General features: G+C 41.5%; 1 protein-coding gene across 1 annotated transcript; it reads right to left on the minus strand.

Moving 5' to 3' along the window:
• Positions 1–12,514: 12,514 nt before the first annotated feature.
• Positions 12,515–50,719, minus strand: LNX2 (ligand of numb-protein X 2). The gene is made up of 9 exons (XM_008059155.2): positions 50,202–50,719; positions 37,094–37,341; positions 35,123–35,322; positions 29,980–30,348; positions 26,253–26,396; positions 21,793–21,970; positions 18,660–18,891; positions 15,378–15,536; positions 12,515–13,559 (listed from the first exon to the last, which is right to left on the minus strand). Exons 1-9 carry the CDS (start codon positions 50,606–50,608, stop codon positions 13,424–13,426), a joined length of 2,073 nt encoding a protein of 690 aa, XP_008057346.1. The 5' UTR covers positions 50,609–50,719; the 3' UTR covers positions 12,515–13,423.
• Between the last annotated feature and the right edge of the window lie 21,370 nt (positions 50,720–72,089).

Genomic DNA, 72,089 nt, shown 5'->3' on the forward strand with positions numbered 1-72,089 from the left:
GGGTTCGAGACCCGCCTGGGCAGCGAGACCTCATCTCTACAATACATCAAAAAATCAGCCGGGCGTGGTAGCGCATGCCTGTAATTCCGGCTACTCGGAAGGCTGAGGAGAAAGGATCGCCGGAGCCCAGCAGGTCGAGGCTGCGGTGGCCGGGAGCGGCCACTGCACTCCAGTCTGGGCGACAGAGTGAGACTCCAACTCAAAAAAAAAAAAGAAAAAGAAAAAGAAACAGGTAAACGCATTGAAAGAATCTCCAAAAACAAATTCACTGAAGCTGAAAGCAGCTTCTCCCAACAATACCAGCTAGTACACTGATGCCAACAGGTTCCTAGAACACTTACCTAGCGGGAGAAGTATGTACTACAAGGGGCCTGCCCTCCAGAAGATAATCCGGTTTTTTTGTTTGTTTTTTTTGGTTCCTCCCTCATATGTAAGAACTGACTGATGTCAGAGACGATGGAAACATGCTCATTAAATTTACAGTAACTATCTGTACAACTGGCAGCGGACCCAAGAAGTGAGTATGACAACCAAGCCCACTTCACAATGTCCTTCTTTCCTGGGACAAACCCACCTGGAAGAGGGATCTTGCTTAACTGGGACAGCTGTGAACCAAGGACCAACATAAACTAAATTCTAGAAGCAGTCTTCCTAAACATGATATCACAAAAGAATAATGCATATCCAATCATGTTGCTTTAATTAAAAATTGTTAAATACTTGAGTGAGAGAATATATCCTTAGTACCAAAGCCATTTGATATCTTGTTTATCTCTTTCTTACTTTCCTAATTTTTGTATTTTTCCTATAATGAGTCTCTATATTAGCAGAGTTGTATACATTTATATACATAGATAATTAATAAATGAACATTCCTCTATGGGAGATGATCATAATTATTATTATTTTTTTTTTTTGAGTTGGAGTCTCACTCCGTCGCCCAGACTGGAGTGCAGTGGCCGCTCCCGGTCACCGCAGCCTCGACCTGCTGGGCTCCGGTGATCCTTCCGCCTCAGCCTTGCAAGTAGCTGGAATTACAGGCGCGTGCTAGCACGCCAGGTTAACTTTTTATTTATTGTAGAGATGAGGTCTTGCCTGCCCAGGCGGGTCTCGAACCCACGGGCTCAGGCAATCCACTCTCCTCAGCCTCCCAAAGGCGCGGGATTACAGGCTGAGCCACGAGCCCGGCTGGTGCATTTTTTAAATTTACTTTATTATTATGGTGTAAGCCTCAGCTGTGCAGCTGCACTCTCGCCTCCTTGAGGAAAGGCACCTGGGCTTTGCTGTTCTGTTGAGGCCTCTAAGGCACCTGTCCAAGCCACATCCACCCTCTGGAGGTGATGTGCCAGCTGAAAGCAGCTCACGGTCCAGGTTTCGGCCACTGCACTCCAGTCTGGGTGACAGAGTGAGACTCCAACTCAAAAAAAAAAAAATGCACCAAAGCTCAAGGGAGAGTTTTGGGGCCTCCCCTGAGGGTGGGGGTCTCAGGAGCTGGCAGGGAGGAGGGTTCGGGGGGTAGGGAGTCACGGGGAAGATGCTAGGGTGGGGGTCACGCAGGGGAGGGGAGAAACGTGAGAGGGAAGGCCCTGAGGTTCAGCACTCTGCAACCCGGGGCCCCGTGTCGCTGGGATAAGGGACAATCCGATGCTTGGAACTCAGCCACGGACGCCTGGGAATCCCAACCAAGGCGCAACAGAAAAAGTCGCGGGACAAGCCGAGTAATCCAAAGAAGGTGTGGCCAAAAGCAGCATGTGTTTCCAGGCTGGTGGGAGCAATGGAACGAGCTAGAGAAGGACAAAGTGAAGGAACAAATGATGGCTAGAAGACAGGGAGCCTACCTGGAGGGAAGAACCAGACGGAGGGGCGGGTGGCAGAGCCAGCGGGGGCTCATGGGGGTCACTCCCACAACCCCAGGGCCTTAGAGCAGACCCAACCAGGCAAAACCCACCTGCCCGTTCAGCCACTGCTTCAGTTGTCCCCAAACCACCCCGTGTGAGGGCCTGCAGGTGTGTCAGTAACCCAGACAGACACCACCTCTGGCCCCGTGGTGTTTACATGAGTGGCCTAGCCAGAGGGTCTGCCCCAAAGACCAGGTTTTCAAGGCTGGCTGCACAGTTGGAGAATGAGCACTTTGTCAATCGCAAATGACACTTCTAAGAAGTCCTTTCTCACATTTACTTCTTGAAAATCGAAAACCCCATCTGGAAAACCAGGTGAACATAGTCACACATTGAGTGCAGGTCTCGTCTGGAAGTAGCCGTAAACCAATCAGAACCGTGACAGATTCTAGATTCTCCCAAGGGAGAGGGGTCTGTCTAGGGAGGGGCCGGTTCAGCGACAGGTCTGTCCCACAGGGGCATAATTTCGATCTCTCCTTTGGTGTCTAGCTGTGTCAGATGGTGACAAGGGGATCGCACCACACAGGAAGACAAAAGTCAGACCAGAAGACAAAGACAAGGTCACAGTTCAGGTTGCTGACTCCCTGGCCAGTGCTCACACACAAAATCAAAGGAATCAAGCCTTCACCTCGTGCGGTGGCCCTTATGTTAACCACGGAACAAAATGCAGCACAGTGAGAGCTGATCCCAGGGTTTGGGCAACTCTACCGATTTCCAGCCTTGGGAACCCACCTCTGTGGGGCTCAGTCTTCTCTGACTATAGAACTAGAATGAGTGGAGCACTTATTTTTGAAAACAAGACATCCCACCCAGAAGACCAAGTGAAAATGATGGCGCATGAGTTATGGTTCTCATCAGGAAGTGGTCGTAAACATATCAGAACTGTGGCCCATCAGAGACAACTGTGAGTCGTAAATGGATAAATGCATGTGAACAATGCATGCTTCTGACCCATTTTTAAATCCATATCAGCTGTTGAAATCTCACTTTACTACAGAAACCAGAGACTTTTTTTTTTTTTTTTAGGTTGAGCCGCTGCATTTCTGGAGTTCTCCAATTCTTTTTACTCGATTTCAGTGTGAAGTTCTCAACTTCTGCACTCTCCGAATCCTGAAGCGCCCTTGAAGATTTGAACCGTGATCATGCCACTTCACTCCAGCCTGGGCAACTGAGTGAGACCCCAACTCAAAAAACAAAAAGAAGAGACCGCCGATGAAGTTCCCCTGCATAGACTCGTCCCCTTAACCCTGCGCTATCCCCGCTTTTCCCTGTCACAGCCGTTCTCTGAAAAGTCACCACGGATGTAAACCCAGAGACTGCATCTCAATCCTTGCCACTGACCCCTCTGCAGCTTTGAACACTGCTGGATGAAAGCCACGGGCACTCATGAGTGACACGTGGCCGTGCTCCCAGGCATGGGGCAGGTGAACATCTAGACCCCAGAGGGACTCCTGGGCTCAGGGCCACAGGTGTAAGCATCCTCAGTGTGGCTACCAAGATTTTCACAAGAGAATCAGCAGGAAGAGGCATTCCAGGGTAAACAGGAGCCTGACCCTCAGGGAGCTCAGGGCCATGTCTGGGAACAGTGACTCACCTGTGTGATTTAAGGCGATGCATCATATTTAGAAAAAAACACATGCAATACTGAGTATTGCAAAAACACACACAAAAGCTTGAGTTAAGAGGAACCTCTAAAAGCAGTTTTAATAATTCACTTACTATTGCAGTGGCTCATGCATGTAATCCCAGGACTTTGGGAAGCTGAGATGGGAGGATCGCTTGAGCCCAGGAGTTCGACACAAGTCAGGACAACATAGTGAGATCTCGTTTCTACAAAAAGAAAAAAAATTAGCCTGGTGTGGTGGCCTACACTTGTAGGCCTAACTACTCGGGTAGAAGGATCGTCTGAGTCCATAATCATGTGACTGCACTCCAGCCTGAGACCCCAACTCAAAAAAAAAAAAGGAATTCACTTGCAGTGTTGGTTCCAGATCGTTCCCAGGGCTGAGTAAATCTGGCCAGAATCTCTCTGTGTCTCCAGATAACAGCCGCCTGCAGACACGATGTGTCAGCCTCTTTATACCCACAACCTCTAGAACGTACTGCAGCCGTTTTATAGATTGTATTCTTGTTTTATAAATGAGAAGGTCCTCACCTGAGGACCTGTGAAGTTACAGGACTTGCCCAGGACTCTTAAGCAGCAGGGGCAGGGTCAAGCCTCACTTGCCTGGCTCCACCTCCTAAGCCACACCCTGGCCTCCCCCTCTGTGCGGGCCACACTGACACATACTAATGTTTCCGTTATGGAAGCGAAGAGACTAAGGGGTGGAGTCGGCTGGGGAGTCCTGGACCCCAGAGTTCCTTGTTGCAGCCCAAGCACCCAGAGGGATCACCACCAAGCAGGTGGAAACCTCCCCAGTCACAAATCATCACACACACACACACACACACACACACAGTCACAATCCGACCTACTCAGAGCACCCAGACTCTATCCTTGCCCACCTCTTCCAGTCTCCTGGCCTCCTCCCACGTGGGTCATTTCCATCCCCCACATCTCCATTCACCTGGTTTTATTTTCTTTGTGGAGTTATCAGTGTCTGAAGTTTCTTTTCATCCTTCCCTCTTTGGAATGAGTTGGACATGGGTGTGTCCTCTTCCCAATTTCACCATTGAGGCTCAGAGAATGGTGGAGTGAAGCAGCTCTTTTATATAACGCTCTTATAAGAATGGGTGTCTCATAAATGGGCAGGCACACCGAAGCAGTTACAGTCAGCATATTTACCCCTTATGACGCAAGACCCTCCCCTGTTTCCTCATTGGTTGAGTACTCCAGAGGTGACATCACTTTCCTGCAGTCACCTACATGGTATGTATGGATTCGTTTACAGAGTGACTACAGAATCACTTCATTTGCATGTCCTATTTGTGGATTGGCTCGCAGGATCTCTTTTCGATCGGATCCCGCCAAAATATGCCACCTGCCTAAGTAAAAAGCCCACCAAAGGAGAACAAAGAAGCTGGAAGTGAGTGAACAAAAGGGAAGTGCCTGGCAGCTTCCTCTTTGAAAATAAATCATTCTATTTCCTACAGAATGTAAACCCAGAGGTAGCAACGACTCCATCTCAGAGACTGATGGCTTCTGAGCCCCCAGGACAGTGTCTCACTCACAGTAGGTGCTACGTGAAAACCCATTGCATAAGAGGAAAAGACAAGCAATAAGTGTTCTGTGTCTTGTGCCTACCAAATATTCATTCAAAATATTAAAAGTAACAAGTGGATGGATATACTCACCCTCCCCTTGATTCTATCTACGCCCTACCTGGGAAGAAGAACAGGGACCGATTATTACTAAAATATCACTTATAATCAGACGTGTCCGACAGTGGCTACTCCTGGAATACAGCAGTGAGGTCCCCATCATGGGAAGCATTCAAGCAGGAGATGACCACAGCATGGAAAAGTAGAGAAAGCAAAGTAGACAACTCATCTGGACTTGGGATCACTGGGGTGAAGACTATGTAGGGTGCAGGACCCTGAATGCCTCAAGGACGTCATCTGCTTTGGAATGACTTACATATGAGGCACGTTAAGAACTTCTTTTCCTTAAACACTGACTAGTTACTAGTTACCCACAGAGTGAGTTTTGGGCCATGAACACCCACCCCCGCTGGTGCCCACCTAGCTTGGCACAGGCTGGGACCCCAGGGGCAGGAGTCAGGCTAACTCATGGCCACAAGAGACCAGGCAAGGACCCCTCAGGTCAATCTGCAAAGCCGCTCTGGTGTGTCGCCTCCCTGGGGGAAGGCTGGCCATCAGGACTGTGTGACCAAACACATCCCATGGCCTAAGACATTCTCGGATTATTTCTAGAGTAGGTGGGTGAGAGAGGAGAACGTTCCATAAAATCGAAGAAAAATCAAGAAAAACTTTATTTTTTGAGACAAGGTTTTGCTGTGTTACCCAGGCTGGAGTGCAGTGGCATGATCACAACTCACTAAAGCCTTGACCTACTAGGCTCAAGCAATCCACTCACTTTATCCTCCCTAGTTGCTAGGATGACAGGCACACATCGTCACACCCGGCTCATTTTTTGATTTTTTTTTGTAGAGACCGGGGTCTCACTATATTGCCCAGGCTGGTCTCAAACTCCTGGCCTCAGGCAATCCTCCTACTAGGATTGCAGGCATGAGTCACACTGTGCCCAGCCTCAAAAACTTTAACAGCTGCCGCCACCCTCACAACCTTGACATTGGACAATTCATTTTTGCTTTTCTTCCACCCGGGAAACAATAGACGTCTCTAATTTAACTGCTTTTGGTCAGCCTTTGGGTAATCCAAGGAAGGCAGTTGTTGGATTCACCCTTAAACTGAGAACTTTTGAAGAAACAAGGGGAGTGATGACCCTGGTTTGCGACATAGCCTGTCTTCAAAGCGTTATTTGCAGGTGAGTGACTTCACAGAGCTCACGTGGAAAACCTTAAGTGCTTCCCATTCAACTGCGGCTGGGGTCACCTTCTCTAGGCGGGAGGTGACTGCCATTGGCAGGGATGGTGCTGGGTCTCTCTGTGGGTCTCGTATGTGATTAAAGTCCCAACATCTTTTCCATGGGCACTTTACAGCTATTAGGCACCACACTTTTAAACACAACTGTGCTTCTAACGAGCTTCTGTGTTGCCATAGAAATTAATGAGTAATGTAGTTAAGTGGAATGAATTTACACCATAAAATGGCAACAGAGCTTTCTCATAAGGACCCTGAGGAGCTGAAACCTTCCCTTCGGCTGACAGAGAAGGGAGATGTCAGAGAACAAGCTCTATCCGTGAATTCCCAGCTTGTGACCGGGACAGCGGTTCACCACTGTCGGTGTGATCTATGTGGCTTTGCTGGTCACCAAATGTGGATGAGCGGAAGAAAATCTGAATCGTGAAAGATGAAGCTAGGTGTCGTGAGGAAGGGGTCCAAGGCATTTCACTGTGTGTTGTACACACAGTAGGTGATGGAGTTGTTTAAATGACTACATGGGAGAGGACTGTGCATGGTTGTCTGTCAGGTGGTTAAGGAAACTTGAAAACAGTATTCTATTTTTTTACTTTAAGTTGGCGTCTCACTCTATTGCCTAGGCTGGAGTGGCACGCTCATGGCCACCACAGCTTCCACCTGCTGGGCTTGGGCGATCCTTCCATTTCAGTCTTCCAAAAAGCTGGAACTACAGACATGTGCCACCACGCCCGGCTAATTTTTTTGATTTATTAGAGAGACGAGGACTCGCTAAGTTGCCCAGGCTGGTCTTGAACCCCTGAGCTCAGGCAATTCTCTCGCCTCAGCCTCCCAAGTGCTGGGATTACAGGCATGAGATGCTGCTCCTAGCTTAAAAACAGCAATCTTTAACATGTAGCGTAACTCTCCCATCCTTTGTTTTTTAATAGGTTGACTTAAGACACTTACTGCTTACATAAAGTGCCAAGTTAAGCTCAGCTCTGTTTAAGCTTTTCAAGTCCCACACTGGTGAAGTTCAACTTCACGGGGCGTTCCCATCCTGGAACACGGGTGTGAGGCATGACGAACTGGGTGGCGGATCCTCAGAAGGTGAAATTCGGGTGCACTTCACATTTAATTTTAACCCTTCATTGTCTGATCAAGGCTTCAAAAGGAATCGTAAAAGCAACAGCCCATTTTAATCTACAAAAGCATGAAGGTCAAGTTCTAAGGTTACAGCCATGGAACGAGCAGACCTCAGGGTCTTTTAATAGGAAAAGGGCAGGGGCTGGGATGCAGAACGAAGCTCTGGCCGTGAAACGGGTCATTCACGGTGGCTTGAGAAAACGAAACCCTCTTGACAGTCTGGATGGTTGTCCCCTCCAACTCTCATGTCGAAACATGATCCCCAGTGTGGGAGGTGGAGCCAGTCCCTCGGGGATGGTTTGGTGCTGTTCTCATGGGGGTGGGTGAGCTGGATGTTTAAAAGAACTTGGCACCTCCTCCTCTCTCTTGCTCCCACCCTCACCATGGGACACGCCTGCTCCTCCTTCTCCCTCTGCCATGATCAGAAGCTTCCTGAAGCCTCACCAGAAACAGTTGCCAGGCCAGCACATGCTTCTTGTATTGTCTGCAGAACCGCGAGCCAAATAGAACTCTTTCCTTTTTAAGTTACCCAATCTCAAGTCTTTCTTCCTTCTTTCTTTTTCTTTCTGTCCCCTTCCTTCCTTCCTTCCCTCCCTTCCTCCCTCCTTCTTTTCCTATCTTTCTCTCTCTCTTTCTTATTTTGAGTCAGGGTCTCACTCTGTGGGCCAGGCTGGAGTGCAGTGGCACAATCACCACTCACCACAGCCTTGATCAAGCGATCCTCCCACTTCGGCCTCCAGAGTAGCTGGGACTATACACCTGTGTGCACCACACACCTGGCTAATGTTTTAATTTTTTGTAGAAACAAGTTCTCATGTTGCCCAGGTCAGTCTAGAACTCCTGAGCTCAGGTGATCCTCCCGCCTTGGTCTCCCAAAGTGCTGGGCTTACAGGCATGAGTCATTACACCTGGCCAGCTATTCTACATAAAACAAACTCATGTTCCTGTAAATCTGCCTTCTAGTTTTTTTGTTTTTTGTTTTTAGAGTTGGAGTCTCACTCTGTCGCCCAGGCTGAAGGGCAGTGGCACACTCATGGCCACTGCAGCCTCAGCCTCCCAAGTAACTGGGACTGCAGGTGCATGCCACCACCATACTTGGCTAATTTTTTTATTTATTGTGGAGATAAGGTCTCACCAAGTTGCCCAGACTGGTCTCGAACCCCTGAGATCAGGCAATCCTCTCGCCTCAGCCTCCCAAAGTGCTGGGATGATAGGCTTGAGCCACTGTGCTTGGCTGTAGAGATGAAGTCTCACTATGTTGCTCAGAATGGTCTTGAACTCATGGGCTCAAGCAATCCTCCAATCTCAGCTTCCCAAAGTGCTGGAACTACACACTGCACCCAGCCCATTTATCTACACTGTAATGATGAGCTTTAGTTTATCACATCGTTAGACCATTGAAAAGAGAAGTCACAAATTGGGAGAAGATATTTGCACCTCATATAATCCACTAAGTGTTAGCATCCAGGATAAAGGATGTCTAAATCAATGAGAAACATAAACAGCTCATTAGTAGTTGGTCAAACAGGTTATTCACCAGACTTATAAATGTGTGAAGTTTCTGGACTTCACCAATAACTAAGAAAATGTGATTCAAAACCACAGCAAGATGCCAGGTTCACCCTCTTCAATCTGATAATGCCAAAAGTTGACAAGATTGTGAATTGTCCAGTTACCAGCAGAAATGTACACAAAACCAAGCATAATCAATGCCCAAGTCCCAGCCCCGCCCAGTGAAATTGGCTTTGGTTGTCTGAAAAGTTCCCCAAGAGACTCTTACGTGCAGCCAGGATTGACTGAGAATCCCTGCCCTGTAGAAACTCTCCCGTGTGCATGAGGCATTTTTGAGTGCTCACAGTAGCACTGTTCATGATGACAAAAATGGAAATAACATAAATGCCCATCAACGAAAGAACGGATACAAAATCATCACAGTCACGGGGATACAGCAACAAAAACTTGAGCTGCGTAATCACACGTGAAAAAATCTTGAGGCAAAAGGAGTTACTTGCAGAACACCACATACACAAGGCATCGTTTTTATGCATGGGGCTGAGTGCGACGACTTATGCCTATAATCCCAGCACTTTGGGAGGCTGAGGCAGGAGGAACGCTTGAGTTCAGGAGTTCAAGACCAGCCTAGGCGACAAAGTGAGACTCTCGTCTCTACCAAAAAAAAGAAAAAGAAAAATTAGCTGGGTGTGGTGGCATGCATCTGTAGTCCCAGCTACTCAGGAGGCTGAGGCAGAAGGATTGCTTGAGCCCAAGAGACTGAGGCTGTTGTGCGCTGTGATCCTGCTACTGCACTCCAGTCTGGGCAACAGTGAGACCCCGAGTCAAAATAATAATAGAAAAAACCTGCCACAGATGGAGTAATCAAGTATCTGCCCGGCAAGCTTGTTTTCTTCTTTCTGGTGTATAGCTTTGACCTTGAGAGGATAATTTCATAAAATCACTGGAAAAAGAAAAAAAAAGCTTGCCCAAAGAGATAGAAATTTTCCCAAAGAGTGGTGTCATTTGGGCCAAGTCAGCCCCTGTAGACACAGAGGGTGGGGGGTTGTTGGGGTTCAGGGGGTGGAATGGGGGTCTACATGTGAAGCAAAGGGGGAAAATGGGCTACAGGGTTGGGTAAGGGCCAGAGCATAAAGATCCTCTGTGCTGCACCCAAGCCCATTCCATTTATCCCCCAATGTGGAACCAATGAAGGTTTTCAAACAGGGCAAGGGTATGGTGAGAGTTGGGTTTAGAAAAGTGATCACGTTGGAGTATTTGGGTTGAGCCAGGAAGTAGACAAATGCTTGGAGACAGGTGTTAGTTCTGGATTATGGAGGTCCAGATGCCTTAAAGCCACAGGCGACTCCAGTTCGGGAACTGCAGACTCCAAGTATCGGTGTTGGTCCAGTTGCAAGGTGGCAGAGACGGTGCTTAAGACGATGACACGGATGAGGCACTGAGCAATGGGGTCGTGGTAAATGCGAACAGGAAAGCCCCCCGAGATCCATTGTAAGGAGGGAGAGTGGGGACTGTGGCGGGGGCAGACGGGCCAGGGTGCGTGTCACGCCTGCAAATATGGGAGTGACGTGGGTCTGGAGAGGAGACGTGTGGCAGCTAGGAAGACATGGAGGAACGAGGGTAAGTGGGTCATGGAGCCATCTGGAAAACCAGGCCAGGGGCAGCCCACAGAGGTCTTGGCTTGAACTTACTAGAAAACAGGGAGACAAATGTGTTTCTTTTAATTAAAAAATTTTCAATGTAGGGAATGATCAAAGCCATAGAAGGACAGAAAACACCATGCTGGGACTGGTTGACATGGCCAGTGCTGTGACAGGGCAGGGAAGGGGACTGGCACTGTCCAAGTGGAATAGGTGAGCCTAAATGCAATTTACAATGTTCTAGTATCTATGCTAGAAAAGGCAAGAAGGAACTGGTGGAGTGAGTTTTAATAACATATTTTATGTAACCCAGCATATCCAAGATATGGTCATTTCCACACCAGCCCCAGCCACATTTCAGGCACTCAACAGTTACACGCACCAGGTCTAGGGGGGCCTGCCTGGGTCAACATTCCAAGAGTTGGCCTTGACTGCATGGGATCTGCCTGTAGGAATGAGAGTCAGAAGGTGGACTTGACATCCTAAGCTTCCAAGCTTGGCATGTGGAAAGGACAGTGGGGCCATCAAGAAAATGCAGCTTGTAGACAGAGTCAACATCTACTGTTCAAGAAAAGAGACAACGTCGCTGTTACGGAAAGGATGACTTTTATTTCCATCTTGAATGATTATCACACCATAATTTAAACACATCTGAAAAATCCTGAAATAATTTAAACTGAAGGCACAGAACAATTCAAAATATTTAACTAACAGAGCTTAAATTGAGAAAACCGAAATGGTTCTATGGTAACAATTAATTATGAACAAGTTTCCATCACCAAATATCATCCTGCCCTCAAATGACTGTCTTTTGTCTTAAAAGCTACAGCTTAAGCGGACTCCAAGATTTCCATGATAAGAATACTATTGGAAAAAAATGTCTTCTTTCAAAATACTCATGATATCACCAGGTTCAGTTGAAGTCTTTTATATAGAATAAAGTGGCAGTTAGGATATTTGCGATGGATGGACACTCCCCAAGAAATGATACAGTCTTACAAACTTTAAAAAAGAAATAGCAAAGTTGGTTACAAAATTCTATTTGGGGAGCAGAAGAAAAAAAACAAAAACTTGTTCTGTGTCAATTACAATATCAAAGCATTTCAATATCAAATTGCTTCCAAAGCCAAGCTTCACATAACAGTAATATACTGTGTGGGGCATTCCACTGTATCTTGGTTATGTGTGGACCATACAGTGTGCTGATGTGTTGAACAAGTCAGTAGCAATTATTGTCGCCGCATTATTTATTCCAAAGAGATATGTTTTTAAAAATCATTATCAAACTAAATGAAATAATTGGTGACATGCTATAGATACAATAAACCCCAGCAATGCAGTTGCTAAGTTTCAAAGAAAGTGGTCATGGTTTGCGGTCTACTGTATTGTAGTATTTGGAAATACATTCTCTGATTATCAATGCCATTTGTTACAGAGGTCACTTGTAAATTAGCTCAGATCCTGAACTAGGTTTCTAAATGAAACTTTTTTTCAAGTATGCATAATATTAATAAGGTAAAGGTATTTTTCTTATTCACTTTTTTGTGTTCTCCAAAGGATAAACAAAATGGGCTAGTCAGAGTTTTCAAAAACGATTCAAAAAATATGAAATCGTCTAGTGACCAAGAGCTGACTGAAAGATACTAATGTCTAAAACCTACTATTTCAGAGTAAAAACAGAACTCTTCAGCCTCTTACTTGAAACAACTAAGTTCATAAAAAATAATGGGAAAAATAAGGGTTTCTAAAACACTCAAGAAAGACTCCTATCAGAATAAAATAAAGTAGCCTGCCTTCTACTTAGCTGTGATATGTGTGTGTGTGTGTGTGTGTGTGTGTATTTAATAGCAATATGGTTTTTATCTTTACCATCTGGCTTAAATCGCAAAAACACTTCCCACCAAGATTGAGGATAAGTATCATACAACTCCAGAAACGATTTCTAGCAAAAACTGCTTCAAAACGCCCCTACACGGCAAAACATTCCTTTGGAAGTGGATCTTAACGCTTTTGGATGTTCAAGTAAGTACAGCTTTTGCTCCTTCCAGCACCAAACTATAATTACTGTCCAAATTCCTTTGTCACTGAATCATACAATCTTTTATTCTCTACTATTCTAATAATAGTACATCATTTAAAAATCTCTTTAGTGGTGTCAGACTTATTTCTTCATCTTATGAGTATTGCGAGATTACAGCAGAAATACAATAAACCAGAAAAATAACTTCAGAAACAGTATGAAGTTTTGAAATGTTGGCACTGATGAAAAATGGGGAACAGTTATCACCCGAATTTAAAACGTACCCATCCATGGCACTGGATGTGACAGTGGCGGTACGAGCTGTTGTTACTGGCTTCACTGATGCCAGTCTTGAGGGGCACACACCTTATTGCATCACTCAGTTACTGAAAACAAAGACCACCAAAAGTTCTTTACTCCAGCGGGCTGGGTCACAGCCAGGGTGGGCTTTGTTCATTATCACAGGCAACATTTTGACAACTGAGTGTCTGAATTCTGAAAATATAAACTCATACGGGTTAGTAAAGACTGTTTCCAAGCTAAGGAAATGTAACTAACTTTAGAAAACCATTTAAATAAACATACACGGACAATATTAGTGGTTTTTGGCCCTGTGTACGCCAGCTGTGTAAGCCACTGCTGACAACCAGAAACATAATGAAACTGAAGGGTGTTCTTTCAAAAGCCTAGAAAAGGAAGACACAAGACTTGGCGCCAGTTTCCAGAATCTACACGAGGCTGCCAGGCCAGCAGATGACGGTTAGAGTGACTTTGTTTCTCTGCTCCTTCAACATGGGGACCAACGCAGAATGGCTCATGCCCACGGTCGACAGGCCGTTCACGGCCACGATCATGTCTCCACATCTGGACAAACAGGGAGAACAATGGCATTAAAAACGTTATCCCAATGGAGATCTGCTTCGCACAAACATTGCCATTTCTCTTTCCGATGAACTATCAGGGTCCAGGTGTACCCCCTATCCTGAGCAATATCTGGACAGTTTCTGGGCCTATGCTGCCCTTCCTTTGCCAGTCAAGGCAGGCCCTGTGCCACCTGCTCCGTGACGGCAAGCGAAAATGTCAAGGACAAGCAGCGTCATTTTCATACTAACCTAAGCAAAATATAATTAGCAGAGTAAATGTGCTTACTCTTTAAAAGATACCAAGTAATGCATTTGGAGGGGTTGGTTATTTTCTTGACCGTTATTTCTCTATTCATTCTTAGGGCACATATATCCGAGGGTGAACGAAATTGGAAATAAGACCCACACGTCCTTTTTTCCCAGCTGTTGACACTCACTGTCCTCTGAGCAGAATTATCACAAATGGATAATGAACCGGAGGACCCTTCTATCCTTATCGTCACAATTATCATAATTATCCTTATGATTTCTGGTCTTCCATTTATACCATGAATATGCTATTTTATGGTAAAGCACGTCAATTTCTTTTTAGAAGTCAGTAGAATACAAATTATAAACTAATTAACTGAGGCCTGGAGTGGTTGAGTAACTTAGCTAAGAGAATGATTAATTCATCTTTCCCTCTTTTTTCCTACAATAATGATATTTTCCCCTTTATCCATATGGAGTGACCTGGTGCGTACCATTCCTGTTCACCTTTTCACAATGTCACTGAGATGTCACTTTCTCTCCATTTGTGCAGTATCCTGTCTAGTAAGTCAACATTCACTTTTTGAGAACCGGTTCTTCCATCATAAATCAGGCACTAAGAACTGACAGCTCTCTCTCTCCGCTGGTGCAACCCCTTGACATGACACCTCCTTTCTTCTCCCAGTGCCCGAACTTTGATGAAGAGGCTGAGCGCTGCCTGAGCAGGACCCAGTGGTGGCAGTTGGAAGAGGCGTTTCAAGGCCAGGGCGCTGGAGTCAGACGGTCCTGGGCTCGAATGCCAATCAGCCACATCCAGAAGTTTCACCTCGGCAAGCTTCCTAAACTTGCCAAGCCTCAGTTCTCTCAGTTGCTTTAAAACAGAAATAACAGCGACACTTACCTCATCGGGTTGTTAAGAAGATGACCTAATGCATGCACAGCACTTAGCACTGGGTCCGGCACCCTGTAAGCTGCTATGCATTCATTCATCAAATATTTATTGAGATCTTACTATATATGCCAGGCACTGTGAAGGCGGTTGGGAATGTAACAGCAAACACAACAAGCTCCCTCCCTCACAGAGCCTGCATAAACACAATGTCAGGCAGAGACAGGGGCTGTGGAAACAGGCCAGCAGAGTCATCTCATGACAGGACTGGACCCGAGCAGGCTGTGTGGGACACTTACTCAGAGCTCATGGTTCCCTCTCAATGTGTCTAGCTGAATGACTCAGGGTCAGTCTCTGTCATTAGATGAGTAAGACATCGCTGTAAGTGACAAGACAGTAAAGATAACTCCTCAGTCTAGGTCAGGGTCAGTAGCCATTCTCCATAAAGGGTCAGATGGTCAGTTTAGGTTTCAAAAACCACAGTCTGTCACGACAACTCAGTTCTGTCCCTGGAGCATGAGGGTGGCCATTGATGGTGCATAAACAAGTGAGCACAGCTGTACTGTAATAACGCTTCAGTTACAGAAATGGAAAGGGGGCTGGGTTTAGTGCTGACTCCCGGTCTAGGTCACGTCCAGTGTAATGAACGCGAATCACATCATTCATGAGAACAAGACTCACTTTAATCTTCCATCGTAGTAAGCGGGCGTTCCCAGGACGATCGTTTTAATGAAGAAAGGCTGATTGGTATGGTTCTCCTCACATCCGCCGACAATGCTAAAGCCCCAGCTCCCCAAGTAGCTTCTCCGTAAAACGATGTCGCGGCAGCTGTGAAGGGCGCTGTAAACAAACACAGAGAGGAGGAAGGAAATGAGGTGGAGGCCTGAGCCTTCTCCTCTTCGCTGGAGCTGTGCTTGTGTCATACTCATCACTCCTGGGGAAAAGGAAGAGGGCTACTTCACTTCTGCAGATAGTGTTGGAAAGCCCGTTCTGGGACAGATACTGTCCTGCGAAGATGTGAGCTACTCCAACTATTTTCAGCCTTTTCTTCCCGAGACAAACACATACACAGAGATTATATAAACTTGGTTACAAATTATACCCCAGAAATCTGTACAAAAAGGTTATGTAACTCTATTTGCTCACTGCACTGTCAACGAAGTCCTCCATTCTAATCATCATGTGTATCTACAAGAGTAAGATGGGAAGAAAGAGGTCTAGTATTGCTGAACTCAGCAGTGGAAGGAAAGAAGAAAATGACTAGAAATGCAGCGTCTGAAAAGAACACAGATCATCACCCTCTTTTCTGAAGACGGCTCCGGGGTCCAACTTTTCAGTTATGTGAGGAGTTATTGGTTGTTCTCGTCTCCTTTACTTTCACTTTAAGGGAGGCTCTAACTGCCAAAAGAGAGAAATGTATCCGGAAAACACTAACAAAAAGTCCTTTTTTCCCCCCCTTTCAGTGGTGCAGGCCTGTAGTCCCAGTTCCATGGGAGGCCAAGGCAAGAGGATCCCTTGAGCGAAGGAGTTTGAGGCTGCAGTGAGCCATGATCACACCACTGCACTCCAGCCTGGGTGATGCAGCAAGACCTTGTCACACACACACACACACACACACACACACACACACACACACCACAGATACTGAGAAGCTACAGTTAAAAGGCTACTGCCAGCTTGGAGGATACTGTCCAGGGAGGGAGGAAAAAAAAGCTTGTATGTTTCCATGGCTCTGCTGATTTGGGAACAGTAGTGAGTAAAAACTTAGAAAAGAACTCTAAATGATATTTTTTAAAAACCTCTTTATAATGAAGAAATGACTTTCATCTTTAGATGAAACTGGATCTACAAGCGTCCAAGGCAAGGTTTCCTGTATTTAATCCATAAAAAAGATTTCTTAATAAAGCTGACTCTGTGAAGTGAGAGACAACACACCAGAACTTCGAATCCCATCTCCCTTCTTAGCTCATAGGTAAGAAAGGCCAGGGCTTCTGGGACCCATCAAGGTCCCACGAGTGGCCTGGATTTCTAGGAGCCATGGAGATTGTTTTCATAATTCCTCATCTTCTGAAACAGTTCTCCGAGACACCCCCCGAAACCTGCAGGGGAAGAGTCTCCCTTTTTGGGAGAAGCAGAGCCGTTACCCGACTACTCTACATGGTGTCACACCTGCTCACAGGGGCTGCCTGTATCCATGGAGGACACATGGCTGCTGGTATCCAACAGAGATCCCTGTAAATCCAACACGAGACTGGCACTGACAGTCAGGAAAAGGCAAGGCAGCACCAGGGCCTGGGCGTTTCTGCAGGTCGCCGAGGCTCTCCACTGGCCCCATCTGCCGAGGCACCAACGAGCTCTGAGGTCCACGCCCACTGTCTGGCCCTGTGTGAGCAACCACTACTCCCCTACTATGTCGAAGGGCCTTTCTACCATCTAGGTTTAAGCTGATAGGTCCAAGTACCAGGCCAGGTATTGAACAAGATAAACAAAGTTCCCAAAACCTTGCAATTGGACAGCAGCTATGAAGGAGTTTAGTAGCAAACATTTCAATCTCTGTTTACTTTTCAATGGGAAAACAGTTAATCAGCCTTAGTGTATGGAATAAACACATATGAGTAGTTAAATCATGCTTGTCATAAAAAAAAAATCTGTTTCTCTTCAAGGTCCTTGCAGATCTGTGAGACATAATTCTCTTATAGTTTTAGGCCTTAACTTTTTTTTTAACGAATAGAACAAATCAGCAAGTTAGGTGATCATGAAATCCAGTAATACCCTTTTTCTTTCCTGTTATTCTTTATGTGAAAGTACTTTATATAAACCACAAAGTATTATACAGATGTTAGTTGTTATAAATTTATTACACAAGTCAGCTGGCTCAGGAGATAGTATGTTCTTATTGTTTTATTTTAGAGAATCAGTAATTTTCACACTTGGTCAAGGGCCACAATGTTTCATCACAGTTTAGTTTTAGGATTCTGACGTACAGTAAGAATCTAAACTGATCTGGAAACAAATAATGATAGCGATACACATTCTTCCTATCTCTGTACCAAACAACACAACGACTACCTGACTAGAGAGATGAACAAACCTGGGATGCTATTGGGGGTCTCACATGAGGCTGTGACCCTGATACTGACCAATCATAGGATGTCTTGTCTGGTCAGTCAGGAAGCAACAAACTCTTTAGAAAGGCAGAGCAGTTACTCTGAAACACCAGTGGTTTGGCTCAAAGACTCTTGTCTCTAAGAGTTTTAAATTCTGGTTTTTTTTTTTTGTTTTGAGTTGGCATCTCACTGTTTCACCCAGACTAGAGTGCAGTAGCACACTCACAGTCACTTCAACCTCAACCTGCTGGGCTCAAGTGATCCTCCCACCTCAGCCTTCTAAGTAGCTGGAACTATAGGTGCGTGCCACCATGCCCAGGTGCATGCCACCATGCCTCAGTTTTTGATTTATTGTAGAGATGAGGTCTGGCCATATTGCCCAGGCTGGTCTTGAACCCGTGGGTTTAGGCAATTTTCTCACCTCCACCTCCCAAAGTGCTGGGATTATAGGCATGAGCCATGGTGCCCGTCAAATTCTGCTTTTTGAAAGAAAGTTTAAAAAAGTGTGAAGTCTAAGTGTGTATTTGAATGAATGTTGGTCAATGACATCTTTTCTAAGCAAGAGACTGGAGTAGCCAACCTCACGGCTAGCTACTGAAGACCCTTGGCAGGAATGGACATAACTGCTTTCCTTGTTTTTATAAACTGATATAAGTCTTTATAGCTTAGCTCTTGTTATGAATTCTACCTTTTAACAAGCAATACCCTACAAAAATGTCTGCTTCTTGTTGTAATTTGATTTTATGTTGCTACTTTTCTTAATGAGAGCCTTTTTCTCTCCCAATGGTCACATGTACCATGCTGCCTGCTGGTGAAGGCTGCAAGTGTGTTGGAACAAGGAAAATGCTGTCAGTACCTTGGAAGCCCAAGCCACATGATCCACGACGGGGACCAACTGGCATCGTACTCGTTTTCGCTGAGGGTACTCGGCTGCTCTTCCGTGGTCTGAGTCGTGTCCTCGACAATCTGGACCTCGAGTGCTTTAAGGACGACAGCGGGGGATGCGGCGCTGGCCTTGAGCATGGCGACAGCCTCGCTGTGGCTCAGGTTGGTCAAATCAATGCCGTTGATGTTCAGCAGCACATCGCCTGTGTGAGAAGGAAAAAAGGAGACAGCTGAGCCACCGAGGAATGATGCCTCTGCAAGCCCTGCTGTCTGCAAACTCATCATCGACAGAGGTTAGTGCCCACAACTCAGGTGAGGTGAGAGCAGTTTTTATTTTGTGATTTTTTTTTTATAACAATGTGGAAGAATCTAACACTCAGAAAACATGCCAAAACAAATTCAGAAATTTATAGTAATGTCATAATATACAGGAAAAAGTGTGGCTGGAGGCACCTTGATACAACTGCAAGTTTAAATCATGAGTCTGAGTTTGGTTGTGGACAGGCTCTGGGCAAGCCCGTTTATCTTCTTGGAGCTTCCGAGATGTTCTACAGTTTTGTCCAATTCAAATATTTTTCAGCCGGGCACAGTGGCTCACGCCTATATCCCAGCACTTTGGGAAGCTGAGGTAAGAAGACTGCCTGGGCCCACAGGCTCGAGACCAGTCTGGGCAACTTGGCGAGACCTCATTTCTACAATAAGTCAAAAAAATTGCTGGGCATGGTGGCACGTGCCTGTATTTCCAGCTACTTGGAAGGCTGAGGCGGACGGATCACCTGCATCCAGCAGGTCGAGGCTGCGGCAGCCATGAGCGTGCCACTGCACTCCAGCCTGGGCAGTAGAGTGAAAATGCGACTCAAAAAAAACCCCAAAAACAATAGCCAAAAAGTGGAAACAACTTGGGTATCTATCATCTGATGGATAGGTCAACAGAATGTGGCCTGTCCATACAAGGAGTAAGTACTGACGTAAGCTACAGTGTGGGTGAACCTTGAAAACATCAAGCGAAGTTGAAAGAAGCTAGACATATGTAATTCCATCTATAGGAAATGTTCAGAACAGTCAAGTTCATAGTTACAGAAAGTGGATTTGTGGTTGCTCAGGGTTAGGGGAAGGGAAGTGACTGGTATGGGCACAGGGTTGTGGGGTGGGTGGTGGCAATGTGCTAAGAATTGCGAGTATACTAAATCCCACAAAATGATATACTTTAGATGACTGAATTAAAGGGTATGTGAATTATATCTCAATAAAGCTGCTATTTGAAAAAGTGAGTTGGCCAGTTGTAGGATTTGGGGTAATTTTATTTCTTGCTTGTTATTTTATTGTTTTTCAAGTTGTCAACAATGAGGATGTTTGGCTTTAATAATCTGAAAAATCTATGGTCAATTGGGAGGGAGGATTTCCTCTAGACTTTGTAGCGCAAGTGTCTGCTTCCTGCAGAACTGATCCCTGCCTCACTCACCGTTTACATAGTCCTCGTGCCCTTTTTATTCCATTACTTGGCAGAATGAAACTCCTCTCCCTCCTACCTAATTTTTTGATTTATTGTAGAAATGAGGTCTTGCCAAGTTGCCCAGGCTGGTCTTGAACCCTTGGAGTCAGGCAATCCTCTTGCCTCTGCCTCTGAGCCACAGTGCCAGGCTCACTTTTTGGCTATTGTGAATAACACTGCTTTAAACATTGGTATATGAGCGTTTGTACGCAAAGATGCTTTCATTTCCCTAGGAATGAAACTGCTGGGTTGTGTGGTAGCTCTATGTTTAACGCTTTGAGGAACTGTCCAACTGTTTTCTAACACATCGTACCATTTTATCTTCCCACCAGCAACATGTGGGGTTTCAGGGTCTCCACATCCTTGCCAGCGTCTGTCACTGTCTTTTCTGCTATACAGTCATCCTAGTGGCTGAGCGGATCCCACTGTGGTTTTGATTTGTAGTTCTCTCATAACCAATGACATTGAGCATCTTTTCAAGTGATAATTGGCCATCTGTTTACCTTCTTTGAAGAAATGTCTATTTAGATTCTTTTCCCATATTTAAATTGGGTTACCCATCTTTTTTTTTTTTTTTTTAGATTGGAAAACACAGTTTATTTAGAAAGTCAATTAGAGAGCAAGAGAGGAGATGCATCTTCCCAAGGCAGGAGAGGGGGCCACAGCTTAGGAAACATGGCAGCGGCCATAGCTCAAAGAGCACATGGTCACACCAAAGTTTAGTAAAGCGATGGCAGGGTTACCTGTTTTTTCAAATTATTGAGTTGTACAAGCCATTCACCATATATATAATTTGCAAATATGTTCTTTCATTCTATGGGTTATCTTTTTACTTTCTTGGTGGTATCCTCTGCAGCACAAAATTTTAAAATCCTCTGCAGCACAAAATTTTCAAGTCTAGTGTAACTATTTTTTCTCTTATGTTGTCTGTGTTTTTCGTGTCATATCAAGGAAGCCACTGCCTAATCCAAGGTTGCGAGGATGTATGCTGATGTTTTCTTCTAAGAGTTTTGGCTCTCATATTCAGGTCTTGAATTCATTATGGATTTACTTTGTAAATAGTGTCTTAGGTAGGGTCCAACTTCATTCTTAGAAAAACAACTTTTAAGACTTTTTCGTAACAAAGGCAAGTCTTTACCATGGTAATCGTGGCTAATAGCACCCCACATCTATGCAAATTATATAGCACTGACAGGCCTGTGAGATGGAGGATACGTTTATTCCTAAAAGAAAGTATGTTGTCTGCTCGCTTCCTCTGAGGCCCCTTCCACAAAGACACTGTATTATAAGCAACACTTACACTTCAGTGAGCTGGCCCTTCAGAGTAGCTAAGTCTCCTATTGCTAGAGGATCTTTTCCCAGGATAAAATAATCCCAGAGTCAGAGTAACTGCCAGCAGATTCTGGAACCATCATGAAGCTTCAGCAATTTCCCTTTATATTGGGCATTTTTCTAACCTTATAGAAAGACTTTATGCTTTCATATGCAAAGGAAAATACAAAGGATTTTTAAAAGTCATATATGATATGCTTTAAAGATACTCTTTATTTTTTAAAATGTGAGTTTAATTGAGAAAGAAGATATGGTGAAACCGTTCACGACCTTATCTCACCTCTCTTGATCCGGCCGTCTCGTGCAAGGCAGCCGTGGGGCGGCACGCTGGTCACAAAGATGGGCAGCTCGCCACTCTTGCTGCCTCTGCCCCCAGCAACGGTCATTCCGAGGGACTCGTGTGACTCCTTCTTGACAGTAATGTGCTTTTCTTGGCAGGTAACACACTGAGTGAGATCCTAAAACACACAAGGAAGACATTATTGGAATAATGAATAATATCCAGCTAAAGAAAAGACCGCTTAAACTAAGGTAATAACTTACACGGCACTTATAAAATGACGATATGTTTTATCCCTTACAATGGAGAGTGACAAACATTTCTTAGTAAGTATGCTGTGAATCAGTGTCAAACTTTGGACTATGTTATTTTCACAGGACTGCTTATGTAACTGAAAAAAGCCAGGCCTGCTGACATATGGCAGTCAGAGTAAAATAAGCACATCATTTGTATAATTATCTTGAGTTCCAAGATATAATCAATTGTATACAAGTAAATAATGCTTTTGAGTTTTAAGATTCTGAAGACAAAGCAACTCATTTTACTTCCATCTTTCTCCCCAGTTTTTTGAAAGATGAGCTGATGGAGTAATACAAAAGGAAAGAGTGAGTTTTGCCAACTGCTAGAAAGCATCACAGGCCCAGCCTCTGATTCTCACTGAGATTAGGAGTGCTGAGTCAACACGCAGGTGCAAACCTGCTTCCAAAATCTTCATGAAAAGTTAAAAGAATATGAAATAACCAAATTTTTAAAAAAAGTCAATGACAGGGAAATAGACTCCCAAGAAATGAATATTCTCAGGAACAAGCTAATTTTATTGACATTTGTTACTGCAACTTATTATTGAGACACTCCTGAGAGTAGGAAAAAGAATTTAAAGGATCATTTTCTTTTAAATTGGCATTCAATAAAAAACAAGGTGTATATATGCAGTATTAATATGAAAATAGTAATAATTAACATTATGAGGGTGTGTGCAGAGCTAATGGCATACATCCATTATTTCATTTAATCTTCACAGCAGTCCTGGAAAGTAAATACTATTATGGGCCTCATTTTATAGACAAGCTCACAGAGTTCATGTAACTTGTCCCAAATCATATAACTACAGGTGACTGCACTTGGATTTGAACTTTAATGTGTTAGAAGTATGTATATTATGTGTTAATACAAGTATCTATTTTGTATATGTGCACAGTGTATATATGCACCCACTCAGAAATTACCCCATTGTGTGTAAAAGTAAAAGTTAATGTCTCAACAGGTTTTAACACTTACCAGTTCAGAATAACTTTGTAGACAATAAGATAATTATTAACATTGTTGATAATAGAAACAATAAAAATGTATGCATTATATTTATAAAATTAAAACATTTACTTAAATGACATTATTTTAAAGAACTGACATGTATTTCATGGTTAATAATGGCATGTATCAAATCTCTAACTCAGGCCCTGGAATTCCACACCTCTCAGTTCTCTTCAGATCTGAAATCCACATACATTTGGAATGCCATCAAAGGAACTACTGTAATACCAGTACAATCCTCCTAGAAAATGTTACAACCAATTAGAAAACTTGTAAACATCTTAAGGCAGTCTCCTTCCTACAAGCATGAGATCTATGTTAGTATCCTTCAAAATTGGACAAAAATGACATTATTCTGGAGACAACTCAAGTAAAGTCAGCCTTGACTATATTTAAGCGATTTTAGCCCTTATATATTTAATCAGTTAAGGGTGGTTGTTTTATACTCCAGATGGCTGAGATGTATATAATTTTTCCTCAGGAGCCAAACCAAACTTCAAAGATTATACTCAGTATGAGTCCTGAAACTTTCTGAGGCTGGGTACCATGACTCACACCTGTAATCCCAGCACTTTGGGAGGCTGAGGCAGGAGGATTGCTTGAGCCCAGGAGTTTGAGGTCAGCCTAGGTAACATAGCAAGACCATGTCTCTACAAAAAATAAAAAAAATTAGCCGGGTGTGGTGGTGTGTGCCTAAAGTCCCATCTACTTGGGAGGCTAAAGTGGAAGGATCACCTGAGCCCATAAGTTCAAGGCTGTGGTGCACCGTGATTGTGTCACTGCATTCCAGCCTGGACGACAGAGTGAGACTTCAACTCAAAAACAAATACAAAAAAAAGAGAAACTTTTGAAAACCACATGAATGTTTACCAAGCAGTTACTGAGAAGCTTGTCAGTACACTAATGTATGCATTAACTTTTCACAATAATTATAATTATCTGAACAGGTTCCTTTGGTGAATTTGTATTTGTTTTCCTTAGGAGACTTTTATTTTTCTAAATCAGAATTTGACATAACAAATGCAGCACAAGTAGTAAATAGCTACATTAACACATTACATTCCATGTGGTTGTTCTAACTAGTCAGGTTTGTAGGGCACTTGGAAAAAGAATAAACTCAAAATTGGTATTTAAAATGCTACCAGATGAAAATAAAGACAGTAAAAATGAGCAGAGTTAGGACAAAGACACATGTGCCCCAAACAAATACATAAAATGAGCTAAGTGCAGCGTCTCATGCCTGTAATCTCAGCACTTTGGGGGGCCGAGGTGAGAGGATTGCTTGAGTCCAGGAGTTTGAGACCAGCCTCGGCAACATAGTGAGCACCAGTCTCTTAAAAAAAAAAAAAAAAAAAAAAATCTGCACTCTAGCCTGAACCCCACCTCAATAAATAAATAAATATATACATAAAAGGAAATAAGCAGAGTTCTCTCTATGAATATTGGAATGATTAAGGACAATTTCAAAACTCTCTTAAAACTCAAATGTCATAAACATTCATATTTCAAATTGTTATAAAAGTCAACAATGTAAAAGCTTTAATTCCCAACACACACATACACCCCCCCTACGTATATATGTAAAACTTGTAAAGCAAGGACTAGTTCTATGAAACAACTCCTATTCAAAATTCCTGTTTAAAACAATCACTGCCTTTTTACAGTCACCATTATAAAGGCAAAATTATAGGTTTCCTTCAAACATTTCAGTTTTTGTTCAGAATGAGAACAAAGTCTGTGATTATTTCTTTTAAGTATTAACTAACCAAAGGCCAGTGACAAGTCTGCACAGTAAGTACTTAAAGCTCAGAAAACCAGATAAACCTGATGGGCCCAAACAACTGTCTTTAAGCTGTGCCTTCTTAGGGTACCAGGGTCAGAGTCCAAAGGTGATTACTCTCAAATATTTTACTTACAATAGTATCAAGAATGCTAAAGCATCATCCCTTCTGACTCTTGGAATGAAAGTGAGATAGCATCAAAATTCGCAGCACAGGGCTGGGCGTGGTAGCTCACACCTGTCATCCCAGCATTTTGGGAGGCTGAGGTGAGAGGATTGCCTGAGCCCAGGGGTTCAAGACCAGCCTGGGCAACTTGGCAAGACCTCATCTCTACAATAAATAAAAAACCAGCCAGACATGGTAACGTGTGCCTATAGTTCCAGTTACTTGGAAGGCTGAGGTGGAAGGATCACTTAGGCCCAGCAGGTCAAGGTTGCAGTGGCTATGAGCATGTCACTGCACTCCAGCCTGGGTGACAGAGTGAGACTATGCCTCAAATAATAATAATAATAATAATAATAATAATAATAAAATAAAAATTTCAGTACAGATAAATAAACTTGGAATATGTTTTAAAATCAGTGAAATACTGATTCTGAAAAAGCAGTAACAAAACTTAAGATATGGGAATTTTAAATGATTTAGTGTATTACTCCTCTAAGCAATAACAGAAAAATATGCCATACATGTACCTACCATAATTCATGATTTACATATTTAATATTCACAAATCTAATTATATTTTGTGGGCAACACGCCCAGTTGCTAAGTATAGACTTGCCAATCTTGTCTTCATTATAGTTTTTCAATCATTTAACCAATTCTTTTCTTTTTTCTTTTTTTGAATTGGGTTTCTTACTCTGTCACCCAGGCTGGAGTGCAGTGGCACAGCCACTGCTCACTACAACCTTGACCTCCCTGGGCTCAGGCAATCCTTCCGCCTCAGCCTCCCGAGTAGCTAGGACAACAGGTGTGAGCCACCACACCTGGCTAAGTTTTTGATTGTTTTGTAGAGATGAGGTTTCACTATGTTGCCCAGGATAGTCTCCAACTCCTGGGCTCGAGCAGTCCTTCTGCCTCAGTCTCCCAAAGTTCCAGGATTACAGGCATGAGCCATCGCAACAGGCCTCACCAAATCTTATATTTAAATAAGCAACCCAAGATAAATTACATGTCACATCCCAAACACCTGAGTCACCTTTTCCAACAGAAGCCTTCATTCAAATTCTTTTTGAAAATGGCTTTATTGAGGTATGACTGATATATAAAAGGACTTCATTTAAATCTCACCAGCTTGCAACAACAATTCCCTGAGGGTGGCATACATTGAAAAAAAAAACCAAAAAAAAAACAACAACAAATCCTCACCCTGTGTGAGCTTGGTCTGCTGTGATACAGTGGCTGCGTGTGGTGCTGGCTGCTGCCGTGAGCTCCTCCTACTTCTCTGACGGTGCTGGCAGGCTGGGGCTTCCCTGGTCTGGCAATTGTTAAATACACTCTCTCTCCACTGGCCTGCAGAAAACACACAGGCATTATTACCACCAGTCATCAGTGACGTTTGCCACTGTAAAGATTCTAGGCAGTGTGGTTTCCAACGCACTTCCCAGTCACTGCACTGCAAGCACCCGGGGGCAGGAGGTGCACATCCATTTCATTAGCTAATGTTTAACTTTCCTTTTAGTACTTCTTTGCCTCTTCAAGTTTGGCCTTGGTATTGCGAGGCAGAGAGCAAAGGGAAGGAACTGAAGGGAAGAACTGTTTCCAAACTTGAAAATTCATTGTGACTTCTGAAATAAATTCCATGGTGGCTACTTGGAAGTAAGAATCAATGCAGCGCTGCACAACTTTGTTTCTGCTGCTGTAAGGATGAGTAGAAAACAGGACATCGGCTTAAACACCCTTGGAAAGAATGACTACAAAGATCCTGCATAATGAGATTATATATGAACGTGATATATATATATATATATATATGAGAGTGAGAGAGATATCGAGTGTGCATGTAAATGTCACACACACACACATTCTTAAGTGTTAAATCATTTTGGAGGTTCATGACTATCATTTTACATTTAGAGGCCTGTTATGATATTTTAAACACAGACTCATATCTATTATATTTAAGTTATTTTACCTAACCTTTGAAAGTACAGGTCTGATTTATTTGATGCTGACTCTTGGTCATGACCACAATCCCTAATTTTACTATTATTCCTACGGGAAAAGATGATAGTCTGCTTTAAAGAAATTGTCACAGAAAGTGGAGTCCTCTCCCGTGATTATAGTCAATAATTTAAATAAATAACTTGACATTTACACTCTTACATTAGAAAATAAGTGATAAATAATTTTAGTGCCTTACTAAAATAATTTGCTATTCAAGTATTTCATTTAACTAAATAGTTTCAGACAAATTCTTCAAAATAACTGAAGGAATAACACTTAACATTCGGCTGGACTCTCAAAACAGTGTCTAGGACTTGATCTCAAGTGTAAATACCAAGGTAGAATGTTTAGAATCCTAACATTTATAATTCTGACACTTTAGATTCCTAGACTGCACTGTGTGAAGTGGCAAGAAGCTCCCTTTGGGATTTTATTTCAGTATACAGAATCGTTTTCATCACTATTCAATTCTTTATAATCACCAAATACTCCATAATTAGTGTGTCAGATTTACTAGAATATACCTGCTTATACAAACCTATTCATGGAATTAAACTCTTGATATTTCAGGACTGCTTGAAAGACAAAATTCTGTGAATGTGCTGGAAGTGGGCATTCAGAATTTAAATGATGAGCCAATGATTGGGTTCAGGTTAATTTTTTTTTTTTTTTTTGAGTTGGAGTCTCACTCTGTCACCCAGACTGGAGTGCAGTGGCCGCTCCCGGCCACTGCAGCCTCAACCTGCTGGGCTCTGGCGATCCTTCCGCCTCAGCCTTCCAAGTAGCTGGAACTACAGGCATGCGCTACCATGCCCGGCTAATTTTTGATTTATTGTAGAGGTGAGGTCTCTCCAAGTTCCCAGCCAGGTTAATTTTAAACAGACTGTGCATTTAACACTTCAGGGTTTTATACCTGGCAAAAAAAGTTTTGTTAAAAATCAAGATTTTAATAACGCAGGGTGGCCAAATGGCAATACTCATAATTCATAAGTCAGCCGCATCCCCTGTTGCTGGGAGTCTAAAGTGGTATGATCTTTCTGGAGTGAAGTTTAGCAAAATGTCTTAAACTTGAAAAAAAAAAAAGAAAAATCTGTCAATAGAAAAATGATTAAATAAGTTAGGGTACATGCCTACTAAATAGCTATTAAAACTTAGGTGAGTCTATGTTTATTTTCATGGTACGGTGTCTATAACATACTATTGACATAAAGAAAAAGTTACAAACTTGGAGTTTACAAGATGAGTTCGTGTATAAGTATCTGTGTCAATATGTAATTATATATCTGTGAATATATACATAAAAATGTTTGGAATAATGTCTTATGGTATTTAGATTGTGATTTTAACTTGCTTTTTTATTTTCTCTATTTTTTTCTTCATTATTCTCCTTTTTAGACATGGAGTACAAGTTATTTTTTATAATCCCAAAACAAAAAGACTTTGAAACTTAAATCGAGCACCTTCAGTTTTCCATAGTTTGAGAAAAATTATAGCACAAAATATGATACAACTAGTTACAAAAATCCAAATATAAAATATTATCATGGAAAAAATACAAATATAAAATATTATCATGGAAAAGTTAAAATATATTTTCTACCTGTATATCTAAATTTTCCACATTTTGATTAGAAATTTAGTGAAGGTTGTACCTGTGCAATGGATATTTGTATACCTAACCCTGAATTGTACCCCACAATTTTAAAATAAAAAATTTAAAAGTTAAAAAAAAAAGAAATTTAGTGAAGGTCACTTAAGTCATTCACTCAGGTATTTAAACATTGCCTGAAAATAGACACACACTCACACATTCAATCTATTCCGGTTGACTGTATTAATCTGACTTGTCACTTTGCTCTTTTATTTCGTCAAACAAACCCTGTAACTCTATTATCTTTCCTCCTCTCCTCCTCCTCCTCTTTATTCCTGCCTCCTTCCCATTGATGTCCACTCTTACAAGATGAGCTGGTTTTAGGGGGGCAGCAGGTATAGGTCCTAATGCTGCCTCTGATGTGAGGAATCTTAAGGCATCCAATTCCTTTAAACCTCAAGTCTATGGGATGAGACCAGTACCTGAATCTCCTTTCAATGCAATAAAGGGGGGTGGAGACTTGAGCTTTCTTACAGTCTTACATTTTCATTCTTAGTTGGTTCTGTGCTGTAAACATCTTTCAGTGACTGCTGACTGACCTTGCTTCCTGGTGCTCATTCATATAATGCTTGGTTTCCTTTGAAGTGTTTTGTTACTTTAAGCAAAGCACCTTTGGTCTCACCTTTCTCACTGCAGAAGATGCCCGTGTCACTAGGAGTCATGGCATGCCGCAGGGCTGTGGATCTTCTCTGGGTGATTTCTTGGTTTATCTGTCTTACTAAAAACATGCTTTTTCTCTAATAATGACTATCCTTACTTTACAAGGATACTGCGAGGACACATTTTATAATGTTTTAAGCCCTTTGAATTTCTTTTTATATATAAAAAAAGCACTACAGAGATGAGTTATTCTTCATAAAATAACTTTTTCCCCCTACTTCTACAAATCCTGCTGGGGCGTTAAGAGACCAGGTAAGTCCCAACCTTGGCCATCACAGCTTCCCTGAACTTCACCCTCCTCTCCTGCCAAAGGTGGGCACCACCGTCTATTACATCTGGCTTAACAGGAAACACCCCAAGCTCAAAGGAGGAAGATTGTGAAATAGTAGAGTCTATGCTCTGGAAACAGCCAGCCCCAAAGTTCACGGGGACACAGCCCTCAGAAAAGACTTTATTTCCCATGAAGTTACCCTAGTGTGGATTTTGAAGAATTTAGGTAGCCATGCCTGATTTTCTAATAAAGTATAAGACGGGCCCTGAGCACTGATGCTATTTGTCAGAGAAAACCATGTTGCTGTATGAAGCTTGCACCTCTGGAATGAAGGTCAAGGGCCTTACCTGGATAATCTGCGCGGCCAGCTCAGGAGTTCCGTGCTGCAGGTCGTGTCCGTTGATGGCCAGCACCCGGTCGTTGCTGCTCAGTCTGCCGTCCTGGGCAGCCAGCCCCCCTTCCAGCAGGTCCAGGATAAATACGCCGGGCTCATCTGTCCTTCGGACCAACTTAATGCCCAGCTGCTCACCGGAGTCCCGTTTGTGAAGAACCACGTGTAAAATCTCTTCCCGTGGAGAGTTACCATCAGAATGGCTGTAGGCTCGGTTGCCAAAGCGCCGCTCTCGAAGCACGGTGAGCTGCAGCGTGTTGCAGGGCTGGGATAGGACCGCCCTGGCGTAGTTGTGGGACACATTGCTGATGTCGCAGTTGTTCACCTAGAGAGACGGAATCGTGACCAAAGTGTGCCAATCTGTTATTTTCCCAAGTTGTACAAACCTCATGCAACATTTCCAAAGGAAACTAACATTGTGCAAATGCTACACAATCCTTACTTACAAAGAGGACCGCCCTAAGACATTTTCAAAAATAGAGTTTCTAAAATTAACGCACAATGACTAGCACTAAGGTGAGGTAGGATCACAGGCTTTAATGACAGTCTTGAATTAGAGTTCTGGGCTCTGCCGTTTACTGACCGATAACCCCAGGCAAGTGACAGAACTTGGTTGAATGTGTTTCCTCGTCTGTAAAATGTGTTTACTCCTTACTTCATGGGATCAGCCCAAGATGAACAGACAGCATCAACATGTGGCCTGTGCCAAGGACGTCCTTGTTCCAGTGGAACAGACATTGAATTTCTACTGGGTTACAAACTTGCTCGTTCTAAATAAAATAACTTAGGCCAGAGAAAATAAACTGAGTTTTGCTTTAAGGAAAGTAGCACATTCCAGGTATATGAACTTTTCATTTTAGTATTATTATCTTTCTGAGTTGGAGTCTCACTCTGTTGCCTAGGCTGGATGCAGGGGCACACTCACGGCCCCCTGTAGTCTTCTCCTCGTGGGCTCAGGGGGTCCTTCTGCTTCAGCCTCCTGAGTAGCTAGGACTACAGGTACACACCACCAAGCCTGGCTAATTTTTTTATTTTTTATTTTTTGTAGATACAAGGTCTCACTATATTACCCAGGCTGGTATCAAACTCCTGGGCTCAAGCAACCCTCCCGCCTTGGCCCCCCTAAGTGCTGGGATTACAGGTGTGAGCCACTGTGCCAGGCTACACACTTATTTTAGGTAAGTTACTTCAATTAAAAGAAAATCAGATGATTATAACTTCACTCTAATTCTTCAGCACACAAGTAGAATATATATCTAATACATTAAGCACAATGCAATACTCATATAACATTTATTAAACTTTATAACCTAGAAATAAGTATAGTAACTGACCCTTAGACTTGCAACAGCACTTAGAAAATATGCCCAGCATCAACGATTCATTTAGTTACAAGAGAGCTGAGCATGATTCTTGGCATTTATCACAATTAGTGTTCACAATGAATCAGTCTGAGATGAAATCAACATTCCCTGAACATCTGTTACATGACAGGCTCTGGGTTAAGTGTTACATCTTTTTCACACAAAACCATGTTAGGCAAGGCTTCCCCAATCCTATTTATTTAGGGTTGACAGTTGTGAATACTATTATTGTGATTTTTGTTGATTTGGGCCTGTGGACAAAAAAATATACATTGTATTAACGTAAAAAAAACCAAAGCCACAGACTATTATCACACACAGGGTTTACTAAAATAAAGGCAGAGGCCAGCTCTCTAGTCTGCAAATGAACCATCTTACCACCTCTTTGAATTTTCAGATTGGTCCACAGTATTATTTATCCAGCTGACATAAAGTTGGAGGTAACTAGGTAGCAAAAAATATCAAATAGGCGAAGTTCCAAGTGTTTACTTAGGAATGACCACATTAGGGAAAGGGGTGTGGCTCTAATACACCCATTGAAAGCCAGGCAGAAGTCAGGTCCTGCAAATAGGAGGGATCCTTTGTGAATTCATTATTCAGGTTATGTGCTTTTATCAATGATATGCATCACTAAACTAGACTTTTATCAATGATGTGCATCACTAAACTAGACTTAGGATTGCTATTATCAGAGTTATTAGTATATAAGACTCCATAAACCATAATAATGTACTGAAACCTCCACAATGTAGATTTTATAACTTTGGGTTAATTCCCCAAAATATGGTCAATAGCTTCAGATAATTATAATTTTATTTGAGATATAAAGATTCTGTATTGTTACTAAACAATTCTCCAGAATAGAAAAGAGCCCACTGATGGTAAATATTAGTAAATAAAACTTGAAAAATGAATCTGCTCTATTCAAAGAAATACAAATAAAAATATCCATTTGGTTTTACTTTTACAATCTAGAAAAAGAAGGAGAGATGTATCAAAATGGTAACACCCAATACTGGCACATGACTAGTGGCAAAAACCAAAACACAAAAAATAAGTGTACACTAGAATTATAGCTAGAAAGGACAGGAGTGGGAGAGAGAAAGAACGCCAGGTAGGCTTTAGGAAAAGGCAGCCTGGCTCTCCCGGCTTTGGCTGCCAAGGTGTCAAGGTGTCTGGGAGTAGGAGAGACACCTGAGTCCCTTCACGCAGAGTCAGACCAGGAGCTGGGCAGGAGGGAGCACAGGCGAGGAGTCATCAGAGCTGTGCCAGCCTGGGCAGCTAGATATCATGTGCAACTGATATCATGGCAGCTAGCACACAGCTGACAGCTACCTACGGCAGGATGAGAAACTTGATTTTACATGAGCCGGATCAGTTAAGGCTCCAGTATCCTCTACTTCCTCTCAGTATGCAGTAAAAACCAAAACAGTATTTGAAAGTTCAGTGTGTCTCAGCCACGTGAGAGGCCGTGAAGGAAGGGGGTGGGGCTTGGTGTGAACGTGAGAATGACACCCAAGTGGGGGTGGCGATCACGCCGAGAGACCCCAGTGGAAAGGCCAATCCAGGCTGGAGCCTCCTCCAACTCCTGAAACTGGAGATTTCCTTTTAAGAGCGAATAATCCTAAAGGTTCCACATTGTGCTTTAATAAAGAAGATAACTATTTCTGGCAGCATGTTACATCCAAATCCACTCTTTGATTGACTCAGCAGGTATTTTCTGAGCTCTGACTAGATGCTGTAAGAAATCTGTATCATAATCATTAGATGGTTACGATCTACACAGAAAGATTATGCATATATGGGCACAAAGTCCAATTAACCACAGTTGATTACATGCCAGGTGATGCAGAGAAAAGCAATGGATGTTAACAATAATCAAAGCAGGAGGGATTGGTATAGGTGAGAATGCTGGATAAAGCTTTAAGGGTGAAGGAGAACACACAGGGCCAGAAGATGGAGACAGGCTGGAATGTGGAAGCAAGTTGTTTGCAGGGAATTAAGATGATGGCTATGTTTGGCTCTTCCCCTAGAGTATACGTTCCATGAAGACAGGGCAGTATTTTGCTCTTAAATGTATCCTGAGCCACTAGCAGAGTGCCTAGAACATTGCGAGAAATGTACAAACTGGTATGCCCGAAATAAAAGAGAGTTAAGATCAAGAATGCAGACTGTATAAGAGACCACAGAGGACCCTGACTACTACACAGTCTGGACTGGACTCCAGGCCAGCAGTCTCCAAACTTTTTGGCATCAGGGACTGGTTTCGTGGAAGACAACTTTCCACCGATGGAGGTCGGGGAGCTCATCAGGTATTAGATTCTCCTAAGGAGTAGGCAACCGAGATCCCTTGCACGTGCAGTTCACAGTAGGGTTGCGCTCTTATGAGACTTGAATGCCGCCGCTGATCTGACAGAAAGCGGAGATCCGCTCTCCTGCTACGCACCTCCTGCTGTGTGCCCCGGCTCCTACTAGGCCACGGATCGGTACTGGCCCACAGCTTGGGAGTTGGGGACCTCTGCTCTAGTTGACACTTTGCAAGAAAAGTAGGATTAAAGATCTATATTAACTTGGTCGTGATCAAGGCAAACTTATGGGAGGAGGGCTGGGAAGCGGGCTATTGGATGAGGCACTTGATGAAGCTGGTTGTGAAAGTAGTGAAGCCCTAGACTCAAGAGGTAGTAGAGAAAATGGAACTGGTATCAGCAGATCATGGTGGAGGACTGAACCATGGAGACAAGGAGGGAGGGGTCCTTGATCCTGGGCTCCTAGAAAATCTTTTTCTTGTTTGTGAATATTCCTTCTTGCTCCTTCTAGAAATTATCCATTTTCTCAGCTTCAATAATTATCACCCTTGTATGATTCAAGTGTCCAGGCCACTATCACAAAAACTCCTGTTTATATGGTAGAATTCTTACATCCCCCTCCCTTCAATCTCAACACGTCCTTTAATAAAATATCTTGTCCCATACTAGTCCTTTTTTGAGAATACCCATTTCTTCTTAAAGATCATCTTCTGAAAGGGAAAACAGTAAGAAAGCATCAAGGATTACTGAAAATGCAGAGCAGAAATACCTGCTGAGGAAAGTGCTTTGGGAGTCAATGAGAGAGGACTATACGATTTCTGAATTTTATCTTAAATTCTGTGGTATAAATTATAAGTAGCTTATGCTACATGGTTCTGTCTTCTCTAGATTTTAGTAATCAGTGGGAAGAAGGATAAGTCAGACAATGAAGGAAACAACAGATGGATGGGAAAACTGAACAGAAAATAATACCAATGGGATAAGAGAATTTCAGCATGGATGACATCAGCTTTGGATAACTACTCAAGGGTCCAAGTCAGGAGGAGTCCAGCTAACCCAGGGAGCCTAGCCACAAGTAGGACTGAAATTAAGGCTGGGAGAAAAAAAATATATATATCCACATATATGGGAAAACAGCATAAATCACAGATGAATTCTGATCTATTTTGTACATAAAAACGGCAAAACTAACCAATAATTCAGGTCCCAGACACAAGTAGGACTAAAACTTAAGGCAGGGAGAAAAAAATATATCCACATAAATGGGAAAACAGCACAAATCACAGATAGATTCCGATCTGTTTTGCACATAAAAAATGGCAAAACTAACCTATACATAATACAGGTTCCATAGCAGCACAATTCTCTAAGTTGTAAACATATGGATAAGAACAAAAAGCACAGTGAATGGAGGAGTCAGAGCTGCTACCTGAAGAATCTGGTCTCCAGCAAGGAGCCGCCCGTCTCTGGCGATCACCCCATCCCGATACACCTCCTGGATGACGATGTTGATCAGTGGCGTCTCGTTGCCGCCCACGATGCTGATCCCTAACTGGATGTAAGGGTTGGACCGGTGAATTTCAATCGTGGTGATTTCGCCCTCTGGTAAGCTAAGCGGCTGTTGTGCGGCTGCCGAGTTAAACATGAATGAGAAAAAAAATAGACAAAAAGAAAAACAATAATGTGTATTTGGATTACCTCAGGTAACTACATCACAATATGTGAATAGATAATTAATGACTAAACAATACCACTGCATAAGAAACAGAATGGCAAACAAATTGGTAAGTGAAGTGCATCTGAAAAGTTCTTCTTCCAAAGGTGATCAGCAAATAATCAATTAATAGCTACTATGTATCAGATTGCTAGGGATGAACAGTGAGCTGATTAAGAAATATAAAAAGAAAGTCATCTTGTCCTACTGGTGAGAGGAAACGTGGACCACCAAACAGCTGTAGATAATGCCAGGCAGTGAAAGGGAACACTCACGCTGGGGCCCATGAATACCACAGGTATCGAGAAAGTCACATCAAGGTCCTCAAGAAAAGGAGGCTCTTGAACGAGCCTCCGGAAAGGAAAAGGGCTCATAGCCGTAGTAAGGAATATTTGAATTGGTGATAGAATTTGGAAAAAGAAAATCATTTTAAAAAGTTCACACCTCGAGCCAACTACCAAGATATGCCCAAGAACCATGACTTCTGTTAATTTCCTGGTGGGCAGCACAGTCAGCACAGACAATGGGGTCACAGCACCTTTAACTGGTACCAGAGGCCAGTAACCATCAGAAGCACAGTCTGGGAGTCAGGTATATACCCAGTCTATATGACTGGCTATATGACCTTGACCAATTAATCTCTCAAGCCTCCGTTTTCTTAATTATTAGAAAAAAATACCCTCATAACGTTTTTAAAAGCATGTAATTAATTAATGCAAATAAAGTGTTTAGCACAGTGCCTAACACAGAAGCAGCACTTAATTCACGTTGTTATTTTTGTTTTGTTTTTTTTTGAGTTGGAGTCTCACTCTGTTGCCCAGACTGGAGTGCAGTGGCCACTCCCGGCCACCGCAGCCTCGACCTGCTGGGCTCCGGCTATCCTTCCGCCTCAGCCTTCCGAGTAGCTGGAATTACAGGCGCGCGCTACCACGCTTGGCTGATTTTTGATTTATTGTAGAGATGAGGTCTCGCCAAGTTGCCCAGGTGGGTCTTGAACCCGCGGGCTCAGGCAATCCACTCACCTAAGCCTCCCAAGGTACGGGATTATGGGCTGAGCCCCGAGCCTGGCTTACTTTTGTTTTAGCTGTTTTGTTTTTTTTTTGAGTTGGAGTCTCACTCTCACCCAGGCTGGAGTGCAGTGGCACGCTCACGGCCACTGCAGCCTTGACCTGTTGGGGTCAGGTAATCCTACCTCAGCCTTCCAAGTAGCTGGAACTACAGGTGCACGCCACCACACCTGGCTAATTTTTTGATTTATTGTAGAAATGAGGTCTCACCAAGTTGCCCAGGCTGGTCTCAAACCCCTGAACTCCAGCAATCCTCTCACCTCAGACTCCCAAAGTGCTGGGATTATAGGTGTGAGCCACTGCAACCGGTGCTGTTGTCCTTGATGCTGGTTTCTTATATCAAGAAACGAACAAGTCGTTGAGTACACACAGAAAGTAAGAACCGCATGAACGACTAGTGAGTTCAAGGACTGCAACAGAAAAGGGACGGAGAAGGACCCCCTGCCTCCAGTGTCAGAGTTGCGTTTTGTGTTAGAATTATACACTGGAAAGAGCGAATGGTACAGTATGTAAATTACATCTCAGTAGTTATTTTTTAAAGGGGAAGAAAGTGCATCTTGGGGGAGTGACGGGCAAGAAGGAGACAGCTGAGACACACGAGCAGCTAAGCTGCACGTACCCTCGGCCCCGGCGCTCTCCTCAAAGGCAGGGTTGTCGAGGCCAGGCTCCTCGGGCCATGCAGGAAGAGACACTGGTGTCAAGTGGCGCTCGGCAGGCACTGTGCCTGCCCCTGAACTGTTCGTTTCTGATGACAGAGCACCTGGAGGATCTAGCAGAGTGGGCCCGTTTTCATTCTCAATCTCTGTCTGAGTTTTGCTAGTTTTCCTTCTCTCTAGGGCAACTCTTCGATGAGAGGCTCCAGGACACCTAGAAAGAGAGCGACAAGTGGTTTCCAGATGATTTGAAAAGAACAAAAACGGGGGAGGGGGGGAGGTGTAGCTTGTACCACTACAAAAGAATAGCAATGGCTGCCAGGCAAAAAGGACCTAGACATGACCGCAGGCAGCCTCTAGTTCTGACCCTAATCTCTACTCAGGCTAAGTTCTTACCACTCCACACAGCAGATAAATGCAAAAGGCACGAGCCATGGTTTGGTTTAAATCTCAAAGAATACTTCAGTAACAAACTGTATTCAGGTCTACACTAGTATGTGTGTACTACGAGGATTTTTCTGTAATCCTAATTACATAAGCCCCTGTCACAAGTTAAATGGCTTCACCACAGCAGTGTTCTTCCATGACAAGTGGGTGTCCCGACATAGACCTTGACCTTGGCGCCATGCTTCTACACACATTGTGGCCACATTACACATGTTAATTAGTGGGAAGTAATACTGTCAGATTTTTACAAGTTGCAGAAAGGCATAGCAAAGGTCCAAGCAATTTACTTCATGACAGTCATGGAAGCAAATAAAAATACACTTTCTAGTTTGTAAAATTAGAATTTCAACAGTGGAATTACAGATATGCTAGATAACCTGAAGCATATACTCAAGTACCTGGGAAACTTACAGAAATACCAAGAAATCAGAACTGTTGACAAACTTGCTGGTTTTTACTTATTCAGCAAACAAAGAGCAAACAGATGCTTGTTTTTAGACTCGTAGCCAATGAAACTTTTAAATAAAGGCTTCATACAACAAAGATTAGAAATGATGTCAAGGTGCCAGTTCCTTTCCAGTGGAAACCTTGATTGGACAAAGTGACTAACGCCCCAGTTTGAAGAGGGGGAGGAGGACCAGGAGATTAGTGAGGGAAGGGTGACACACACCTAAGACCTACCTGACTCCACAGACATCACCTACTTGCACTGTAATTAGCTACAGTCACAGCAGGTAGGGTGGCGATCGTAGACCTTACACCCAGGGTTGCAAACTTACACCCAATGACAATATTTTTTAAAAACCAAAATCAAGTCTATCAAAATCAAGTACAGAATTAAATTCAATTAAAACTAAAAGCTATCACTTAACTATAAAATAAATTCTCCCTTGTAAGCTAAAGATTTCAAAACCTGAATGTCAAGTTCTTGAGAATCACTATGAAATTTTTTAGTTGAACTTTCTCTCATTTCTTGTTTTCTCTACACCTTGTTGAGAAGGAAATCACTGATTTTCTGTTCTGCATTGCTGTATAACAATCCACAGAATGTTCTTGCAAGGGGCTGACAAATATTTTTGAAAATTAGATCATGGAGACAATTTCTTTTGTCAGTAAGCAGACTGAGTTAGAAATACATTTTTAAAATATGTTATTCAAAAAAAGTTGAGGCAAAAACAACCATAAAAATACTGTGAGGCCAGGTGCAGTGGCTACATCTGCAATTCCAGCATTTTGGATGGCCAAGATGAGAGGAATGCTTGAGTCCAAGAGTTCAAGACCAGTCTAGGCCACGTAGCGAGACCTCATCTCTACACACACACATACCAAAAAAAACCTGGCCTGGTGGCACATGCCTGTAGTTCCAGCCACTCGGAGGCTGAGGTGTAAGTATTGCCTGAGCCTAGGAGGTCAAGGCCATAGTGAGCCATGACTGTGCCATCACACTCCAGCCTGGGCAACAAAGTAAGACTTTGGCTCAAAATAAAATAATTGTGGCTGAAAAGATAGGTGAAGATTTAATTTCCAAAATCATATCATATACAAATACCTACAGCTAGTCTTCAATGGAAAAAATGAACTAGAAACAGGAATCAAGAGGAAATACAAACAGAATGTGGACACCTGAGAGTCGACCTAGCTAACAACTCTAAACCTCCACAAATTCAGAATGATTAAGTCCTATCTTACTGTCATTAAACTCTCAAAAATAAATTTAAAAAAGGAAAATCTAAAAAGTCGTTAGAAAGGTAGAGAAACATACATACATACATTCCCAATGAGGCAACAAATTGCCAACATGAATGAAAGACAAATATTAACAATGACATGATGTGAAAAATATGGAAAAATGATCTCATCCAGCATGAGAAGGGAAAGCCTTCATGAACACCCTTATTTAAACAAGATGGAGCAGCTGAGAAACTGAGCAAGCAGTCAGGAAGAAGTCAAGGGAGAAAGACTTCAAGCTTAACCAAGGGAGAAAGGATGCCAACAAAGAAAAAGTGACCAACAGTGCCAATGCACAAAAGGGGCCGATAACGTAAGGCCCCAAAAGTGCTGGTTGGCTCTGGCAATTAGAAGCTCATGGTGAACACTTTCAGTGATGAGGACAAAAGCCCGGATGTTAATACAAGCATTTCCGTTAGCATAACATAGGCATTCCATAAGAACTGCACACTGAAATCCCAGGGCCGGAGGAAAATGAGGACTGGGTGGACCACAGAAAAGCTGGGCGTCAGTAAAGGCAGTGGCTGCCAGTGGGCATGTGGCTTCTTTCTGGCATGTTAAGCATGTTTTAGGTTGTGGGCTGGGCATGGTGGCTCATGCTTGAAATGCCAGCACTTTGGTAGGCAGAGGCGAGAAGGCTGCCTGAGCCCAGGGGTTTGAGATCAGCCTGGGCAACGTGGCAAGACCTCGTGTCTACAATAAATAAAAAAGTAGCCGGGCATGGTGGCCCATGCCAGTAGTTCCAGCTACTTGGAAGGCTGAGGTGAAAGGATCACCTGAGCCCAGCAGGTTGAAGATGTGGTGGCCATGAGCGTGCCACCGCACTCCAGCCTGAGTGACAGAGTGAGACTCCAATTCAAAAAAAAAAAAAAAAAGAAACTTAGATTGTGTTGATGTTTGCACAATTCTGTGAATATGCTAAAAACCACTGATTGTACCCTTTAAACAGGTGAATTTTATGATGTGTGAGATACATCTCAATCAAGTTGTATTTTGAAAAAACTATTAGGGAATGAGCAGATTAGAGCAAACTTGGACAGAGAGAAGCTCACGACCACAGACAGCTCAGAGCCATCACCCCTCAGTTTGTAAACACTTGAAACTGAAAGAGAAAGGAAAAATTCACCATTTGCGGAGGACCAAATGTGTGCCAGCCACTGTATAATGACCTTTGTGTATATTATTTCAATGTATCCTCGCAGTCACTCTATTATCCCACTTAACAAATGAGCAACTTGAGACTTTCCTAAGCCAACGTCACACAGCTATTAAACTTGCAGAGCCAACTCCAATCAAACTGAGATCTGCTTTCCAAGGCTTTTGTTCTTTCTACATATCACACTGAAGTCATTCATGTAGAGCTCTTTCTCTAGGCTTCAGGAAAACATAAATTGAATTTGTTCTAAAAACTTCTGCCTACAAACATAATCATAGAATGTTAGCACTAGAAGAGCCTCAGTGATCATTAACACAAAAGAAAACAAAAATCACAAAAACTAAGACCCTATGCTCTCTCGAAATGGAATACTGAAACAATTCCAACTACAATTGCACTGGGGAGGTAGGGTGGCTTATTCAAGCAGGGAACCCAGTGTAGTAAGAGGCTAGTATGGAGGATACCAAAAATGAATAAAAGCGACAGAACAGAACAGACGTGCCTGTGACATTTAATTAGAATGGGGTAGGCACATGCTGGGACCAGGCAGTTGGAAGTGGCGCTCTGGGATGGGGGTTGCCGAGGCAGGGCAACCTGCCACTGGCTATACCTCCCTGGGGAGGGATTTCCAGATGCAGGCGTGTTTTTTAATTTTGTTAAAATAAAACCCAAGGGCTCTCACAGCAGCCAAGACCCAGACTGAGGTATGTTTTCCTTTTCCTACTGAAGGCTATTCTTCTCATCCCATATTCTGGCTCTCTTTATTAAGGAACAATGACATAGGAACTAATTTGATCTATGTATAGTGATAGCATTCCCTGATAACAATTGCATGTGAGCTAATTCACATGAGGAAACATGCAGTGTAACAACATACTACATTATGATCAGAAGTGTCAGAAGTGTTAGTATTAGCAGTGGTGGTGGTGGTGATATAGTAGCAGTAAAATAAAACGACGTGTGCTACCTGCCACACAATGCCAGGCACTTAATGAAACTGAAAGAATGTGAGCATCTGAGAACTTTTTAAAATGATAAACATTGTTATGGAGTAAAAGAATAAAAAAATTAATCCAAGTGATGTCAGGACAAATAATGAATTAAGGTGATCTAAAAAGCCTTTCCTCGATAAAAACAATGCAAACACTGGAAGACAGTGTCAGAACCAGCTACTTCTAAACTCTGGAAATTAGTCAAAGAATGAGAGCAGTTCAGAAAGCAGTTATTTTTTTAAAATGACCAACTCTCAGTGAGAACAGAGAGCTCTGTGGCATGTGACATGCTCTAGCCCCCTCCCTACCTTCCAGCTCCACAGTAGACTAGAAAAGCACATCCCACATCATTATGGAAACCAGGAGTCTAGCAGACACTGGAAGAGCAGACTGGAGAACCTTCAAAGTCTCATTTCCGGAGAACTGTCATTAACTGTTCCCATCTGTGTGCCAGTCTTTACTCGACCTGACTCAGAGCTCACCCTGTGCAAACAGCCTTTCATGGGGGGCATTTGGTGGGGAAAAAAAAAAAATCAGAGCTAATTGTTTAAGATTGTGGCTGTCTGAGGTGGATGAACAAAAGGCTAACCAAAATGTTTAAAAGGAAAAGTCAGGGAATAAAGTGTCCTCAGGGGTTTGGATATGTTTAGGGTTATGTGCATGCATAGAAAAGACCCAAGAAGGCCCTGAGGTCTCATTTCTGCTGTCACTGGAGCTCTGTGAAGGCAGGAAATGAAGGCTAAGGCAGAGTTGTCAACTGCCCGGTTGAGTGCTGAAGGCATAATGTGCCCCATTGTGTACCCAGAGTCCCTAGGGAAGATGGGGGAGATTTACTGGTTTCGGGCATTTAAGGAATGCTCTATTAACTTTCCAGTAAGCTAAATGAGCAGAAACTTTACAGAGTTTGTTCAGTAAAGTCACTGAACAAATGAAGAACAAAAAACAACAGCAATAAATCCTACGCTGGGTGCCATAGCTCACACCTGTAATCCCAGCATTTTGTGAGGCAAGAAGGAAGGTCTGCTTGAGCCCAGGAATTCAAGACCAGCCTGGGCAACAAAGTAAGACCTTGTTCCTTAAAAAAAAAAAAAATTAGCCAGATGAGGTGGTGTGTGCCTGTAGTCCCATGCTACTTGAGAGACTGAGCCCAGGAGGTCAAGGCTGTGGTGGCCATGAGCATGCCACTGCATTCCAGACTAGGCAACAGAGTAAGACTCCAACTCAAAACAAAGAAACAAACAACAACAACCAAAAAAACCTGAGGAAGGAGAAGAATCTATTTTCCTGATCTGCCACATCGTATTATTTAAAATGTCAACTGTTCAATACAAAATTAAGAGGCATGCATGGACAGGCGTGGTGTCTTACACCTATAATCTCAGCACTTTGGGAGACTAAGGTAACAGGATCACTTAAGGCTGGAGTTTGAGACCAACCTGGGTAACATAGCAAGACCCTGTCTTCACCAAAAATACAAAATAAAAATTAAGTCACATGCAAACAAACACGTATGTTGCATATGCAGGCCAAAAAAAAGCAATTAACAGAACTTTCCCTGAGGAAGTCCAGACATTAGATTTATCAGATAATGACTTAAATCAGCTATTTTAGATATGTTCAAAGAGCTAAAGGGAAATATGAGAATATCTTACCAAAAAGCAAATATCAATAAAGAAACATTAGTTATAACAGAGAATTAAAGAGAAATTCTAGAGTTAAAAAAATACAATAAAGAATTCATTAGAGAAGTTCAACAGCAGATTAGAACAGAAAGAAGAAACAATCAGTGAACATGAAGACAGGTTGAAATTATCCATTCTGAGAACATAAGTAATAATAATAAAAAAGATTCCTGTGAGATACCATCAAGAGTATCAACATACACATAATGGGATTCCCAAAAGGTAAGAGAGAAAGAAAGGGGCAGAAAGACTATTTGAAGAAATAATGCCCCAAACTCAAATTTGATGGAAAACATTTATCTACACATCCAAGAAGCTTAATAAACTCCAAGTAGAAAGTCTTGAAGATATCCAAACCTAGACACATCAGAATCTAAGTGTTAAAAGCCAAAGAAAAAGAATCTTGAAAACAGCAAGAAAGGAACAATTCATCGCATAGAAAGGAGAGAGAGTCAGGCAACCACCAAGTCTATATCCAGTAGAACAATCCTTCAAAAATAAAGGAGAAATGAAGGCATTCCCAGATAAAAATAAAGAGTCTGTTGGTAACCAACATAACCTACAAGAAACACTAAAAGAAGTCCTTCAGGCTAATGTAACTTAAACTCACATGAAGAAATACAGAGCACCAGTAAAGGTAGACACAAATAAAAAGACAAAATAAAAGTATTTTGCTGTTGTTGTTGTTTGTAACTCTTTTACTCCTATTTGATTTCAAAGACAAGTATATGAAACAATAATTGTAATTGTGTTGATAGGCATATAATGTATAAAGATGCAATTTGTATAAGAATAACAGCACAGAGGAGTAGGGAGGGAATGAAAAAAAAATATATATATATACACACAAAGTTTGTATACTAGTTAGGGTGGGTAATTTTATGTGGCAACTTGAGTGGGCTATGGGGTGTCCAGATGAAACACTGCTTCTGGGTGTGTCTGTGAGGATGTTTTTGGATGAGATTAGCATGTTAATCAGTGGACTCGGTAAAGCGTAAAGGATTGCCCTCCTCAACGTGGTTGGGCATCATTCAACCCACTGGGAGCCTGAATAGAACAAAAAGTGGAGGAAGGAATTCATCCCCCTTTCTCCTGCCTTACTGCATGAGCTGTGACTTATCTTTTGCCCTCCGACTGGGAGAACTGACCTTCCAACTCGGACTGAGTTACACTACTGACCTCTCTGGGTCTCCAGCTTACAGACAGCAGATTGTGAAACTTTTCAGCTTTCATGATCACACCAGCCAATTCCTCATAATAAATCTCCTATTGGTCCTATTTCCTCGGAGAATCCTGACTAACTGACTAGTGAAATTAAGTTGGTCTTCATCTGAACTAGACTCTTATAAACTAAGATATTAACTATAAGTCCCAGGGTAACCACTAAGAAAATAATTTTAATTAAAAGAAATGAAAAGGAAATTAAAATAGCATATTAAAAATATTTAACACAAAAGAAAGAAATGGAGGAAAAGAAAAATAAGACATAGAAACAAATAGCAAAATGGCAGACATAAAGCCTATCTTATCAGTAATTACATTCAATTACATTAATTAAATACTTTAATCAAAAGTCAGTGATTGGCAGAATGGGTTTTACAAAAAACATAATCCAACTATATGCTGTCTACAAAAGACACACTTCAGATTCAAAGACATAAATTAGTCAAAAGTAAATGATGCAAAACACATAGACCATGCAAATAGTAACCAAGAGAGAGATGGGTGAGCACAGACATTTCAGACAAAATAGATTTTTAGACAAAAATTGTTTTTAGTGAAAAAGCAGCACATTTTATAAAGACAAAAGACTCGATCTATCAAGAAGATATAACAATTATAAACATAAACGTATCAAACAATAGTGCCAAGTAAAAAATGTAAGTAAGTAAGTAAAAAATGGCAATTAAAGAAAGAAAAACAATTCAACAATAACAGTTAAAGACTTTGGTACTCCACTTTCAAAAACGGTAGAACAACTAGACATAGAACAAGAAAATAGACTCTAATAACACTATGAATCAATTAGTCCTAACAGACATACGTAGAGCATTCCACTCCTCAGTAGCAGAATACAATCTTCTCAAGTACACATGGAACATTTCCCAAGATAAGACCATGTACTAGGCCATAAAAAAGGGCCTCAGTAAAATTTAAAGGACTGAATAATGCTCATCATGATCTGGGCCTCAATAAAATTTAAAGGACTGAATAATACTCATCATGATCTCCCACACAGTTAATTCAAAATAGATCCAAGACTGAAATGTAAGAGTTAAAACTAGAAAATTCTTAGAAGAAAACACAGGTCTAAATTTCTGTGACCTTGAACTAGGCAATGGTTTCTTAGATATGACAAAGCAAAACAAATAGGCAAAAAAGAGATGAACTGGACTTCATAAAAACTAAAGTTGTTTGTTCTTTGAAGGATATAGGAAAGAGAAAAGACAACTGACAGAATGGGAAAAATATACGCAAATGATATATCTGATACAGGTCTAATATCCAGAGTACATAAAGAATTATTACAATTTACCAAAAAGAGAAATAATCCAATATAAAAATGTCACTGGTGCTAAGCACCTGCCATATTCTTACTGGTCATTTGAGGATCTTCTTTGGAGAAACATCTATTTAAAATTGTATTATTATTGGCAGGGTGTGGTGGCTCAAGCCTGTAATTCCAGAATTTTGAGAGGCCAAGGTGAGAGGATTGCCTGAGCCCAGTCTGGACAACCTGGCGATACCTTGTCTCTACAATAAACCAAAAAATTAGCCGGGCATGGTAGTGCACACCTATAGTTCCAGCTACTTGGAAGGTTGAGGTGGAATGATTGCCTGAGCTCAGCAGGTCGAGGTTGCGGTGGCTGTGAGCGTGCCACTGCACTCCAGCCTAGGCAACAGAGTGAGATTTCAATAAAAAAAAAAAAAAAAAAAGCTGCATTATTTTTCTTTTTATTTGTAAGAGTTCTAGACCTTTATCATATACATGATTTGCAAATAAATCTGCACACATATATCTGCTTTTTTACACTATATGAGAAAAGAATGCAGACAAGAATGTGCTAAACACAAATTTCCCTCCAAGTTCAAGAGTAAATTTAAAAGTACAATCATGCCTCAGTCTACTCTGAACCTTAAAGGTTTCAAATCTATCTGATGAACTAGAAAAGGTCTTAGCATGGAAAGAGAATTCTTTAGAGGTTTTCTCTCTATTGTACAAACTTTTTATAACAGCTTTAATTATTGGTTCTGAACCTTGCCAATAAACGAGGATACAAATTCACAATTAAAAAAAAAAAAATTAATATTCACAATTACCGTAACCTTTAAGTGGTAAGTTGTTGAGGGTGGGTTGGGGGGTGTGGAGGAGGGTGGGAGAATTGGTGCTTGGCAGAATTTCACAAATTAATTATAAAAATGTTTCATAATTGCTACAACATACAGAATATTTGTTAAAGGCTTTATTTCTCCAATCAAAGATGGAGACTGTCCATGTCCCTTGAAATTCTTCATTGTTTTACTAATATATAACAAGTTAATAACAGCAATTTTATCTAAAAATACATTAATCTTTCATAAACATTTTACCTTTCTCTGTAGAAGAAAAATATCAGCTCTTCTCAAATTGAAATAGATTTCTTAAGAGTATAACTTCATTCAAACAGGAAAGGTGACCTTACACTTGAAACTACAAATGTATGTTAACCACTGCTAATGCTCTATTTCTACCAATAATTAAGAGATTTCCAAACCCGAAAAACTCAAGAACAAAGGCACATGACAGCCACATAACTTGTAGGCACCGACTCACTGTTACTGAAGCTGAAATTCTATTAATTTCAATAAAGCTTATAGACATTAATTTCTGACAAACAAGTGGCATTGTGTATAGATATGCTACACAATCATAGTAATCATATTCTGTGCCTCACAATATCATTCTTCTTGCTAGTTTGTGCTGGTTTTAGAACATGGCTGCAAGTTTTTTGACCACCCATCACAAGGGGAAATCTTTGTTCCCACCCCCTGGATCTGGGTGGGCTTACGACTACTTCTGACAGAGAAGGAATGCCACGCGAGTTCAAGACTAGATCATACTAGGCCATGCAGCTTCTGCCTTGTTCTCTGGAACACTGAACCACTATGTAAGAACTATAAATATCTGAGGCTGTCATGCTAGAAAGGCCACTTGTATCCTCTCCAGTGGCATGTCCTAGCCGAGCCCATGCTTCTAGTTATCCCCATCAAGGTGCCAGAAATGTGAACGAAGAAGCAGATTCTCCAGTGCCAACTACTGCAGTCCCTGCCTTTCAGCGCTTCCTGTCAGGTAACATACAGCACAGATAAACCATCCTGCTGCACCTTGCCTAGACTCCTGACTCACAGAATCAACAAGTGTTTGTTTGGAGTGGTAAGTTTCTAGCAGTGGATAACCGGAACACGAATCAACAATGTAACTGAACAAACATTAGATCAACTATGAGGCAAAAACTAGTAGAAGACAAGGTTCTGTCCCTATACAAATCTATAACCCAGCAGATTCTGACTTGTAGTGACTACTTATTTAACAGCTATAAAAGTATCTGGCACATAGCAGATATAAACGTTTGCTGAATGAATTGACAAATGAACTTATTATTTTTTAGGGTTGAGTGTTGGATAATGTATCTGTCTACCTAAATTTCAACATTTTTATTTGAGAGGCCAGGGAAAGGTCTGACTGTTTATCACATATCTGTTCAAAGGGATAAACAGAAAACATTAAATTTCTTCACCTAACTTTTTATATTTATATACTCAATAATCACTCTTAGCTGTTTATATCAGGTAAATCACTGCCTTTTCCAACCATCTACTTTTTAACTGTATCTTTCACATTATAGGCCTAAGACACTTTAGAAATGGTAAAACTGGTAACTCAAAACTTTCCACTGGCTATAACTGGATCAATGTGTAAATGAAAGGATAGTTTGTAATTCCCAAGGTTTTATATTATCACCATAAATGGTTTTTAAAAAACACTAGTAATACTTCAATAGCATATTAAATTCCTGGATGAATGTTAGTTAAAGGAAGATTCCTAAAAATGTATGAAACGTTTATCTCATTGCTCTCAAAATAATAAGCAACTGAACTGCCACTTTGTTCAGTCCCTCTAACATTCCATAACGGATGTTTATAAAAGAGTCAGAAAGAGTCCTACACCCTGAAGAGAAGAGTTCTGCTGAGAGGCAAGACTAACATATTCTTCAGGCATAAACAGTCCTGACTCAGACAAGCATATTCAAAAGTTGGCTGCCAGGAGGCCTCTGCCATGATCATGTTCAGATTCTGTACCTGCTGGTTACGGAAGATATACAAAAATGTAAGGCTATCTTACATGCATTTTCAAAGTTCGATCTAGCCTACTCTTTCTTAGCACCTATTTTTAGATAATATAGTTTAGATTTAAGAACTTACTCTATAAATCTAAACGTTTTTACCATTTAAGTAACATCTTGCTCCTTTTTTTCATTCTTTCTCACGCCTTAATCATGTCTAATGAGTACACTAGGACCCCATTATAACACTGATTTTTTTTTTTTTTTTTTTTTTTAGTCAGAGTCTCACTCCATTGCCCAGGCTGGAGTGCAGTGGCACCATCACGACTCACCACAACCTCAGCCTCCTGGACTCAGGTGATCCATCCGCCTCAGCCTCTAGAGTAGTTTGGACTTCAGGCATGTGCCACCATGCCAGGCTAATTTTTGTGATTTTTTTTTTTTTTTTCCTGTAAAGAAGGTCTCACTATATTGCCCAAGCTGGTCTCAAACTCCTGATCTCAAATGATCCTCCCACTTCAGCCTCCCAAAGTACTGGGATTACAGGTGTGACATCTTGCTGGCCCTATAACACTGATATTCAGGAACAGAATGAACGTGTATATTTGCTACAGAGTAGTAGAAAACACGACCTGATCTGTGGTAAAGTCAGCATGGTTTATTAGAATGGTCAATAGCTTAAGTCTAGCTATACCCTGAACTAGCTCTAAACCTCTGCGATTAAGTTTCTTCGTTCATAAAATGAGGAGGACTAGATAATTTCCTTCAATTCTACGATGTTTATGTGTGAGCATAATGGCAAGCCATTCTCTATCAGACTTATACTATCATATCTAAAGCCAATCTGATGTCCTATGCTTGTTTTTCACAAAATCAAGAGTCTATAGATTCATATTGCACAAATGGCTTCACTTAAAATTTAGAAATCAATACCTTTCTGCTCTTTTATGTGATTCTACAGACACGAGATGTATTTTAACCCTTCTAAGGAATATAATTTTAAAAATCAAGTCTTTTACCAAATCAAATTATAAAACTCATCAGCTAAATAAATTACTTAACCTTTTAAAAAGCTTTTATGCATAGAACAAAAATCCCTACCCAACATTTAAAGTTTTCCAACCTTAGTTCTTGTTCAGATAGGTCTCTAAACAGGATCTTTACAAGATCTTAGAATATAAAATCATGCAGTTACTTCCATGTTGCAACAAAATTATGATTTTTATTAGCTGCATAATATTCCTGAGTTTATGTACTACAGTATTTTTAATGCTTTCCTATTTTTAAGTAATTAAATTGAATTCCAACTTACCAAATACGCACAATGTTGCAGTGAACATAGTCATATACCAGTTTCTTTAGGATTATTTCCTTAGGATAATAAGCTTCCTAAGATACTAAGCTAGATAAAAGAAATTTACAAACAAATTGTCAAACTGCCTTATAAAAAGAATCTATCATAATGGCCTGCCACCCATTTGAATGTCAGTTTCATATGATGGCAGCAAAAATATTAATGGGTATAAAAATGGCACTTCCTCACTGTAGTTTTTGTATTCATGTTTTTGATAAATAACAATGTTAAACGTTGCTTTATACAACTTATTTACTTATCGATCTCTTCTGTGTTCTATTTGCCCGTTTACTTATCGGTGCCTTGGTGTTTTCATCCAGTTTTTGTTTGTTTGACCAACCCTTTCATAAAACCTGGGGTTACTTTGCTTTCTTCTGTATTTTTGGCTCACCTGTTTTTGAGATGTGCCTCCAGATCACAGCGCTGCATCACATCCTGGCACACTGAGGAAAACGGACATAAAACCAACAACTTGTCCAGCAGTTTATGGACTAGAATGCTCGACTTCTTGCACAGCTTAAAATGAAGTCTCTTCCGGTCCAGCGGACAGAAGTCTTTCTCTTGTAGAAAGTTTCGCAGGCACTTAGAGCAGAATGTGTGTCCACAGGGGGTGTCCAGTGGCTGCAGCAGGGGCTGAAGGCAAATATGGCAGACCAGGTCATCATCCACCTCATTCTGGTAGTTGTACAAGTGGTTTTCTTTCGTCCAGTGCTGCTGGCCACATTCGAAACACAGGGGGTTTAGGGACGAGGAGGAGGTCTGCTCCACAGACAACAGCTCATCGCTTGTCGTTCCCATTGTGAATCTTCTGAAGCAGCTCTTGCGTCCTCATGGGTTAGACTCCACTTCAGGTGTGGTTTCTTCTAACAGACACTGATGTGTCTGCCCAAAGCCAAGGTCCGCTTTTCTAGATAAACCAACAAACCCCAAAAAGGTATTATACCAATCGAGATAGGCCAAAGGTATCAATTTAATAAAAAACAGAGGTAAGCTGGAGCAATATATTAGCCATGATAAATGAAATTAACTAATTTACTAGTTGGCTAAGAAGAATGACTTACACTGCCAAGTTTTTGATGAAAAAGAACTTGTGATTAAAAGCAAAGACACTATATATTACATAGAAGAAATGACTAATTTATTTTACAGACTGAAATTTCCAAACAATTCACTGCTAGATGGTAATTTTAAAGCCAATTAATCTACATCATGTGCTAATCATAATGCAATTGGAGGTACATTGTGGAACACATTTGCATTTGCCATCCCGGCCATGGTTCTTTGCTTCTGATTGATTTTATGTATTTACAATACTGTTCCCACAGTTGGGTCTTTGAAATGTAGTCTCAGGATAATTGAGAGACTGTTAATAAAAATGACTTTGTTCAGCACTATGGGAAAAATACACCTGAAAATTATGTGTGATCTGAATATTCGCAATTTCCTTTCTTTTTTTTTTTTTTTTTTTTGAGTTGGAGTCTCACTCTGTCACCTCGACTGGAGTGCAGTGGCCGGCAGCCTCGACCTGCTGGGCAGCCTCGGCCTGCTGGGCTCCGGCGATCCTTCCGCCTCAGCCTTCCAAGTAGCTGCAACTACAGGCACGCGCTACCACGCCCAGCTAATTTTTTGATTTATTGTAGAGATGAGGTCTCTCCAAGTTGCCCAGGCGGGTCTCGAACCCGCGGGCTCAGGCGATCCACTCACCTCGGCCTGCCAAAGCGTGGGATTACAGGCTGAGCCACTGAGCCCGGCTGCGATCTGAATATTCTATGACATAGATTATGGCAAGATACATCTACACAGCATATATAAATAATATCTGTGCAAACTCTGCAAGTATACTATTATTCCATTAAAAGAAAAAACTGTTGGCATTCAATTAAACAGATAAGATGTATTATAAATTTCAATTTCGACTCAAGTTATTCTACATTTCCATTTGGTCTTCCTTGTTTACAACAGCTTGCTCTCTCTCTCTCTCTCTCTCTCTCTCTCTGTGTGTGTGTGTGCCTTCTCCAACACGCAACCTTTTCAACAGCCTTCTCCTGGGAGGGACTGTTCCCCTGATCTAAGGGTTTCCATCTTCCTGTTGCTGAAGCATCAGGGGTTAAAAATCAGCTCCAAAGGCAGCCGCTCTTCGAATTCCCTCTTCTGTAAATATTTACAGAGCCTCTAGAATGTGCCACACAGTGACCAGAGACAGAGGAGAGGTCGGGAGAGGATGGTTACAACCCATGATTAAGAGTCCATATAATAGGCACTCTAAGAAGGTTATGCATTTGATGTTATGTGAATGTGGAGAAAGATGAACTGGTGTCTGTTTTGGCTTTGTGGCCGGAAATACTTTCAAAAGGGGGAAAAAACATGGACTGCTGAGCTGTGACAGGAAGCGCTTAGCCAGGGAGGAAGAAATGGACTGGGGTGTCTGGGGCAAGCAACAGCTTCAGCTCAGTTGCAGGGGCTCGGGTGTGCAGTGCGTTCAGGGAGAAGCGGGTGGAACTCTGGGGCAAAGACAACCCAGGGGGACAGGGGACACAGACTCAGCCTGCCTGCGGTGAGAGCCGGAGGGGAGGACACCATTGGAGGCTGTAAGCAGTTCGTATTTCAGTAACAAAATTCGCCTCTGGTCACATATATGTATTTGCTGGCTTATTTATTTAAAGTATTTATTAGAAAAACAGCATTAAGGTTTTAACAGATTTCACAAGGACTGCTACAGATGAGGGAGGGGAGGAACTGGAATTGGGGACAGCTGGCCTGTTAGATAGCTTTTAAAAACTGCTTAGTAAAACAACAGCAACAGCAGCCGGCAGCCTGAACTCCCATCAGTGCCACCACCGAGCCAACACACACTTCTTGCTTGTCACCACTCGTGGGCTTGCTCCTCCCCCTTTGAGCATCAGAACTTCTAAAATGTCAGCACAAGGGATGTGAGACTGAGGAGGGAAGCTTCAGGAATCTCAGGAAGGCAGACTGGTTCCAGCTAGGTATTTTAATCAGAATTTCTACAGACTCCTGTTTCCTACTCAGTTAGGAAGAAAACTCACATGTCTTTTGTTCTTGTTTGTGATAGTGTTTATTCTAATTTTTCTTTTCCTCAAGAAAACATACTGTAATTCTAGCCTCCCACATAATGACTAAGAAAGCATTTATCTGAAGACTATTATACTTTAGCTATTTTCTAAATCTCTAAATAACTTCAGTTCTTTGATTATTTTCATTTTATCAAAAATTCTTTTCATGAGGAAAATTAACATGTTCCTATTTAAAATGACAACTGTATTATCTCCTCCCCCCAACACTTCTATGTTACCACGAAACAAACATTAAATGAAAATTACCAGGGGCGGATCATTACCATGTGCATATAAATATCGAATAAAGAACTAGGAGGCCGGGGAGCATAAGCAGTTAAGAGCAGAGATTCCAGATCTGTTCTGAGGGGTCAGATCCTTGCGTGGTCACTCACTAGCCTTGTGACCTTACTAAATTCTTCTATGTTGATTACCTTCTCAGATGATAATGGAGGAGAAACAGGTCTATCTCAAAGGGCCAATATAAAGAATAAGACAGATCGATCGATTGACTGATTGAGTGATTTTGCTTAAAACACTGCCTGGCAAGTCATAAGAGCAATGTAAGCATCAGCTATTATTACAGATAAAGTAACAAAAGTTCAGACAGATTTTATGATTTGCTCAAAGCCATATAATGCATATTTACTTACTAAGAAAAAAGGAAAATAAATCCAGTTCTTTCTTACTGCAAAATAACTCTATGATCAACTAAGCGATTGCAGAAAACAGGCAAAGTGTTTCTCGAAGCTTCGAAGTGTGAGTCTCATAAGGAGGAAGGGTCCTGGCCCACTTCCCAAGCCCCAACCTCACCCTCCACGCCCAGCCCCAGCAGATGCCTCTTTCCTTCTCCATGTGCAAGTCCCCTCAACCTCATACTGTTCTTGCCACAGGGGATGCGCTCTATACTTGTGAGGTGACCGACTGGGTGACAACATGCTACATCCTGGCAAATTTAGGTGACCAGAACTACATCTATTTAAATAGGAGGGTATGCCCATTTATATGTAATGTTGTTTTCAGATACCATCTATACTATCTATGAGCATGGTTTGAAATATTAAAATTAAACAAATAACAGACGCAAATAGATACCAAAATATAAAGCTAAAAATGTAGCATTTTGAGTATCTGTTAGTACTACTCCAGGAATAGTAAAGAGAAGGACTGGCCAGGATCATTACAATACATTTTTAATAATATCTTGAAAAATACCAGCACAATGGGAAGGAAGTTGTAGCACATAGTTTTTTAATACTTAATTCCTGTTATTATCAACACGCTTGCTCTTCCTGGTTTATGGGGTGAGAATTCCTGGTACATCAAAGACTCTCAGGAAGAACTATGGTTTTTCACTGTTAATTTGCATACTCCAAAGCCATATATAACTCAGATCATTTCTCTTGATGCTACTCTTGACTCAGATTTAAAGGGTCCGCACCGGCCCTAACCTAAGCAATCCAGCCCAGGGAAAAACACAGTATGAGCTAAGGGTTAACACTGAAGTATGGTGAGACAGGAAACACCTGTAGTGCCTTTGACTTGTCCATGCTGAGGGTCCAAGAATCCCTTCCCTGCCATGTCCTCCTCATTCCTTAGACTCAGCTCAGACTTTGCCTCCTCTGCCAAGTCCCATGGACCTCCTCTTCCTCTTGGGTGTACCTCCCTTCCCTGCTGCTCAGGTCACTCTTAATACACACCTTCATTGCATGTTTGCTTATCTGTCTCCTCTCCTTCTAGGGTAAAGACGGTATCTTTTGTATTCCCACTTCTTAGCATGCACTATGCACTAATATAAAAAAAAAATAGAAAGGGTTCTCAGGCTCACTCATGAGCCTGATGTAAAAATCCTGAAATGCATAACTATATTAATGTACAGGAGAAAATCTCGTGCACTTATTTGCCGCACTGCAGTTAACACATTGGGCCCAGCCCTGTAATTTACATACAAATGAATAAAGAATCAGGAATTACTCCCTTTAATCTTCAGAAGACTGAGAAAAAAAAAGTTTCCTCACTCAATGATACCAGCATGAGAAAATGTTCTTATCGTGTATGTCACAGAGCAGCTTTGATAGTTGCCTAAAGCGGTGGTTGTTGAACTTTATTGTCCACAGAATCCTTTCATCTGCTCTGGATAAGTCTGGCAGTTTCTTTAAAAACTAGCATGCAGCAAAATACAATCCAGCAATTGCACACCTGGGAACTTATCCTAGAGAAGTAAAAAGGTATGTTCACACAAAAACCTGTGCACGAATGTTTATAGCAACTTTATTTGTAATAGCCAGAAACCAGAAACAACCCAGAAGCCCTTCAACAGTTGAATGAGTAAACAAACTGTGGCATATCCATACCATGGAATACTAATCAGCCATAAAAAGGAATGAACTACTGATATACAAAATAACTTGGATGAATCTCCAGAAAAGTATGCAAGTAGAAAAAGCCAATACTAAAAAGTTGCATTCCATTTATGCAGTATTCTTGAAATGACAACATTATAGAAATGGATTAGTGGTTGCCAAGGACCAAGCAAGAGTTGGGGTGAAGAAAAGGGCAACATAAGGGGTCCTTGTGGTAGTCAGAATGTTTTATATCTTGACTGTGTCAATGGCGATATCCTGGTTGTATACTGTACTATGTTTTGCAACATACTACCATCAGGGGAAACTGAGTAAAGGGAACCTGGAATCTTTGTATTATTTCTTCTTGCAACTGTATGTGAATCTCCAATTACCCCAAAATAAAAAGTTTGATTAAAAAATTATTGAAAATCCCAAACTTTTCTTTATAGCTGTTCATATTTAATGTATGGGTGATTAAAATTTAAATATTCACTTGTTAATAAAACATTAAACCCATTTGGTTAACTTTTTTTTTGAGAAATACATTTTCTTTTTTCAAAATAAAAAAATATGAGAAGAGAATGTATTATCTTACATTTTTGTAAATCTGGAGCCTCACATCTATTTCTGTTTTCAATCTGTCATGAGATCACATGTGAGTTCTGGAAAATTCTACCGACACTTGTGCAAGATAGAGAGCAAGAAAGGCATTTTTGTAAACACAGCTTAGCCCTTGTGGACTCAAAGAGAACGGGGTGAATGAGTGATATGCAGCATTAAAGATTTCTAAAACTCTTCTTTCACAAGAAGTACAAATCAGTAATCAACAATACTTTGGGGGGCGGGGAACCAACCCTGAAAATGGCAACACCCTGGGACTGGGCCCTGCTGTGGGAGTCTGTCCTTCCTAGAATAAAGTGCTTTTCCCTTTGGAGGAAGCATATCTAGATATTTGGCTGTATAGAAACATCTAGCATCTAGTATGGGAGCTTTCCATTCCTTCTAGTCTCAATGTCATCAACACACTTCCTATTGTACAACACCAGGAAAACTTTCAAATGTCAGTTTCTAACAATTCCACATTTATAATTAACTCATTTTTCTACACGAAACTGCAATTCGGCACACTTAGCTATTTGTCCCCTATCCCTTTTAAAACAATATTTGAAAAAACATTTCAAATATGTGAAAGGCCATCTTGGATGTAAGCATTCTTAAGGTGTTACCTGTAGTTAGTGTATTCCTAGTTAATAATCTAGAAAATTAGTAAGCTAAGCAAAAAAAAAAAAAAAAATGCTTGAAGCTATGAAACTTGGGCCCTGAGCTCCATGCCAGGTGGGTAACTAGGTCACTACATAATTCATTCTTTCATTCACCACATGTTTATCAAATGTCGACTCTGAATTGGTATATTATATGAGGGGTGACCAAAAAAACCCCAGAATTTAAAACAGTGTATTTATTCTTACATGTTTGAGCTTCAGTCACCTTCAAGGTGTTCTCTGTTGGATGCAATATACCTATCGAGACGCTTTTTCCACTGCTCAAAACGGTTTTTGAGACTGTCAATCTGGACGCCTTTCAGTGCTTCCGTCATTTTTTGTTTCACCTCTTCGACATCAGCAAAAAGTTTCCCTCTGAGGACTTTTTTCATCTAAGGAAACAAAAAAAAAAAATCGCACAGGCCTGACTGGGAGAACAGGGAGGGTAGGGCATGGGGGTCATGCCATGTTCGTTCAAAAACTGCTGAACACTCAGCATGGTGTGGGCAGGTGCGTTGTCATGGTGGAAGAACCAGCCGTCTGTTTGCCACAACTTGGGATGCTTCTTCCGCAAATCTGATGCAACCTTCCCAAAACTTCCAGATGAAAACATTGCTAGACTGCTTGATCTGGAAGAACAAATTGTGAGTGTACTACAAGGGGCCCACCCTCCAAAGGATAATCCTGGGCTTTATTGGGTTCCCCTTATATATATTTTGGTGTCTGGGCTTTCTATTAACTATCAGCCTTGCTTAAATAGTTATTTCTCTCTCTCTCTCTCTCTCACACACACACACACACACACACACACACACACACACACACACACACACACACACACACACACAGTTTAAATCTAGCTCTAAGCCAGGCTCGGTGGCTATAATCCCGCGCTTTGGGAGGCTGAGGTGAGTGGACTGCCTGTTCAAGACCTGCCTGGGCAACTTGGCGAGTCCTCATCTCTACAATAAATCAAAAACTAGCCGGGCATGGTAGCGTGCACCTGTAGTTCCAGCTACTTGGAAGGCTGAGGCGGAAGGACCACCAGAGCCCAGCAGGTCGAGGCTGCGGTGGCCGGGAGCAGCCACTGCACTCCAGTCTGGGCAACAGAGTGAGACTCCAACTCAAAAAAAAAAAAAAAAAAATATATATATATAGCTCTAAAACATGATTTGGTATCTTTATATATAATAAAATACTTACTGACACGTCATATTCACCTTTTAATCCTAGTATCTGTTTTTATTCTTTGAAAACTTTGATAATCATTTAGATATTCCATAAAAAGGAGGTCAAGTTGTAGCCAGTAGATAATTCACAAATTTTAAATGCCCTTCTACTTTTAGTTCTTCTCATTTGAAACCCTAAGCCATGATGAAAAACTTTTTAATGTCAAAGGATAATGGCAAAAACCCTGCTGGCTTACCTGCCTAATTCCTACACCAAGATAGTTATACTCAAGTTATACTTTTAAAAGTTATTCTCAGCTATGTTACCTTAGAGTAATTTAAAAACAGAATTTATATAAAAGTATTTTTTAAAGAAATATCCTAGAGGACACACTAAATATTCTACTAAATCCCTAGATATGCTTTGCCAGTATGAAAAGTTCTCTGTGGAAAGAATTTTACTCCAGACAGATTCTCCCAGCACCTACAGCACATGGGCTCTTCCCAAAAGCAAGCCAATTTTTTTGTAGAGACAAGGTCCTGATAAGTTGCCCAGGTTGGTCTTAAACTCAGCCACAAGCCACCCTCCTACCTAGGCCTCCCAAAGCACTGATTACAGGTGAGAGCTACCACACCCAACAGGATGGGGCAATTTCTAACTCTTGGAGAATGCCCCAAATTTACTAGTGTCACATAATACATAAAGATGAGAGGAGCTTCATATTAATTGGTTTGGTTTTATTGCATGTGATAAGTTCATCTGCTGGATATAATTTAAGTGCTTTTTTGTATTACATTCATTACAAGGGATTTGATTTTTAATCCTTAAATAATCTTTTTTTTCCCCCTAAAGAATGGAAGCTTTCAAAGGTTTAACTTCTTCCACAGTAAATTCTAAGAAACATTTGTTCTCAAGTGATGGACAAATTCTTATTTTCAATGTCATTTTAATTTCCAATTTCTCTATTCCTCATCACAATTATCCCAGGGAGCAAAGGTTGTTGAAAGAAATTTGTCTCCCCTACTCACTCGCCATCAATGTAACACAACAAGGTGGCATACCATTCAAATGTCTATAAATCTCAATTTCCTCGTGCATAAAACAGAAATGGCATCTTGCTTACGACACAGGATTATTGTGAAATTAAAAATGTGCCACTGCCAGAGAAAATCTTTCACCAGCCACAAAGCACTGTAACACAAATTTATTGCTAAATGGCTGACTATAAAGGATACCATAGGTAAGAACAATGGCCCATACTGCTGGGGTCCCCATAAATCTAGACTGGTAATCGGGGGCCTGGATTGCACGACTCCTGGCCCTGAGACTCCCAGGCCCCTCCCAGTCTGTTTACATCTTCACCTGTAAATGAGTGGGTCATCTTAAATATCAAGGTGATGCACAGACCTCAAATTCTATAATTCTAGAAATGTGCTTTGAGTACACTTTATTTTTTTCTTTCTTTGCCTAAAACAGAGCAAAATTTTTTTCTTTATTGATATCTAGTATTGTGATTACTATAAATGATCTATATGGACTTCACAGCAACTAGGATGGATTTAGAGTCGACCATACTCAGTGATCTATCACAGAAACAAAGAGCAGAGTACCATATGTTCTCACTCATAAGCGGAACTTGAACAATTATCTTAATACTATAAGAAAGGAATTGGCAGTAGTGGGAAACTGTCAGGGGAGGGAGGTGGGATTGGCAGTTGAGGGAAACTGCTGGTAAGGGAGGGGCACACCTCAACACCAAGGGTACCTGCATAATCAACATTTGTATACCTAACCCTGAATTGTACCCCACATCTTTATAATAAGAAAAAAAAAGAAAGAAAAAAGATCTAAATGCAAGTAAGGCCTGTCAGGCAGGTAGGTTCATATAAGCATTTCTCTTATGTCTTTATTTTGTTGCCACAATACTAGACACTTTAAATATCCTGATGTGAATTTTTCTATTTTCACAGACAGGTAAGTTTACACACAAGAGATACAAGATACAAAATGGGACACTTCACTTCTGTGTTTTTACAATGGTAGCACCACATAAGATACTACAATGTTACAAGACAAAAAAAAAATTTCTCTTTTGGTTCCTAGATAAAGTGCTATTTAAGAGATGCTGTGGCATCATCTGAGGAACCAATATGACTGTTGGTTGTTTCTTTAAAGGCAAGCACAGTGGCATAAATAGATGGTTTTAGATAGCAGGTTTTGCTCCAGAATCAATCTTACATTATCCCACAAAAAAAATTTAAAGCTATAAAAGAACGATCTTTTCAGCCTTACTTCCCCCCAATAAATGCAAAGAAATCAGCAGAACATTGCTATTCTGTGATCAAACCTACAAAATAAAATACATGAAATAGAACTAAAACCCAGGATAGCTCTTATGGTGGTGACATTACTAATAATTAAGAATCCCAGACTTTATTATCTTAACTATGGGCAAGACATAAGAAATTTAAATGTAGTTTTCAAAGCTGATCAGTGATACCAATAATTTTAAAAACATACTTTATTTAAGATGCTCAGTTTGTTCCACATATCACTTAATATATATAAAAATTATCAGATCAAGAATGACTCTGGGCCAGACCTCAAAGGATCATCATTGAGTGGGACAGAGGTCCATGTTTTCTCAAGGCTAGTCTAAACAGACAAGGCGAGGATGTGCCTGGTGTGTTCCATGAACAGTTAGGAGAGCTGTGTGGGTGGCATGAGCAAAGAAGAGAGAAAAGAGATCAGGATGGTAACTGGGGCCAACTAAGTCTTGCAGGGACTTAAACACTGTGGCTTTTATCGGAGTAAGAATTTTAACAGCTCACTGGCTAGTATGTTGACAATAAGGGGTCAAGGGCAGAAACAATTAGATGCCGACTGAAATATTCCAAGCAAAAGATGGTGGTAGACTGAACCCTGATGAACATGGTTGAGACAGTGAGAAATCACTCAATTTTAGATGTATTCTGAAGGTAGAACACACATGGCTTGCTGATAAATAAAATGTGTTTGTGGGCTGATGGTGGGGGAAGACAAGGATGACTCTAAGACTCTTGACTTGAGTGACTGGGGCGCGCGTAAAGGTGATGCCCATGTCTGGAGAAGGGCAGACTTGCTGGGGATGCTTCAGCCTGGACATACAACATTTGAAATGCCTATGAGATCGCTAAGAAGAAACACTGAATGGGCAGGAAAACACACAAGTCCTGTTCCATGGAGAGGACTGGGAAGATGATATAAATCGGGAGGCACTGGTGTAGACAGCATGGAAAGCCACAAGATTGAAAAAGATCACCAAAGGGACGTGGGGGCGTGCAGGCAGCAAAGGGAAGGGCTGACTTCAGGACTCTGCCCTGGGACATCTCCATACTCCGGATGTCTGGGAGGCTAAGAGGAAGGAAGCTGAGGAGCGGCCCTGTGGCCGGGAGAAAACTAGATGTGTGCTGTGAAGAAAATGGAAATAATGAACAGTGTCAAAGCCTGCAAATGAATCAAGTAAGATTCAGACTCAGAATTAGGCACTGGACTGAGTGACGTGGAATTCACTGGTGACCCTGACACAAAAGTTTTGTTGGAGTGGTGAGGCCAAAAGCCTCCTGGAATGAGTTCAAGGGAGACTTGGAAGGGAGGAATCGGAGCTCAGATAATTCTTTGGTGCAAATGTGCTATAGGGCAAAGGGGGATATCTTGCATTCTGGGAGAAATGGAGTCACTCCAATGAGCAAAGCACCTTCCCCCCATATGCACTCTATTCTGACAGGCATCGCATATGAGAATAGATCTAATTTTCTTTTTGTCCCTGTACTTAAAGTATACATGACTCACACGTGCATTCAAAAACTGGGCCTTTATTTCCCACCAGATGATCCTCTTCCTCACGGCACTCCCATCCTCTCAGGATCCTGTAACCAGAACCAAGAACACTCTCTTTTCTTCTTCCTACTCCCTGCCTCTCTGACCTCCCTTGACTCTGCCTTGGAAACACGGCCTTCTGAGGTACTTGCTGCATTTGCTCTTGTAGCCAACTCCAAAGGTTTTCCAGACCTTTCCCTCTCCTGCCTATCCTTCACAACACTACCATCCAAAAAGCAATGACGCTATAGTTCCTGCGGAAAGCTCCTCTGGGGTCCCCAACAGCTTCTTCAAAATGAAGGCCAAATCCTTCAGCCTGGCCCTCCAGTCTCCCAGATCCGGCTCCCCTAGATCCGTTTCCCGACACAATTGTCACATTTCAGGCTTTGGCAACACCAAATGACTTACCCCTTTCTGCCCTCGGCATGCTGTTCCCTTCACAGGAATGTCCCTTGCTGCCTTGAGGGTCTGCAGAACTCCTGTCCACCTGGCGGCCAGTTCAGGTGAACCCTCTGTTGTGAAACTCTTCTGATCCACCCAGGCCCTCATTGTGGCCCTCCACACCACTCTGTTGTTATAGTCATTAAGGACCTCTCTGTGGTAGCAGCCAAGCACCTGTTGGCGTGTGTCTTCCCTACAGACTGAAGGTCCTTCAAAGACAGAAACCAAGTCTTCTGTCACCCATCTCTCTAACCCTGGCAGCCTGAGGAATAAAAGAGAAAATGGCTGAACAAATGAGTCCTACACTTTCACCTGCCTCACCAAGTCCTACTGCTTTTGCCTCTAGACGTCTTCCCAGGAATTCTGCTCTGACTGGGTTCCAGTGACTTCTTGACTCTCCTAATTGCCTCCAGTTTCACCTCCTCATCACAGGCGACCCCTGAACAAACAACTAAGATTCCACCATCCCTCCCCCCCATATGTGTTTGTGGGAGAAAGACCAGGCATCTTAACAGGACACACACTTCTGTCCATGTTGACCCCCAGGCTCTTAAACACTGTGCTCTGGCCAGATGTCACTTCAAAGCAATCATGTAAACCATTCGGCCTTTCTGCTCCCGGTGATGGTTCGCTTGTCTCTCTCACCTGGACAATCCTTCTCGCTGTCTTTCCTTCCTCCCTCTCCCTTCTTCCCTCCTCTTTGGGCTACTCTGTCGCCACATCCCTCCCCTCACCTGGACTCTTTCCATCACAGGCCTCTTGTAGTACGTACTCTCAGTCTTCTTAAATAAGAAACAGGACCCACTTTTTCCAAAGCTTCGTTACTATGAACTAAGAACACGCGAAGAACTACAATTGTGTCTACTTTTTAAATTCTCTGCCACCTCCCTTAATGATATTTGTTGCTTGTTATTTCACCTTCTTATCTCCCTGCCTCTCTGCCCCACAACATACTTATAGTTGTTGCTGCTGATCTGCTATGGGCATGGTGTTCAGATACATGTCACCCTTTATGGAAAGGACTGCCAATGCTCCGGAGAGAACCCTGACAGTGGACGTCATTTGAGTCTGTAAGGGTTGTAACACTGAAGATACCACCATCGTGACAGAAAAAGCTGGCAAAGCCATCAAGCCCGAAACAGTAAGTTCCTGTTTACGATGCTGTGCCTGACTTCACAACAGAGCCCAGCAAGGAAATCATGAAAGAGACTGTAAGGAAGGCCAAAAGGGTGGGGGTGAAGGGTTTCAAGCGAGGAGTCTTGGAGAAACTCAAGAGCTAACAGACATCACACCAGAGGAATTAACAGAAGACGGCTTGATGGAGATGAGTGCTTCGGAGCCAGTGCCAGACGACAAGCAGGAAGACGGAGACGCGGCGGTTCCAGAAAACAAGCTGACATTAGGCAGTCTGGCAGAAGCCTTCCGATTCCTCAAGACCGCCTTGACTTCCTTCACAACACGACCCTCCCAAGATAAGAGCACTGAAGCAAAGCCAACGGTGGCAGGAGGGCTGCTACCATGCAAGAGCATTTTTAGAGACACGAGAACGCAAAGAAGTCAGAACAATTATGGTGAATTTTTCCATCAAGGGACCCTGAGGGCGCCTGCCTCTTCTGCCTCCCTGCCCACCTCTCCTTCCTGCCTCTGCCACCCCCAGACGACATCCCCAGATGACAAGGCCAACTCCTCGTCTCCTCCTCCTGCCCAGCCAACTCCAGTGAAGATGATGAGGATGAAGACCTTTATGAAGATCCACTTCATGGATAGTAAATATACCTTCTCTTTCTTATGATTTTCTTTTTCTTTTTTGCTGGGGTAGATGTCTCACTCCGTCACCCAGGTTGGAGTACCGTGGCATGCTCATGGCCACCGCAGTCTCGATGTGCTGGGCTCAAGTGATCCTTCCACTTTAGCTTTCCAAGTAGCTGGAACCACTGGTACATGCCACCATGCTCAGTTAATTTTTTGATTTATTGTAAAGACAAGGTCTCGCCAAGTTTTCCAGGCTGGTCTCAAACCCCTGGACTCGGGCAATCCTCTCGCCTCCACCTAGTGAAGTGTTGGTATTACAGGCATGAACCACTGAGCCCAGCTTCTCCTCCTGACGATTTCCTTAATAACATTTTCTTTTCTCTAGCTTATTTTATTGTAAGAATACAGCGTACAGTACATATAACACACACAATATGTGTTAACTGCTTATGCTCTCAGTGAGGCTTCCTTCTGGTCAACAGGTGGCTCCAAGTAGTTACATTTTGGGGGAGTCAAAAGTCAGATTTTCAACCATGCAGGGGCTGGTGCGTGTCCCGCCCACCCCCCCAATGTTTTCGTCAACTGTATAGCACATCAGGTTTTATGATCTTAGGGCAGTTTTCTAAAGAATGAAATAAAACAGCTAAGACTGATCAGGGCTGCTGGCTATTTCAAGAGTGACACAGCATAGTTAAGTTCCCATAGTTGCTTTCTAGCTTTGCCAATTAAAAAAATCCAATTCAAGGCTAGCCTGTAATGCCAGCACTTTGGGAGGCCGAGGCAGGAGGATCACTTGAACCCAGGAGTTCAAGACCAGCCTGGGTAACATAGCGGGACCTTATCTCTACAAACAAAACAAAACAAAACCCAATTCGAGCTGTTTACTCTAGAATGGTAGGTTCCAATAAAATATATCACTCTCTCCAAATGCATATATGGGTCACTCATAAATCAAAATTACAGCTTGTTAACTCACCATGAGAAACCTAAGAGCCAAATAAATCAGGTGGAAGGGCTCGGGTTTCCACTCCTTCTGCAAACCCTTCACTCTGTATTATAGATATTATACCTCAGGCGGTGCTTTCTACTATCTCCTTACCTTTCATCTCCTCAACTCATGGTCATGACATTTCACACTTGACAAACTTATAGTTAGTCTTAACCTACAGGATTAAGGTTAGCTGTTTTCAGACACAACAAATGTGGAGAAAAATCAATGAAGGAGATGAGTGTATCTTTAAATCGTACTGTAGATTAGAGTTAAGGGTGGAAAAATTTCCTGATGTGCGTCTATTCTTAAAAATGGACTGTCGATTTTTGCTAGGTTTCTCAAAGACTGACAGTTCTTGAACTTGTCCTCGAATACTCGACTTTGCTGTACTGTTAAAAAAAGTGTTCTGCTTTATTTTTTGGTACCATACGTAGGTTATAACATATATTTGGCTGATGCCAATTTATAGTTTTTTCTTAAAATATTAAGGCTTTTTTTTTGCCTCTGTGTAATAGTTTATAGATTAATTCAGGTTAATTAGGTTCATTAGGCCTCTGTCTCTAGGTAAATTTTTATAAGAAATTTTTAAAGAAGTAGTTAACAACAGTGATTACAGAGTTCAATGGTTTTATTTCTAATACTAAGAAATCTTTGGATAGGAAAAATCTATGAAACAAGTGATTTTGCCTCTTTTTTTTTTGAGTTGGTGTCTCACTCTGTTGCCCAGGCTGGAGGGCAGTGGCACACTCATGGTGGCCATTGCAGCCTCGACCTGCTGAACTCAGGAGATCCTTCTGCCTCAGCCTTCCAAGTACCTAGAACCACAGGCATGTGCCACCACATTCAGCTAATTTTTTGATTTATTGTAGAGACAAGGTCTTGCCAAATTGCCCAGGCTGGTCTTGAACCGTGGGCTTATTAGGCAATCCTCTTGCCTCAGCTGCCCAAAGCGCTGGGATTATAGGTATGAGCCACCCTGGCCGGCATGATTCTGCAATTTTTAACTGTTCCTTATATCTCAGCCCTAAATAAAATTTCTACAAAAAAGTTAATAGTCCTATTGAAAAAGTACTTATTAAATTTTAGAATTAGATTACTTTTAATCTGGCTACTACTTGACATAGTTATTTTCTATTCCGCCAACATTTTATATTGTTGCCTCTTTCTTCAAATTTCTCTGATTATTAAGCGAGCTGACTTAGGGTTTTTTTGCTTTAAAATATCTGTTGCTTAGTAGCCCAATATGAGAACCTGTCCTAGAGGAAAAGTATTTCTAGAAACTAAGTATCTGATTTTATCTGAATTAATCTATAAACTATTATACAGAGGCCAAAAAAAGTCCTTAATATTTTAAGAAAAAACCATAAATTGGCATCAGCTATAGATTATTTGTTCAATATAACCTACTTATAGTACAAAATAAATAAAGCAGAATACTTTTCTATAATGGCTGGAGCCTGGGTCATTCCCCTTGATGACCTAAATATACTTGGAGTTCATCATAACATCGTAGAAATACTTCTTCACTTTTGACAATGCCTACGGCTTCCCTCCTGTAGGAAATCTAGCTTAGGAAATAAAAACTACACTTTCTAGGTCTTAAGAAATACAGAAATTTAAAAATTATGCTTTCCTATAAAAAAGTCAAACAACGGATTCACATAAACACTTTATGTCACCAAATACCTTATATTTACAGAATTTCTTGTTATGAAGCATATGCTAACATATAGTATAAGGAGCTTATTCCTCTTCTGTAGCCAACTATGCGTTTCTAGCCATATATTTGCAGTGGTAGAAGCGATACAAAAATGTACATGAAAAGTGTTATGTGTGTACAGAGGAGAGTGAAGTGCACGATATATGAAATATTATTTAGTTATATAATAACTTGCAGTGAGGCTCAGTGTAACTATATTAAGGATATGCATATTGTTATTTTCTTTTAAATTGAAGTCTTACTCTGTTGCTCAGGCTAGAGTGCAGCCTCAACCTGCTAGGCTCAGGTGATCCTTCTGCCTCAGCCTTCCAAGTAGCTGGAACTACAGGTGTGTGCTACCACATCTAGTTAATTTTTTTTTTTTAATTGTAAAGATGAGGTCTCACCAAGTTCCCCAGGCTGATCTCAAATCCCTGGGCTTGGGCAATCCTCTTGCCTCCACTTCCCCAAATCCTGGGATTACAGGTGTGAACCACCACGCCCAGCTTGTATACTATTTTTAAGTGGATAAAATGTTATTGGCTATACAAATGTAAATAGAAAATATTAGCTATATTGTGTGCTTAATAATCAAAAAGGGCAGATGAGTCCGTCTTCATACTGTGTAATTCACAAAGGCCTCAGACTACTATGTCTAATTTCAAAGTTAAAGGAGAAATAAAAAAGGCAGAAAAGTGATGTTACTGAGTATATTAACTTCTGATAGAAAAGGAGTTAATTAAAAGAGCTGGGTAAGGATTCTGATGGAGGCCCAGAATTAAGCCAAATACCTAAGATTAGTTAAAACAAACAAACAAAAAGAGTTAATTCAGTTTTATCTACTCTTTTTACATGAAAGGGAAATACAAGCCTGTGGAATTCTGTAAGGACGTCCCTAAGATTGTACGTTCCTATTTTAACCCTCCATATCCCAGAAAAGAGCATAACAGGAAGAGGACATTTTTGACCAACTCGACATAGTTAAGCCCTGGTATCCTGTGCCCGTATGTACTTACACAATCTTAACTTTTAGTCTCTTGACATCTCAGATATTACTGCAACTACTACCTATTGTTAATATTCTCAGACCATTGTAATCCATCTACCACCTATCCCAATCAGCTTACCACCAAAGGTCAATGTCCCATAATTAATTGGTTCTTTCCCCTCAATTCCCACATCTCAAATAATTTTGTCTGTCCAATTATTGTTATAATATATATATAGCTACCAACGAGAGCTTCTGCTAAGCATGGGAGAACTAGTTTTTCAAACATAAAGATGTTAAGATAGTGGCTGCCTATTTTACTTCAAGTGAAATAACTCTACCCATAGTAAAAACAAGAAGGAAATTCCTGGCTCACATGCCATTTAAGTCCTTTCAAAATATTATCTCAGGATATTGCTTCTGGATGTATCTAACATTTCGCAACCACAGATATTGTATTATGGTCAGTTAAAATGTACCCAACAAATATTTACTGAGTGCCTACTATATGCTAGGCTCTGTACTAGGCAAATAAAACAGAGTGTCTATCCAGAATTCTACTAATTGAACAGATTTCAATCTCATTTTCAACATGTGTCTCACAATAGTTTTCAAGAGACCCAGCTGATTTGATAAAACTTGAAACAAAACAAAACAAAAACAAAATTCAGTTCTATTTATGGTTCTTGGCAGAAAAAACATTTTCAGTATGCACTCTCTCCGTTTTAACTCATTTCATTGGAATGTGGAAAGCAGATACATGAACAAGGGGGAAAAAATTACAAAACCACCTTTGGATTAGAGAACAATCTTAAAGCAAAGGTCAGAAATCCACTATATAAAAGTAAAAACATTAAAGTTATTTACAAATTGTGAGGATGCCTTTTCATCCACATGATTAGAGAAATACCCAGAATTTACAGATTCAGCATTTACCATTACAGACATTCTGCTTTCAACACAGCTAAACCAGCTCTATTTCTACAACAAATTCTAACAGAAAGGCTGGGGAAAAGGCAAGAGTCCCATGGGGATAGATTAAACAGACAGGTAGGACCAGCCTAGATCTTATTTTCTTAATCTTTTCTCTCCTTTTCTGCATCCTTTCCTTCCTCCAGCTCAATATTGCATTTGCTACCCTTACCCACCTTTATTTTCTTTTTCAAACAAAATCTCTAGAAAATTAATCTCAATCAAGTGATCTGCATATGATTTATGGGAATTAATATGCTACCTTGTTCTAAGGACATTTATATATAACAGAGGACGAAGCTAAACACTAAAGGAATGAATCTTTAATTAATTTAAAACACTGCCAAAGAAATGTATCTGAACAGAGCCAACTTGACAAGGAGGCTTTCTCAGCACACCCCACGCCATACCATGGAGGTGTCTCTATGCAAAGTTTCACGTGACCACATACAAGTTGCCAACAGAAAGCACGTCTCGAAAGGTTACCTTCCTCTCCTAATCAGACACTTCCTCTCAAAAATAAGAAGGCTTGTCAACCTCTCTGTTTCTCTAGTATCAATCATAAACTTTTGTATCATTAGATTACTGCTAGAGGGGGAAAATCCTAAGGCCAGTGGTTATCAGAAAGCAACGTGTCCTTTTATGACGGACAACTTCACTGAAGCCATGTCATCTTCATCTCATGATCAAAACAACGCTCAATTGGGCCAATATTTTGAGAAAGATGGCAGCTTACAAGCACCGCTATGACACACAGGAGAGGTCAATGATATCCAAAATGAGGATGCCTAGGTCAAGTGGAATAAAAGACACAAAGTATTATGCAAGTATGGGGAGGAGGGAGTCATTTCCATTGTGATAATCTGGAAAAGTTTCTTGGAGAAGTGCACTGGCTCAGAAACAAGAGGGCTCTCAATGGGCAGTCATGGGGATAAGGGACAAGAGGTTTAAAAATAGAAAGCATTTGGGGAAGAGTTGAAATGCCTTATGTGGGTGTGCACGTGTGAGGGGGCGGGAATGGAGAGAGGGTCTGAGGGCTGGACTGTGTACACCAGGGAAGCAAGAGTTCTCAGTGAAGAAATGATGTGATCAAATCTACGTGGCAGGCCGATCACCTGGAAGCAGGGTTTGGGATGGAGGTACGCAATGATGAAGGAAAGCAAAACGGGAAGTCGCCGCAGCAGCCAAGATGACTGGCAGGGAGAGCTTGAACAAGGCAATGACCATGAACAGACACAGGAGGAATGGGCTGGCACAACATTTCAGGATATAAAACCTCAGAGAGAGAGAGAGAGAGAGAGAAAGAGAGAGAGAGAGAAGCAGGAGGGTAAGAGAAAGGGGTAGCATCCCAAGGCCAGCCGACACAGCAAAGGAAAAAGAACCACAAGTAACTTTCCTTGTGTTTCTCATCAATACATGCCCACATTCCCTGCAATTCCAAAGTGGTTTTTCAGTAAATATAAGTAGTTTCTCATACATTTAAGAATTTCCTGATATCTCCAAAAAGCTAAAATGAAGTATCTGTTTTACTCTGTGAATTGTACTCGGTCTTTCAAGATTCACCACAAATGTCCATCAACAGCAGGCGGTACAGCCTCAGGCCCTAACCTTCTGCTTCGAGAAACTGAAGTACTGGGCTAGACAATCCAAAAAATTTCTTCCAGCTTGAACATTTCAGCACATCACTTGGGGGCTTAGGGGTGTGTGTCACCACTGTTTTTAAAAAAAAGGGGGGCAACCATCCAACATAGTCCATACCTATATCAAAGCCCCATTACCTAAAGAAAAGCACAGTATAGTCAGAAAAAGGTTGAGAGGTAGGCCACTAAAATTAGAAGGGAAAAAGCAAAAACAAGGGATGAGGACAGAATATTAGCATTTTTGTTATTAAACAGAAGGGGATAAGACTGATGTCACTAAGTCATACACGGTCTAAATTAAACAGGGATTACCTCATGGGGTCAATGTCCACATCTAAACGGAATGGATTTGGAGACATGATTACGAAGAGCTTACTATGTATCAGGACGGTATCAACTGAGATGCAGAATTACAGCCTTAATCCTCATAAGAATTCTAAGTGGGATATCATTTTCACACTCCTCCCCATTTTTCAGGTGAGAAAACTGAGAGTAAGTAACTTGCCCAAGATCCAAAGTGACGGAAGTATGATTCAAATTAGGCAGCCTGATGATGGAGTTATAATTTTTAAAATATATATTGTACTTAAGCACATGTAAAGTAAATACGAACAAGCTACACAAACCAAAATGTACACATACCTACATACATGTATATACATATGAAGGTATATACACACATATGTATGTTTGCATAAATAAATAAATGACAGATCCAAGGGGAAATTATCCTCTGTTGACAGCATCAGGGAAGCTAATTTCCGGAAGAAAACACATATTGCCATTTATATAGAGGCCAAAATGCTACACAGACCTGATTTCTTCATCTCACCCACATTTCCCAGAATTTTTGTCTTTTCATTTTTAACTGTAATAAAATGGAGCCTTCAAAATTGACATCCTTTTTACATCCTCAAAATTCAAATAATTATGTGCTTCTGTGTTCAGATAGCAAAATCAATTTGAATGAAAATAAAACTGAACAGCATCTCAAATTCTGAGCTGCCCATCGATCTCTTTCAAAGTTTCTTGAAAAACATTCACTTATGTATGTCATGTGGCAAAATGTGCACAAAGATCTGAACGCAATGTTATACATAAGAAATGTTCTAACCAGGCTTAAAGCTTTCTACCTGGGGCTTTACGATACAGATATCAAAAGGAGCTTTTCTTGTTTCCTCATTGGGACAACAGAGTCATATACGGCCATCAACTACTGCCCTGTCAATTAATGCCCCAAGATCAGGAATTCACTTGCTCTGTCTTACCAATGGCTCTGAGTTACATAAACAATTCTGGATAGAGTTGTCTCTATGCCTGTCTACCAGCATCTTTAATGCAACTTGACTTACAATTCTACTAAGAGAAGTTCACTTATATTAGACAATATAATTATGTTCAAACAATGCAAAGGTCATTTAGCAGTCCATACTTATATGGCAATCAGTAGGAAAGAAAATAAGCTAGTAATAGACACTATAAAGTAAAACAAACACTAGCAGAGGCACCTAGTAGAAACAGAACAGCACCCATGCTCTGGCAATGCTTTTGCCTTCCTGCACATGATTTTAATTAAGGAAAGGCAGAACTTCAAAAGAGTACCCCCCAAAAGTGAATATTTAACAACATTCTCTCAAATTAAATTTTTGCTCTTTGGCTCTCAAATTCAAGAATCATGTATCTAAATAATTTAAACTTGTGAGTCTCGGTTAACAATGACAGCAAATATCACCCAAAGAGCATTATAGCACCATGACAATCTTTTGGTTGCTGCTTCCATGGAAACAGTCTAGATGAAAAAAAATCTAAGAGTAAAACATAATGTATTTTTCAAAAACACTTTATCTTATTTTCCCCATCAGTAAATTAGCATGGCACATAACTAACAGGTAATAAATTAAGCACCAGAAAATTTACGACTCACTCAACAAACGTGTTGATTATATGCTGCACACAAAGCACTGGACTAGGGGATAGGGTTATCTGGGTGATCACAGAGCCTAGGCTAGTACAAAGCCATTCATTTGCCAATGACACCAACAGTAATATAATGTGAGGCATTTATAATTTAAATTTTCCAGTAGCCA

This window comes from Carlito syrichta, unplaced genomic scaffold (assembly GCF_000164805.1).
Source record: "Carlito syrichta isolate Samal-C Ts95f unplaced genomic scaffold, Tarsius_syrichta-2.0.1 Scaffold303736, whole genome shotgun sequence".
In the NCBI taxonomy this organism is placed as follows: Eukaryota; Metazoa; Chordata; class Mammalia; order Primates; family Tarsiidae; genus Carlito; species Carlito syrichta.

Bases quoted from the DNA above. Each gene is read 5' to 3' on its own strand.
- LNX2 (XM_008059155.2), bottom strand. From the start codon at position 50,608: ATGGGAACGACAAGCGATGAGCTGTTGTCTGTGGAGCAGACCTCCTCC. The intron at 21,971-26,252 runs GTGAGGATTTGT...TGTGTGTTTTAG, and splicing joins GCAGACCAAGCTCACACAGG to GATCTCACTCAGTGTGTTAC. The intron at 18,892-21,792 runs GTGAGATAAGGT...CTTCTCACACAG, and splicing joins AGACGGCCGGATCAAGAGAG to GCGATGTGCTGCTGAACATC.